Source organism: Thamnophis elegans, chromosome 16 (assembly GCF_009769535.1).
Source record: "Thamnophis elegans isolate rThaEle1 chromosome 16, rThaEle1.pri, whole genome shotgun sequence".
NCBI lineage: Eukaryota > Metazoa > Chordata > Lepidosauria > Squamata > Colubridae > Thamnophis > Thamnophis elegans.
Genome location: NC_045556.1, coordinates 17,595,069 through 17,650,276, shown reverse-complemented (window position 1 = coordinate 17,650,276; position 55,208 = coordinate 17,595,069). Strand labels below are relative to the sequence as shown.

Sequence of the window (55,208 nt, the reverse complement as noted above, 5' to 3'; positions counted from 1 at the left end):
AGCAAAGCTAAGCAATTAACCAAAAGCCCAGAAATCAAAGTTCAGCGCTTAGCCAAAATCCAGGAAACCCAAGCTCAGTCCTTAACCCAAAGAAAAGAAAAGAAGGCTAAGCAGCCAGCCAAAATCCAAGAAAACAAAACTCAGCAGTTAACCAAAAGCCCAGAAACCAAAGCTCAGAGCACAGCCAAAATCCAAGAACTCAAAGCTCAGCAGTTAGCCCAAAGCCATAAAAACAAAGCTGAGCAGTTAAGCAAAAGCCAAGAAATCAAAGCTCAGCGCTTAGCCCAAAGCCAAGAAATCAAAGCTAATAATCAGCCAGTCAAAGTGCAAGAAAGCAAAGCTCAGCCGTTAACCAAAATCCAAGAAAGCAAAGCTAAGCAGCCAGTTAAAATCCAAGAAAGAAAAGCTAAGCTGTTAACCAAAAGCCCAGAAAGTAACCCTCACCAGTTAACCAAAATCCAAGAAATTAAAGGTCAGCGCTTAGCCAAAATCCAACAAAGCAAAGCTCAGCAGTTAGCCAAAATCCAAGAACTCAAAGCTCAGCAGTCAGCCAAACACCAAAAACAGGGAGAAAAACAGGATGAAATGGAACAGGTACCTACTGGTGTTAACCTGTCTTGGAGGCTACACCATTACTAATTTTAACCAAGGTTCACATATGTGTTTTAATAACTTGACTGTGAGCTTATGTGAATAATTTAACCTTGGTTAAAATCAACTTCATATTATGGGTAAAACTTCCTTTTACTTCATTCTTTGGGTGTTTGGGCCAGGGTGAATGCTTTGTCTGGCCTTGTTAGAACTGGGAAGCTAAGCCGGATTGGATTGGGTTAACTGGGTGGAAGAGCATCAGGAACTCCCCAGATTCTGGTGTTGACTGAGAAATCTAAGAAACATCTCAGAAGAAGACAAACAAAATCATAACCGATATTGAGACTTTGTAACTACTTTGCTTGCACACAGTTTGCAATTGGCTACCATTGAGCGTGTGTATTGAATGATGCTTTAGCTGGCTTCCTAGGCTCTTCAAATTACTCAGTTCTCCCCAACAGTGCCTCGAATTCTAGATATTTCCTGTCTTCAAATAATGTTATTTTGGTTTTGCCCAGTTCTGAGAAATCAGGAGACTGCATAGGAAGATAACATTTCCGTGCAGCTGAGCTTCAAATTTCTTTTCAGGGAGATTTCTCCTTCTTCAGTGATCATTGTATAAGTGATCTCAAAGCTCAGAAAGTTGTTGGGTTGACACATTTTTTAAAAATCCAAAAGCTTTGCCCATCCAAAATAGGAAGAAAAGGTTGGAGTGAGTTTTGAGAGCCTCCAGATAACCAGTCAGTAGAAGGTAAGCATGAGCACTGGTGGAGAGCCATTTGCCTCTCCACCCAGCTTCCAACAAGGGAAGTCAGTGAGGGAAGCCAGATTGGCTTATTGATTTTGTATGATTCACTTAACAACTGCAGTGATTCTGTTTACCAGTCTGGTCCAGGAAGAAAAAGTTGGAGTGAGTTTTGAGAGTTGGCTAACTATCTTTCAAAACTGTCCACCAGACCAGTGAAAGGTGGATGGCTTCTTGCTAAAGAGGGATGCAAAAGGGTACATGGTAGTATTTCTCTCCATTATTTTACATCTCTGGCCATTCAGAATAGAAAGACAAAAAGCTAAAAACAATTCATTTATAGATACTTGTCCCAAATCAGTCACAATCAAAGAACACAGAAGATTACATCTCTTTTAGAAAGTGAAATGCATATTTCTCGGTTTTAGTCATGAGAGGGTTGTGCAATTCCATTTGTTTAGGAAGTCCCATTATCACAAAAATGAGCCGCGATGGCTCAGCGGTTAAAGACGCTGGGTTTGTCAGCTGGACGGCTGACAGCCTGGGTCCGAGACCCACGTTCCACATAATGGGTGAGCTCCCGTTACTTGCCTCAGCTCCTCTGTCCACCTAGCAGTTCGAAAGCATGCAAATGTGAGTAGATGAATAAGCACCACTACAGATAACAGCATTCCACGTGCCTTTGGCATACATGGCCACATGACCACAGAAATTGTTTTCAGACAATGCTGGGGTTAAGTACCGTCCTTTAGAGTCACCATGACTGGACAGAGTAAATCTTGACCTGTACTTCATTATCCTAAACATGGAGAGCCCTGTTTGAAGGGGCAAAGGAATTGCCTGGAAATTCCAGGAATCAGAATGCAACTTTCTCACCACCCTTGGGGTTTTCTTGGGGTGGGGGTGGGGGGTGTTTTTCCATTTCCTTATTGGCACATCTGTGACTTTCCATCCTTTGCTGTTTCATGAGGGATGCTATCTCCTCTTGTCTTTTCACAGCCCAAAGGCGCCGAGGCAAAACCGGTCCTCATCAAAGATGTGGAAGAGGAGGAATTGGACCAGGCAACCTTCAACATTGTGAGTCTTCTCCAGGAACCCAATGGGGAAATGTCCAAGAGGGCTGGTTGCTGACCCCAGAAAATGTCCCTTTGACTCAGAAGGGCAGCGGCTGTTTAGTTACGAAATCAGCTTGCCTCTTATAAAATTTCCGTGAAAGATAAACCAATCCCAAAAGATTTAAAAATAGGGAATGGGGATCAAAGGGGGGAAACTGGAAAAATGAGAAGAAGAAGAAGAAGAAGAAGAAGAAGAAGAAGAAGAAGAAGAAGAAGAAGAAGAGGAGGAGGAGGAGGAGGAGGAGGAGGAGGAGGAGGAGGAGGAGGAGGAGGAGGAGGAGGAGGAGGAGGTGGAGGAGGAGGGGGGATGGGGAAGGACACAAAGAAGGACTTCAGACTTTCTTCAGGTCAGAAACAAATAAACAGGTAAAAGTACGACCACAACTGAGCCCAGACTTTATGTTTGTTAAGTGGAAAATTAGCTAAGTGAGTTTTGCCCCCATTTTACAACCTTTCTTGCTACAGGTGTTAAGTGAATCACTGCAGTTGTTAAATTAGCAACACGGTTGTTAAGGGAATTGGGCTTCCCCTTTGACAGAAGGTCGCAAAAGGGGATCACATGACCACAGGACACTGCTCCCGTCATTAATAGGAACCAGTTGCCCAAGCATCCGAGTGGGAATCACGTGACCATGGGGATGCTGGAAAGGTCATAAGGGTAAAAAAAAGGGTCATCAGTCACTTTGAAAAGACAGCTGACATGCTGCCAAGCCAAACACCGGTCCCTGGCATATTCATCTCAACAGAAAATTACTTTACCCCCACCCCAACAAATTTACTTCTGAAACAGGAGAATGGTAGATTTGCTGGTATGGGATCGAAAAAGGAGAAGGATGAACCTTCCACGCAAATGTTGTCCTCTCTGCAGCATGTTTACTTGTCTTGTGAACAAGGATGACTCCTGTGGCTTCATTTGGAGAGGGTGCCCACAGCAGATCCCCTCCCCCAAATTCAAATGGGCCCTAAGCCTAAAAAGGTGGCCTCCACGGGGGTCTCCCTTTCTTCCTCCTTCCTTCTGATGTGCGACTCTAATGCGGAGCTTTGCTTTTTGTGTCCTCCACAGTGCAAAAAGCTAATGAGGCCTGTAAAAAATTCCTTGAGGCAGCTGGATAAGCCAGAAAGTGGACTTTCAGACCATGACCTGCTGGAGCAAACTCGCAATTCTCTTCTCAACATAGGAGACCACATAGCGGATTGTTTGAAAATCCACAGTGAACCAGATGTTCTTGACATATGGAGAAGGTTATTTGTCTGCCGACCAAATCTTCAGTCTCTCTCTCTGTCTCTCCCTCTCTTGTCCTGATGTTGCAGTCAGACTTGAGGGTCAGGAGTGTTTTTGAGTTTGGAGGAATAGGGGAAGAAGAGGCAGAATCTGGGGATGGAGTTAAAAGAGGAACCAGACTAGAATCTCTACATAGCCACAAGTAAACTAAATCCAATTCCCCTTGAATTCCAGTTCCTAAAGAGAGAAAATTAAAATATCTCTTCACCTTCTTTCAGGAATCTATGGGTATTCGTCTCGAAGTTTATCGAATTTAACACCCAGAAATTACACAAGTTATACAAGATGGCTAGCCAAAAGCGAGCCCGGGAACAGGAGGTAAGAACAGAGAGTGGTTTGTGTGTGTGTGTGTTTGTGTTGTGCAGTGGAATGGAAGGGATACGAATATGAATAAAGAGAAGGAAGGAAAGGGAACATCCTGTAGAAAAGAAAATCTCAGGAACTGGAGGAATTATTGTTGAGACTTTTAGGTGGGACTGTGCTCTTTCCTTTTCCTTTCTTTCTTTTTTCTTTTTGCTCCTGGCTCTGTCATTGCTGTCCTAAAAGCCAGATGTTGGGTTGTAGAAGAGAGGAGGAGAAATCCTATCTTTAGGATTGGTGGGCCTTTCAATGCTCAGGGGACATTGAGTCTTCTCAAGAGCCGAGGTGGCGCAGTGGTTAAATGCAGCACTGCAGGCTACTTCAGCTGACTGCAGTTCTGCAGTTAGGCTGTTCAAATCTCACCGGCTCAGGGTTGACTCAGCCTTCCATCCTTCTGAGGTGGGTAAAATGAGGACCCGGATTGTTGTTGGGGGCAATATGCTGACTCTGTAAACCGCTTAGAGAGGGCTGAAAGCCCTATGAAGCGGTATATAAGTCTAACTGCTATTGCTATTGCTATTCTGGCACACTCCTTGGTGGGCCTGTAATTGTGTGTGAGTCTCCAGATCCTTTTGCCAGACTTGGCCCTTTATTAAACAGTCAGAGTAGAACTGGAAGGGACCTTGGAGGTCTTCTAGTCCAATCCCCTGCTCAAGCAGGAGACCCTATACCATGTGAGATGAGTGGCTCTCCAGTCTCCATTGATGGAGTTTCATTGCTTTTTCTTCAAGCTGCCTGACAAATGCAACTGTTGGGGTCCCTGGGGTGCCAAAAGGGGCTGGCCTAGGAAACCTTGATGATGAAGACAAGTCTGGTCACAAATGAAGAAGTTGAGGGTGGAAAGCCTTAAAGCTTTTACTTTTCTTTCTGTTTGTTTGTTTAACCCTTTCCTCTAGAAGAGGTTCTCCAATATTCTCCAGCAACCTCCCTCCTCCCCAGTTCCTGCTTAATAAGACCCAAATCACGGTTACTGTTGTCTTTTTGAGTTTTCCCACGATGTTGTCTTTCTGCTCGGCAGGAACAGAAGAAGAAGGAAGAGACAACGAGTGGCAAGTGGCTTCGTCCAGAAACTCCTGGGCCCAGTCGAGATATTCCACTGCTTCCTTTCCCCCAAAGCCCGCATTCACAAAATCTGCAGCAACCATCTCCCCAGCCTTCACAGATTCATGGACATGAATTCATGAATACCACCAGCCAAATAGAAGGGACTTTGGCCATACAGGTGAGATTTCCCTTCTTCTGATGTCCCATCTAGCTCCCTGAGATGGGGGAAGGTGGCAATGCACGACCATCCTTGGTCCCCTTATTGGGACCACATGGGGTACAAGGTTCACGAGCCTCCCAATTTATCTCTGTATCGATGGTGGGATTCAACCAGTTTGCACGTATTTGGGAGAACCAGTTGTTAACTTCTAAGCAGTTCGGAGAACCGGTTGTTGGAAGAAATCTCCTTTTGGTTTTTTCCCCACTTTACAGGGCTAATCCTGTAAGGAAGGCAGGAAGGAAACATTCTGGTATTGTTTCTAGATTAATCTTAATTGCCCTGCTTACAGAAACTGCCTCTCCGGTTAACCCTTATTGCATCATAACAGCTAAGGAAAAGCACCCATCGACCTGAGTGACGTTGAGTTGGCCACGCCCACCCAGTCACATGACCATCAAGCCCCATTTACCCAGCTGGTCATTAGGAAGAGAACCGGATGTTAAATTATTTGAATCCACCACTGTTTACAGCCCTCTCTAACAGCTTACAGAGTCAGCCTATTGCCCCCAACATGCCTACCCAGCTGTTCATTAGGGCAGAGAACCAGTTGTTAAATTGTTTGTATCCCACCACTGCTCTGTTTGGACACTGCTATGGATACTTTGTGTTACTGTTCCTCCTTTTTCTTATTTTCTTAAAAAAAAGAGATAATAAAAATCAAATGAATAGTAGACAAAGGCAGAAGTTCACATAACAAAGTCCATTTGAATAAGATCCTTGGGCTTTTTTGTGAAAGAGTGCTAGCTTCACCCCCTTCCTTCTCATGCAGGGCGAAGGGAATGGCAGAGGGATCCCCAGTTTAACTACAGTTGGAATGTGTTTACCAATTGGGGCCGAAACCGGTACCAGCCGTACGAGCCCCGCTGGCACCGGGAACACCATTATGCAGATTGCCAGGCGCGCAGAGAACAGTATCAGAGCTCAGGAAACTACCAGCCCAGCAACGTCTCCCGTAAACGCCCCTATGATCCATACAACAGTGAACGCAATTACCGCGGACAACCGGACTACAGGTGAGGTGCTAAGCAGGCCATTCGGCTGGTCGGTGGGTCTTCTGCAGGAGTCAGCATGCCAAAGGCAGGGAATGGTGTTTGTCAGCCAGATCATGGAACGGAGATAGCAAGGAATCCTAGATCTGTAGGGTTGGTAGGGTCTAATAATGGACCCTTAAAAGCCTGACCTCCCTGCCCTCCTACACCCCAAATGCCCAGATGGGGTTATTTTGTGTCTCTTTGAGCCAAGGTGGCGCAGTGGTTAAATGCAGCACTGCAGGCTACTGCTAGATCAGCAGTTCAGCGTTCAAATCTCACCGGCTCAGGGTTGACTCAGCCTTCCATCCTTCCGAGGTGGGTAAAATGAGGACCCAGATTGTTGGGGGCAATATGCTGACTCTCTGTAAACCGCTTAGAGAGGGCTGAAAGCCCTATGAAGCGGTATATAAGTCTACTGCTATTTGAGTATTATGAATGGTTGAGGGAGATAGGGACGCCTGGCCTATGGGTGAGAAGTAGGAGCTCCTTAAAAAGAGATCCAACCTAGAAATAAGGAGAGTTTCCTGACAGCAAAAGCAATTAGGCAGCCAAATAGCTTGCCAGCTGGGCTTGTGGGTGCTCAATCGGTAGAGGCTTTCAAAAATAGGCTGGACAACCCTTTGATTGGGATGGCATGAGGCTTCTGCCATGAGCAGGGGGTTGGACTAGAAGACCTCCAAGGTCCCTTCCAACCCTATGATTCTCTTACAACCTCTCTTCCTACTGGAAAGAGTTGCTGTTCATTTTTTCTTAACAATCTTGCGTTCCTTCATCGCAGGCATCTCTGCCCCTTTGTGTAAGCATATGTTGTATCATGGCCCACAATACAAAGTCCGTAGGCTTGGGCTCCAGCTCTGCTCTTGTCCATCTTCTTTCCTTCCTCTAGTGTCCAGATACGGCTGAACTGGGCTGACATTCCTGTTCTCTTCCATGCCTTTGGCACTAGAGGGAGTTAAGCACCCCAAGATCTAGATACGGTCATTTTTTCCTCTTCTGTTGAGTTGAATGTTTTGACAACTTCTTCTTTCCCCTCCAGGTACTGCTATGAAGCCAAGAGGCAACGGTTAGATGAATTCAGGCCCCAGAATTACCCAGAAGATTATCAGAGGATGCTGACTATAGACCGCCCTTGAGTTATCATGGCAAGGACCATCTGACCATTACAGGCCTTTCCACCCAGACAAATCTGCTGATTATAAGCAACTCCTTCTCCCTCCTCACTCCCATCTCTCTGACCCTCGCTCTCCACCTTCTCAGAAATCTCCGCTTGTATCAGGTCTTCCATTCAGTATCACTCACTTCTGGATAGGCCCTTAGAGCAGAGGAACAATCCAGAATATAAATGGAGTGGCCGGAAAACCTAGAGGTTATATTTGTGATAAAGGCATTGGCCACTGTTGAAAATGATTTCCAATGTAAATATGTTCTTTATAAAATATGTATTATTATTTCCTATGGTTAAACTGCAGTATTTTGGATTGTTGTACATTGAAAGTTCCGTTTTTCAAAAATTGGAATTCTATCTCTCTATCTCTCCTCCCCCAAATAGTTGTCCCTGAGGTTATTTATAACTTAACGGTTTTCTTGTTTTGAAAATATAGAAGTCTTTTATTACTTCAGCTTAAAGCCTGATTCTAGATAGTGAAAACAAATCTTCCTCAGTCATTCGTTCTTTTCATATTCACCTCCTTTTTTCATATTGTTTGACATTTTCTGGATTTATTTTTTCTTTTGATCTCTTCTCTGAAAAGTATCCCAGTAGTTTGAAAAAGACCTCAATGCAGAAATTTGAAATGTGGCCAAATGGTACGTATGACCTAAGATATTCCTCCCCATCACAAATCTATTTTAACTGAAAGGTGATGACATTTTTAATTTTTTAATTGATCTTTGTTTTTCTGAATTTGGTAATTAGTTTGGCAGCAAGGTGAGCTGGGTTTTACAGTGAACTAGCCAATTCAACAAACACAACAAAAATGATCTGGTTTATACCATTTTTTTCATCCTAAAGATTGGCATCAACAGAAAATCAGGACTGTGTTATTGGGAAGAAAAAGAAATTTATTTGCTTTTTTTTAAAATCAATAAATAATTTACAATATTTACATCACAACACTCCATACAATTTCCACACACATGCATAAGCTTGAAAGGGAGGCAGTGTGTTTGTTATATGCTTTCCCTGTCTTTATTCAGATTTTCATTCAGAGCCTCTTGGGTCTTCATCGGCCGGATTCACTCAGAAGCCAAAATTTGACTGAAGATAATAAAAAATAAAGTGCTTTGTTAATAATTAGAGGTTTAAGAAACGATATCTGGGAAACGGTTTTAGAGCTCATCATAATCAGAGAATAAGTTGAAGAGAATGAAAGATGACAGTTAGGTAAGAAAAACCTCCCTATTTGTTACATTTTACTGTTTCAAGAATTTTGATTTATGAAACGCTAAAATGAAATGCCATTTTGATAGTGGCCAGTTAATTTGGATTAAAATCCCCCTCCTCTTATAGTGACATCATTGAATCGGGTTTATAGGAGTTGTAGTTAGCATGGGTTATGAGCATTTTGAGGAAAACTTCACGTGAAGGATGAGTTCTCATCTTCATCGCAAACAGGGTGATAATTCAGGTTTTCATTGCTGAATTGTATAAATTCAGCCAAAGATTTCCATATATGGTTTATCCAGTTCCTTAAATGTTATTCAGGCAAAAACATTAAAAAATCACACTGCATTTCTTCTGTCACACTTGGACGAAGCTGCAAGAGATAATTGGTGGAAATTTGGAAAAAATGTCTTGAAAAAGCTAGGTGATGATTGTGTTCCGAAGTGAATGGCAATGGGTGCCATAGGTTTATGCAAGCATGCATGAATTATGAAGGCAAGACAATCTTCACTCTTCACAGTCATTTATTCTGGGATCCACCTACCATCTAGGACTTTACTCCAATCCAATTTGCCTGAAATGCTATCTAAATAGGGTCAGTGGTGATAAAACCTGGCAACCAAGCACTGTGGACATCTGACTTATACTTTTTGTGAAATCATAGTACTGTTTGCTAATAGTACTTTTGAGCTAATGTGGACAGAGAGGAGATGTCCATCTTGACTCCCTAGACATCTGAAAACGTGGGAATAGAGTCTCCCCTAGGACCCTTTCCAAGTGACCCCAATTATTCTCAAACTACACAAGGCAATAGAGAAAACAATCATGTCCACTGATGAACAAATCATGAAGAGAAGTAATAAAAGTACTCTTTTAAATATTTTAGGAAAGAAGCAGGGGAATCTCATCTCTTTGCTCACTTGGCAAATGAACATGTGTAACATTTAGTATGTGTTCAACTTACTACACACTCAAACAAGATAAAATATCAGCTAGCAGATGATCAGATGGATGTTCATGCTTGAAACATACAAAAACAAGGCTTTGTGTATATCTGGATGTCCTTCTGGTGTTGTGATGGTCAGATAGGGCTCACAATTTAGGAGCAGACTGAACTCACTTTCAAAGGTTTCCCTAAAACTTGCATGTTGTCAATCTACACAGCAAACACACCCACACAATATGTCCCCTTCCCAAGAACGGGGTTACACCCATTATGGTGTATTCAAAATAGAAAGGTATCAGGATAAGTTTAAGGATGGGAGAGTTCTCATCTGGCAGCTGGACCTAAACCCAACATAATGTTTCAACAATTCCTTAGCTCAGGTGTTGTACAAAGAAAAACATGGAGCTAAAGAAGGTGCATCTTGTAAAACGGTACTTCCAGAATACTGAGGCAGGCCTTCTATCTCTGCCTTTCTCTCTCGAATAAAACAATGGCATTGTTGATGAGGCCTACCCATCTTCTGGAAACGCACAACTTCTCGATGATAATTGATTTATGATCAATGACCCATCACTTGTTGCTCGTATGTAATATGAGCTTATGTACCGGAGACAAATTCCTTGTGTGTTCAATTACACTTGGCCAATAAAGAATTCTATTCTATAATACAAGACCCAAATGGTACAGTAATGCCACCAACTCAGCAGGCAGCCTTCTCAGAAGGGAGATTGACTGGAACAGCTCATCATGTCGACTGCAGAAGCAGAAAGGAAGAAGTCATTGGGGAAGAAGGTACAATTGCGGTCTCAAAACTGACACCACTGGTAAAGATGTTCCAGCTCATCTATGGACTGGCATAGTTTGTTTTCCAAAATGAAAGACTTGAGGATTATGTCAACCAGAGGATTTGCACCTAGTGGTGGCACAGCTGGAGTAATACTGGCCTAGTTCCCTAGCTTATTTTCCTATGTAGAATAGGAGTGGACAACGAGTTTGAAAACAGGACAAACATTGTGGTTCTGAACCACACCCAAGAGTTGGAAAGAAAACACAATCTGCTCACATTGCCCATGAAACCAGGTTGACCCTCCCATTCCTCCCCCATTCATTCTTGGCTAAAGCGAAAGGAAGCCATTTTCTATGAAGGAGACCGAAATGGAGTGAGCAAGGAAGGAAATGAGTTTGTGAGGGTGATGTCTGCCCAGAGGAGCAAATGGACAATCAAAACCTTGCAGATTGGCTCCTAGGCACCATTCCTCTGGAAGTGGAGGGAAATACCATCGATACACCCACCCATCCAGGAGCAGCTGCCAGCAGCTGCCCAAGCCAATCTGGAGAGAAGTGTGCACCAGCAGGCTCCCATGCACAAGGATGCAACCACGCGAATCCATTTTTCATGAGCAGGATGCAAAAACAGACAAATCACCCCCCACCCAAAGGCCGTGGGACTGTGCCCATGTCTGGCCCATTTAGGGATTCTTTGAATGGTCATCTCCAAGCCACTATATGCACAGTCCAAAAGCAACGGTTGCCTCTCCAACACTATTATACAAATGCCACTGCCAGTGAAAAAGGCATTCAAGAAAAGTGAGAAGGCAAAGTCTGCATCGTGTGTAGCAACTGGAAGAAGGGGATGGGTGGCTGATGTGGCCCTTGACCAGCCTTCCACATAGAGGAAGCCTTTGTTGAGAGGAAGACGTTGACAGGAAGAGCCAAAGTCATGTTTTCTAGACGTGACCTGGGTCAACACAATCCCCGGTTGCTTCCATTTCACACCTGCCCCAAACTGTAACAGTGGTCCTCAGTTTCCCAGCTCCACCACCAAGTGTGTCTGGGCCAGTCTACAAGAAAAGGGACGGACTTTGATTCAAGCATAGGAATGCCAAGAGGGAAAGAAACAGAGCCATGGAAAGCTCGGAGGTGGCCGTAACGCCTGACTCCAAGTCTCGTGTCCTTTCAAAGAGGTGAAGCTTGTCTTTGTTGGAGTGGAGCATCTTGACGTCTTCAAAAGCATAATAAGCAGCCAGGGTGAAGTTGACATCACCAGTTGTCAAGAGATCAAACACACAGGACTGGAAGTACAAATCCTCAACCGGGAGCTTCTCTTTGCATTTGACTGTGGCTGATTCGTAGGTGAAGACCTCGGGTGAAGAAGGTGGATTCGAGCCTTTCCGGGGAGGGCGGTTTTCAGTAGCCTTAGGGGTGGGAGGAAAGGCATGGAAGTCTAGCTGCTGGTTGAGTGGACAACCCCGGAGGCAAAGATAGAGGCCCTGGTTGTCTCCGTCCTCCACAGCTTTCACGACCTCCTCTGGCATCCGGACGGCAAAAGTGAGGTAGCGACCAACTTGCCTCACTACGATGGTGGTGCCAATGTATTTGGCCTGGATCTCAATGTGTTGGCCAGAGACCTTCTCGGTGATCTTCAGGCTGTTGGCACCATGCTTGTCACCGCCATTCTTTGAGCCATCAGCAAAGGGCTGCTGGGAGTTCATCCATCTCTGCTTGGTACACCTTTTGTTCCACACACTCCTGGAAGCTCTTGAAAATGATAGTGAGCTGGTGGGAATGAAAGGCAAAAGGTTACCGACATTGACAAGACGGTCTAGATTGGTTCATAACCCACCCGTGTTTGCTGTACCAGGTCTGAACGCTCAATTTCTCTCTTCTGCTAGTTTTCCTAACTAAGTTGTCCTTTCTTTCAAAAAGCATGAAGACATGGTTTTGCCAGCAGGGCAGAGACCCCAGGGAACTATAGAGCCCACCAAATGGTTGGTCCAATTGTTGTTGCCAGGGGTATTCATCATGCTTTGTCAACCATGAAAGACAGGGAAAGGCTTTTGACTATACAGGTAGTCCTCACTTAGTGACTTCTTGTTCAGCAACCATTCGAAGTCACAACAGTGCTCAACAAGAAGACTTATGGCTGGTCCTTGAAGTTGTGGCTGTTGCAGTGTCCCCACAGTCACAGGATCATGATTGGGGCACTTGGCAACTGGCACACGGTTACAATGGTCACAGCTTCCCACAGTCACATCATCACCCCTTGTGATCTTCACGGCCAGCTTCCAATAAGTCAAGTCAATGAGGAGAACAGCCACCACCTGATGTTGTGCTTAATGACTACACAGAATTCCTTAACAACCACAACCTGAACTGCCATTGTACATTGAAGATCACATTTAATTTCGTTGTACAAGGTGCAATGACAATAAAGTAAAGTAAACTAGACTAACATATTTTTAATCTTAGCTTAGGAATGTGATCAATGATTCTATGATGCCATTGAACTGGGGGGGGGGCAAATTTTCCCATTTGTTTAGAAACACTGGATACTTTTAAAGGGCAACCCCCTTTTAGTTTTTGAATCCCTCCAAAGTAGGGAAAATTGCCCTTATTCAAGAATTTCAGTGAGGCCTAAAGAGTGAAATGAGAGTTCTGAACCTCTGCAACTTTTCTTAAATCCAGGGGTGAAATTCAACAGCTTCTGAGAACTGGTAGCAAAAATTTTGAGTAGTTCAAAGAACCGGCGAATACCACCTCTGACTAGCCCCAGAGTGGGGTGGGAATGGAGATTTTGCAGTATCCTTCCCCTGCCACGCCCACACCACCGGTAGTAAATTTTGAATTTCACCACTGATTAAATCTCCCAAACAAGCACATGTTGGACTTTCATGGACCACAGAAGGATGATGTGGAGGCCTCCAGAATAAGCCAACTCAATTTGATGAGAAGTCAAACAAAGCAAGCTTTTCCAAAATGTCCAGAAGAGGTCATACTCTCCAAACCATGCTATGCTATGGGGACATTCCTACCTTGGTGGTGGCTGTTGCCAGGGAGCCAGGCAAGACAGGAGTGTTGGTGACTTGCACATTCAGGTAGTTGTTGTCAATGAGCGGCCAGGCCCCTTGGATTTTGCACGTCTGGAAGCTGTCCGAAAACGTCCGCAGGTGGGGTCTCCAAACAGCCCACAGTGGGTGTAGTTGGGGCGCAAGGAGTGTTTGTGGAAGCTACGTTCATAGTGGCAGCTCTCAGGGCTGTCTGAGCGCTCCTGGCTGTCGCCCCGAGGCAGCGGGGGGAGGCGAGGCTGGGAGGTGGGACCATCTTTGGAGCAGTTGTGTTGGGTCATGAGATCATCGATGCCGTGGACCGCAGAGTGGTAGAAGAGGTCTCCCCGGCAGGTGCGAGCTGTGTGGTGGGTGCAGAGGGCATAGGCGCGCAAGGCAGTGCAGAACTCAGGAGCATCCTCAGCGGCCGGGGGCTGTGTCCCCGAGGTTGCGGCCAAAATTCAGAGTTGCACTTCATGATCTTGCATGGAGACATGGCTAAGAGAAAGAGAGAGAAGAACACACCTGTTGGAAGTGTCCAGTGAGGCTTTCTAATCTGTCTATAAAGGTAGTCATCAATTTACAGCAGTTCCAATAAAGGAGAATATTTGTAGCTCAGGATTGAAGTAAGAGGTCTCCGAACTTGTTTGTTTTCTTGTAGATGTTTCATTAGCCTAACTAGGTAACATCATCAGTGCTACGTTACCTAGTTAGGGTAGTGAAATGTCTGCAAGAAAACAAGCAAGCTCAGAGAGCACCAAGGACCCCATAGTTGTCTTCCCCCTCCTCTGCCTTCCTCTCCTCTTCCTCCTCCTCTCTGTACACCTGATCCCCTTCTAACACTAATGATGTTACCTAGTTGGGTTATGAAATGTCTTCAAGAAAACAAGCAAGCTCAGAGAGCACCAAGACCACATAGTCTTCCTCCCCTCCTCTTCCTCCCCCTTCCTCCTCTTCCTCTCTGCACACCCATTCCCTTCTAGCACTGATGAAGTTACCTAGTTTGGATAGTAAATGTCTACAAGAAAATGAGCAAGCTCAGAGAACACAAGGAGCCCATAGTCATCGTCCTCCTCTCCCCCTCTCCCTCCTCCTTCTGCATCTCCTCTTCCTCCTCTCTGCACAACCTTCTCTTCTAGCATGATGATGTTACCTAATTTGGGTAATGAGATGTCTACAAGAAAAGAAGCAAGCTCAGAGAGCACAAGGACTTATAGTCATCAAAGCACAGCCAGCCGAACAAATAGGTTTAAAAATAGTTTTTATCCTTGGGCTGTCAAACTCTTAACACAACCATCATCACCCCACACGGAAACGTATGACTACTTTTTCTTTCTTTTTTCCTAATTACTTGCATAGGGATTATTCTTTATACTATTTATATTGTTTGCATTGTTGTCATGGATTGCACCCGTGAGACTAAAACCAATTTCATACATATAAGGTACAATGACAATGTTAGTATAAAGATAGTATAAAGACTATACTATACTATAAAGAGAAAAACTGGAAAGCCACTAAAAGTGGTTGAGTTTGCAAGGGAACGCTGAGAAAGACATTATCCTAAAATTCCTGACTTGACTCTGCTTTCTTCAATTCAATTTCAAACCTTTCTTGTCAGAAACAACCTGTGTACCATTGGCTAGCCTCCTTCGTGCGCCCCCCAACACAATACAACTCACAGTGAAAGACAGAAAATCCCTAGCCCAGTAAAACAAACAACCAGTGGTGGGATTGAATTTTTTTTACCACTGGTTCTGTGGGCATGGCTTGGTGGTGTGGCTGTGGGCGTGGCTTGGTGTGTGGCAGGGGAAAGATACAAAATCCCCATCCCTCCCCGCCAGAGGTGGATTGCTCCCCGTTCGGCCCGGATCAACTGAACTGGTAGTGGTGAGAGTTGCAGGCTCCACCCACTCACCCAGATGCTTCTGTGCATGCGCAGAAGCATCGCGCATGAGCACGAGTGAACTGGTACGCTGGGGTTTGAAAACCCACTTCTGCTTCCCATCCCACTAAACTGCTTTCCAGCTCCATTCTCCTGTTCTGGGCAACAGAAGAAGATCAACTGGGAGGCTGCGAGGTAGCAGGGGGCGGGGCCAGCCTATTTGCTGGTTCTCCAAACTACTCAAAATTTCTGCTGGTCAGAACTGGCTGAATACCACCTCTGTAACCAAACACCCAGTCCTATTGCACCATGTGAACTTATTGCACATTGTGCCTGTCCTGCAAGTCAATCATACCATGTTGTTGTAGAGTTATTTTCAATTCAGGAGTCTGACAGCCCATGGATAAAAACTGTTCTTCAGCCTGTTTGTGCGGTACCCTATGCTTCTATATCTCTTCCCGATGGTAGGAGAATAAAGAAGGGCCAACCAGGTGTGAGTCATTCCCTGACATTTTCCTCACTCTTCTAAGGCAGCAAGCCATAGCGATGTCACCTAGTGGTATCAGGGGACAACCCATGAGTTTGTGCTGTGCTCACCAACCTCTGTAACAGTGGGAGGGATTCAAATAAGTTAACAACTGGTTCTCTGCCCTAATGATTTCTTCCAACAACCAGGTCACCAAACAGCTCAGAAAGTTAACAACTGGTTCTCTCGAAGTGGTGCGAACCGCTTGAATCTAACCACTATAATGTCTTTCTATCTGGCAGCTGTCCAGCCGGCATACCACACCGTAATGTAATGAGGGAGGACGCTTTCTATTGTGGACCGGAAAAGGAGATCATCAGTTACTTTACTTCATTGTCATTGTACATAAATACACAGTATACACATACAATGAAAGATCACATAACTCCCAGAAAACAGGCCCAACACACTAACAATCCCCAAACACCCTCCCACTCACACACCCAAAAAATTCCCCGCCCTAAACCACCCAAGCATCTACACAACAGACCAAGTAGTGCTGTCCATAGCTCACTGATGGTGGCCCTTTAGTTCATTGTTGAGTGCCATTATAGCGCTGGGATAAAAGCTATTCAGAAGATGTGTGGTCCTTGTTTTAACAGTTGTTGTTCCACTTTGTTTTTTTTCGCAAGATCCTAAGGAAGTGGAGTTCGTGAGCTTGCAGGTTTGATTAAAAATAAAAGTAAACCCACTTCTCTTTTCAAACGGAGGCAGGGGAGGTGGGAGGGAAAAATTGGGAAGAGACTAGGAGAGGCTGCGCGAAGCCCATAGGAGGGCGGTATCGCTCTACGGATTTTACAGATTCCAACTGAAGGAATGAATGTATCCTACGCTTTGCCGTTTCACTCATCTCTCCATATAAGGCCAAATTTTCCAAAGGCAGGTGTCACGCGTAAACTCAGCAAGCATACGAGGGAGCATGCCTCGGTTCTACTTGAGTGGGAAAGAGATCAAAACAGAAGGACAACCAAGTCTTTTTCTCAATGTTGCAGACAGTGAAGCCCTCGGGAGCCCAGGTTGCATCAGACTCAACAACGTCTTTTCCCTGGTTTTCTGATCTGCTGCGTGTGAAATGGTGTTGGGTCTACTACAAGTCTCAGGATCCCCAGATAGGAAATCGGGTGTGGCCTTACCAGACCATACCTAGAAACCTTTTCAGGTTGCCACAAAAGATGATTTCTTGGAAGCCAAGAAGTTTTTTCTATTGTTTTCCTGCAACAACTAATCATCTGGAGCTGCATTGTTCTTTAATGACCTTAATAATGCCTAATAAACCCCCTTCTCGCTTTAACCAGCTGGTCTTCTGCTAAAGCTACCCAACTTAACAGAAAGACAGCATTGGAAGGGACTTTGGAGGTCTTCTAATCCAACCTGTTCAAGCAGGAGATCCTATACCAGGGATGTCAAACTCAAGGCCTAGGGCAGTGGTTCCCAAACTTGGCAACTTTAAGACTTGTGGACTTCATTCCCAGAATTCTCCAGCTAGCTCTTCTGGCTGGAGAACTCTAGGAGTTGAAGTCCACAAGTCTTAAAGTTGCCAAGTTTGGGAACCACTGGCCTAGGGGGACATATCTGCCCCCCCAAGGTCAAACACAACCCTAATGCGGCCCTCAATGAAATCGAGTTGGACAGCCCTGTTCTATACCATTTCAGACAAATGCTTGTCTTCTTAAAAACTTCCAATGTTGGCGCATCCAGAACCTCTGGAGGCAAATTCTTCCACTGCTTAATTGTTCTAACGGTCAGGAATTTTCGCCTTAATTCTAGGTTGGTTCTCTCCTTGATTAGTCTCCATCCGTTTCTTCCTTTCTTGCCTTTTGATGCTTTGGAAAATAGGTTGACCCCCCTCTTCCTTGTGGCAGCCCCTGAGATATTGATGCACTGCTATTATGGCACCCCTAGTCCTTATTTCCATTAACCAAGATGTGTGTTTTAGTCTCCAGTCCCCTAATCATCTTTGTTGCTTTTCTCTGCACCTCTTTTTAGAGGCTCAGTGGCGACCAAAACTGGATGCAATATTGACTTCTTAGATTCCAGGGAACACCATCTACTGTTCAACCAAATAATCAGACAATCTTATGTGCTGGAATTTGCTCAAAATAATGCAAGGAATGAAATGTTTTTAATTCACAGTCATGGAACCGAATACAGCTTGTTTCCCACAAGATGTTTAATCAGGCCGGTTACAAACTAAGCAGTTCCATTCGTGTCCACACCTGCTAAGCTTTTTTTTTTTGGGGGGGGGGTGTGGTGAATCCAGTCTACTCCATTTGTGACTCAAAGGGCTGGGTGTACTCAGAGAATGAATGCGCTGATGAGATAAGCATGTTAAGCACGTTGTGGGATTCTATCCTTAGAAACCATAATTGGACTAGAACTCACTTTGAGAGCCGGGATCATCTCCCTTCCTTCCCTAACTTCCTGCCCCCCCATCCCCACCGAGTTCAGTCAAGATTTGGACACAGAGCAAGGCTGAGCTTTTCTGGCGGAGTGCCTGTGCAGCTGTTGGAACACATTCTATCTCTCTTCCTAGCACAAATGCTCTTGTGACTCAGGCATTTTGGCCAGAGAGCAGGAAGCAAAGTCCACATTGCTAGCAGGAAAGATGTTGAGACTCTAGAAAGAGTGCAGAGAAGAGGAACAAGGACGATTAGGGGACGGGAGGCTAAAATATATAAGGAATGGTTGCTGGAATTGGGTGTGTCTGGTTTGATTAAAGAAGGACTAGGGACGACGTGATAGCTGTCATGCCTGCAAGCTATCTTTTCTTTTGGACTTCAGGCCTGTCACACTTTCTACTGTCTTATTTTCTATTGTGAGAAAATGGGACGGGGGATTATACTGGAGTTGGGTGATATGTAGCCATAACAACATTCTTCTTAGAAAGCCAAGGTCATCTTTGTCTCTCTGCACCTGGTCGGAACTGGACGGGTGGAAGCTGCCAGCATGGCAGTGGGAGATTGGACCCTGTGATGGACTTGTGGGTGTGGGGTCACGATCTTGAACTTTCAACTGGGTGGAGAAAACCAGGAAGCTTCAGATTCAGGTTGTCCCAGATGTGCCAACATGGCTCTTTCAATAAATTGGAACGTTGAGGAATCCTGCGCCTCGGATTCTGACTTAATTTTGGATGCTATTTGGAACCCTGACATTAACCCGAATCTGCCTTAAAAGACTTCACCAGCTGCCCTGAACTTCAGGTGGCTGAGGTACTGAGCCCTAGCATTGACCCGAACCCGGGCGACGCGAAGACTCCGGGAAGATGGAGGAAGAGAAGACAATAGCAGTGTTCCAATATCTCAGGGACTGCCACAAAGAAGAGGGGGTCAAACTATTCTCCAAAGTACCTGAAGGCAGGACAAGAAGCAATGGATAAAAACTAATCAGGGAGAGCAGGGATTCGCTTAATAACCGTGTCAAAAAAGCTTGTAAAATTGGGCGTAACTCCCTTCATAACTGCCTTGCTTAGCAGTGAAAATTCAGCTGCCATTATGGCCATAACAGAACCTGAGGACTACCTTGCATCAAGGTCCCGTTAGGGTTTTTTTAAAAAAAAAATGCTTAGGAGGGTTGCTATTTGTCCTTTATTTGGCTTGGTTTAATTTGATTGCGTTGCTCTTACTATATTGTTTAGCATACCGTATTTTCGGAGTATAAGACAGCATCTTTCCCTCCCTAAAAGAGCGTGGAAATGTTGGTGCGTCTTAACACCGAACACAGCCATTTTGGCCTCCCGAAAGCCCCACCCACACATCCCATTTTTGTGGAAAATGGGCCATTTTTTTGCAAAAATGGGGGTGTATTTGCCTTCCCCACCCCCCAGACTTCAGCAGGGCTGGGGGGGGGGAATGGAAAAATGTCCCTATTTTGCTGAAAAACGGGGGTGTTTTTGCCTCCCCCAGTCTGCTAAAACCTGCAGAATGCTCCTGGGGGTCGGGGGGGACAAACGTTTTTCCTTACTTACCTCTTCAAAATCTTAATGCGTTTTATAGTCCAAAAATACAGTATATATTTTTTTTCAACCCTTTTTGGATTGTTAATGAATCCGAAAAGTTTGATCTGGAGCATTCCTGCCCTGAGATCAGGATGGAAAAAAACACTGCCTAGCATCTGAGCTGCCCCCCTTCCTGCCCTCCCCCCCCCCAAAAAAAATCCTAGCCAAAATACTTCTGACAGCAGGCATTGCTGGCAGAGCTCTGGAAGAACTCATTTGAACAGTAGCCAAGAAAGCTCTGTTCGCTCAATTCTGCATAATCCATTTTCCAACAACTCAGAAATGCATTTGGGTTCCAGCCATGGATGACTTAGCATAGGAGCAGGATCTGCTTTGTGTCTGCTGCTTGGAGAATTAACACAAAAAGTGGGGGGCGGTGGAAATATTCAGGAGGTGGGGGAGACAAAATCTGCCCTGGGCCCAGAGTTTCCCCCAAATAATTGTCTCTTATTTGCAAGCAACGCGAAAGTGTTTATAGACAGGACGCAATTCTGCACCCACGCACCCGTGCGCCAATTAAAAACAAAACTGATACGGAAGACAGTGTGGAAAAAAAAGAAAAAATCTTGAGTGTTTCAGTTCTTATTCAATTTTTATCCCTTTAAAAGCAGCCAGATTCTCGTCCTTTTGGTTGATCTGACAATCTGCTTGTTGGCACCAAATGCTAATTTTCCAAGCGGCTCTAATTGAACCAGCCTCCCCAGTCAGAGGCAAAGGCACCCACCGAGACACCTACACTCACAGCAAATAAAATAAAATAAAATAAATCATATTACGGCTTTCTGGATTTTTTTTTTTTGCGTCCATCAGTCACCCTGCATTGGATGAATGATCTTTGCTGAGTTCTGCAAGCTGGCTAAGCAGTTTGCCTGGGGGGGGGGGAAGGGGAGGGTGGCCGGGAATAACCGTCAGCAAAACCAGACGAAAGGATGCAGCCAAAATAGAAGCCAAGAAAAATTACACAGACGTCCTCAGTGCGCAATGCACAGGCAAGTCACAGAATTTATGTAGAGAGTCTCAGTCATCCAGGTTATGGTTGTGCCAAAGATGCTTTTTTTTTCCAGGAGGCAACTGGACTTTCTGTTTTTTTTTCTTTTGAAGATGTTTCGCTTCCCATCTAAGAAGCTTCTTCAGTTCTGACTGGATGGTGGGGAATGGAAGGATTGATATTCCTTGCAGACAGCTGGTCCTTTGCATCCTTTTAGAGAGTCTTGGAGGTTTGGATTTATCTGTGTCCTCAGGATCACTTGAGCAGTGCTAATGGTTCCTGTAGTCTGCAATTTTTTTCCTCTGGAAATCTCATTCTCTATCCTCCCCTTCTTCTTCTGCTCTCAGTCTTTCCCAGCATGAGGCTCTTCTCCAGGGAGTCCTTCCTTATCATTAGGTGGCCAAAGTATTTGAGTTTCATCTTCAGGATCTGACCTTTTAAAGAGCAGTCAGGGTTGATATTCTCTAAGACTGACCAGTTGGTTCACCTTGCAGTCCAAGGGACTCGCAGGAGTCTTCTCCAGCACCAGAGTTCAAAGGCCTCCATTCTTTGGTGCTCAGCCTTCCTTATGGTCCAACCTTCACAGCCATACATTGCAACTGGGAAAACAATAGCCTTGACTATACACACTTTTGCTGGCAGGGTGATGTCTCTGCTTTTTAGTATGCTGTCTAGATTTGCCATAGCTTTCCTCCTCAGGAGCAAGCGTCTTTCCTTCCCTCCCTCCTGCCAAATCTGAGTTTCATCTTCAGGATCTGGCCTCCAGAAGAGCAGTCAGGGTTGATCTCCTCTAGGACTGACTGGTTTGATTGCCTTGCAGTCCAGGGACTCGCAGGGGTCTCCTCCAGCACTTCATCATTTGTTTAGCAGCACATCATGGCAACAGGGCAAATTAGTTTTGCAGCGTGTTGTACCGAAACTGTGGCTATCTCTGATAAACATCATCAGTCAAACCACTAGGGAGTTTTATAGACTGAATCCACCCTCTTTGGGGAGGGGGGAGGTGTCATTCACACCTGCATTTGAAATTTGACATCTATTTATTTATTCAGTCAATGATCAACAACATAACGTAGAAACAAGAGAGATAAAAGACAGCAATTACAATCAGAATCTACAGGGAGATGTGGGTGCAATTATAGATTAGCAACTGCAAAATAAATCAAATATGGTATACTCTAAGGACACGGTGGCTCAGTGGCTAAGACGCTGAGCTTGCAGAGCTTGTCGATCAGAAAGGTCGGCTGTTTAGCAGTTTGAATCTCTAGTGCCACATAACGGAGTGAGCTCCTGTTTTTGTCCCAGCTTCTGCCAACCTAGCAGTGCTAAAGCACATAAAAAAATGCAGGTAGGAAAATAGGGGCCACTTTGGTGGGAAGGTAACAGCCTTCCGTGAGCCTTCAGCATTTAGTCATGCCGGCCACATGACCACAGAGACATCTTCGGACAGCGCTGGCTCTTTGCCTTTGAAATGGAGATGAGCACCGCCCCCTAGAGTCAGGAACAACTAGCACATATGTGCAAGGGGAACCTTTATCTTTAAGCACCTGTATTATAATACTACATTTATTTCTCACACCAGTGAATCTAATAGAATAAAACTATACGTTAAAATATGCCTCTAAAAATTATTCGGAAATAGCTAAGCAAAAGATTGATTAAAAATAAGGTGTTTGGTTGTTTAGCTGGTTTTTCCCTTATTATCATCTCAGCAGCAGCAAATTCTGTTCTTGTACGAGGGGTGGGTGGATTTCAGCCCTGGAGAAGATGGTTCAGATAGAAATTATGTGACCTGCCTAGATATCACTTGCCTTTGAATGTGGGGCCAGAGCTGAAAAAAGAAGACCACCTCTAACCCATTCTGGCTATTCTAACAGATTAACAGAGTTGGAAGGGACCTTGCAGGCCATCTATTCCAACCCCCTGCCCAAGCAGGAGACCCTACATCTGCCTCTACCTAGGATTGAACTCACAACCTTTCAACCCCTGGCCCTTTGACCTGGGAATAGCAACCAAAGAACTGAGCATCCCACCCCTCTGAAAGAACAAAAGGAGTGGGGAGGGGCAGAGGCCCTGCAAAACTGCTCCAAGGAATTAAGGGAGAATTGCAACTGGAGGCAAAGATCCCCGAAACAGAAGCTCTGGGAGAACTGGGGACAATGGAAGAAGTGGTCTATGGAGAGTCTCCGTCTTTCAGGTCAGGGTTGTCCCAAGATGCTTTTTTTCAAGAGGCCACTGGACTTCCAGGTTTTCGCTTCAAAAACCTTTCGCTTCTCATCCAAGAAGCTTCTTTGCTCAGACACCTTTGGAGACAATGGAAGCTGACCAGAGGTGGTATTCAGCCAGTTCTGACCGGTTCTGGAAAACTGGTAGCGGAAATTGTGAGTAGTTCAGAGAACCAGCAAATACCACCTCTGGCTGGCCCCGCCCCCATCTACTCTCTGCCTCCCAAGTCCCAGCTGATCGGCATTCCCAGTTGACCGACTGGGTCTTCTTTTGTTGCCCTGCACAGGAGAACGAAGCTGGAAAGCAGGTTAGTGGGATGGGGAGGGAATGGGGATTTTACAGTATCCTTCCCCTGCCACGCCCACAAAGTCACGCCACGCCCACAGAACCGATAGTAAAAATGTTTGAATCCCACATTGAAACTAACCGGCTGGGGTCTCTAGCAAAGAGAAAAAGGAAGAAGAGAAAAAAGACCCATAGACCCATTCCCACTTTGGGGAAGGGAATCGGGTCAGGTTTCAATGGCAAACCTGGAAAAGAGATATAATAAACTTCCCAATGGATACCAGCATTTCGATCTTTAAATGACACCCGGCCATTCTCTATCCATGGACCGGCACTGGGACACCGCATGCCAGAACCAGGAAGCACAAAACAAGCAAAGCCCCATCCGTGGGGATGCAGGCATCACATGAAAGCACCCCTTTTCCAGTCCATGGAAAAACCTCCTCCGTCCAAGCATGCCTGGTGCCCCAAAGATTGGGGGGGAGGTGCTGCTCTCCTCTCAGCTAATTCCCACAGGTGTGTCTTTCCTTTTCGGTGGTGATTTCTTGAAATCTAACTAAGCTACTTAAATTTGTAACAGTGAGAAATAAATGGAGATCAACGAAATAAAGAATATATGTTAAGATAGAGATGTAAACAATATGATGATAATGATGATCATTAAGATTATTATACCTAATATTATATTTTCATTAGAAGGTAAGTGAAGAAGTAGAAACGAATAGAGCGATAATGCCGATTATTATTATTGTAAGATTAGAGAATCATTATCAATGTAATGGAGCAGTGGCTCAGTGGCTAAGATTGTCGATCAGAAAGGTCGGCAGTTCGGATCCCTGGCACCATGTAACGGAGTGAGTTCCCATTACTTGTCCCAGCTTCTGCCAACCTAGCAGTTCGAAAGCACGTAAAAATGCAAGTACAAAAATAGGAACCACCTTTGGTGGGAAGGGAACAGCATTCTGTGCAGCTTCGGGAGTTGAGTCATGCCGGCCACGTGACCACGGAGAATGTCTTCGGACAGCGCTGGCTCTTTGGCTTTGAAACGGAGATGAGCACCGCTCCCTAGAGTTGGGAACCTATGTGTGAGGGGAACCTTTATCTTTATAAATGTAATAATACTGTAAATTTTGATTGTAATAACACAGAGATATTTGTACCCAGAAGATGATGTTTAATGGAAGATGATATGTTCACGTTAAAAATTGAAATAAAATATATATTAAAAATAAAATAAATTATGGCATCTCCCCCACTCCAATCCCATGACTAGGAATCTGTCCATTATTTTAAGGTTGGATGAAGAAAACAATCAACTGTACTGATCTGAGCGAAACATCTTCTCCTGGTGTGAAAAACAAAGCAGACCCCTTTTGAAATGAAGCAGGAGGGAAGAAATGTGCTCATTTAAAAGTTTTGCAGGCATGGAATACAAACAGGATTCTGCATGAATATAAACTGATGACAGAAGGAAAGGGGCGAAATTTCATACACAGCCCAGCGGTTGAGTCAAGCACCTACGGGACCTCTCAATTCTCCATCCAATTTTCAGGGCCAGAAATTGGATTGGACAACATTTTTTTTCAAATTTCTCCAGGGGGAAAGAAAAATCCTTCAACCACTTCTCCGTGACCTTCAGTGCTGGGAGCTTCCACCGCCCTCCTTCCGCCAAGGAATCTTTTTTAACGGAAGAACGGAGCGCTGCAGAAGGGACTGTCCAACGAGAGTGAGAACATGCATAAAAAAATAAAAGCTCTCCTCGCACATACAGTATGTGCTAGTCGTTCCCAACTCTAGGGAGCAATGTTCATCTCCGTTTCAAAGCCGAAGAGCCAGCGCTGTCCGAAGACATCTTCATGGTCATGTGGCCGGCATGACACAACGCCAAAGGTGCATGGAACACTGTTACCTTCCCACCAAAGGTGGTTCCTATTTTTCTCCTTGCATTTTTACATGCTTTCAAACTGCTAGGTTGGCAGAAGCTGGGAAAAGTAACGGGAGCTCACTCCGTTATGCGGTGCCAGGGATTCGAACCGCCAAACTGCTGACCTTTCTGATCAACAAGCTCAGCCTCTTAGCCACTGAGCCAGTGCATCCCTTCGAGAACATGCATATGCTCTCCTAATTAAAGAAGAGCAAGCGTGTAAGATTTTGCCAAGAAAGCAAAAGACAGGATAGATAGTTCTCAACTTACAACAGTTGATTTGGTGAGTGTTTGAAGTTACAACAGCACTGAAAAAAGTGACTTACAACCTTTTTTCACATGTGTAACCATTGCAGTCCGTGGTCATGTGATCAAAAATTCAGATGCTTGGCAACTGACTCGTATTTATGACGGTTGCAGAGTCCCGGGGCTGGGGTGTGTGTGTCACGTGATCCCTCTTTGCGACTTTCTGACAAGTAAAGTCCAGGTGATGCCAGATTCACTTAACAACGGTGTTGAATTGATTCACTTAACCACTGTGGCAAGAAAGATCATAAAATGGAGCAAAGCTCATTTAACAACTGCCTGTTTAGCAACAGAAATGTTTGGGGTCAATTGTGCTTGGAAGGTGAGGATTTCCTGTAACTGACCAAACAATAGAATAGTATTTGTTATTCTCCTTCTTCTTCTATTCTTTTCCTTCTCCTCCACCTCCTCTCCGCCTCCTTCTACTCTCCTTCTCCTTCTATTCTATCCTTCTTCTACTCTCCTGCTATTCTTCTCCTTCGCCTCTACCTCCTTTCCTTCTTCTTCTATGCTTTCCTTCTTCTCCACCTCCTTTCCTCCTCCTTCTCCTCCTCTCCTTCTCCTTCCAATCTTATCCGTCTTCTCCTTCTTCTATCTTCTCTTCTCCTCTACTTCCTTTCCTCCTCCTCCTCCTTCTACTCTCCTTCTCCTATTCTATCCTCTTCTCCTTCTTCTCCTACTCTCCTCCTTCTTCTATTCTTCTCCTCCACCTCCTCTCCTATTCTTTTCTTCTTCTTCTACTCTCCTTCCTTCTATTCTTTTCCTTCTCCTCTATCTCCTTTCCTCCTCCTCCTCTCTCCTTCTCCTTCCATCTATCCTTCTCCTTCTTCTCTCCAGCTCTCCTTCTTCTCTATTCTTCTCCTCTACCTCCTTTCCTCCTCCTCCTCCTTCTACTCTCCTTCTCCTTCTATTCTATCTTTCTTCTCCTTCTCTTCTCCTACTCTCCTTCTTCTTCTATCTTCTCCTTCTCCTTTTCTCTTCTGTCAACATTTTGCAAAATCTGACTTTTCCTCATTTCCCAAGCCATAGAGTTGGCAGTCTTGAGGGTCCCAAGCTTTAGAAGGCTGAAACGGTTCCTTTTCCCCACCTGCCACCCAGGGCACAATTCGACGTAGCAAAACTACGCAGGAAAGAATTGCCTGGAGAAATGGGAGGAGCGGCATTTGCACAAGGTAACCCCACAGCCTCTGGAGAGAAGAGCTGCTAACAAGCAACGTGATAAATGCGGGCCTTGAAAAACTATCTTTCTCTCTACTGTAGACCCAGACAAGGCTCTCCCTCAGGGACCCATGTGTAATTCCCCCCCAAGGCTCTACTCACTCCCACACCGATGCCCAAAGGCTAAAAGAAAAATGGAAGCAGCTGGAATTGGAAGACAGATATTCCGGAAAGTTTAACAAATGTTCTAAATCCCTGGCAAATGATTCTTCCCCCTCCCTTCCTTCTAATGGAAAAAATCCAAATGGATTTGGACTGCTCTGGTTTTTGTGGTTTTTCCGAGCATTTTCACATACACACACACACACACACCGAAGGAAGTGTCATGTAGAGATCCAGACATTCAGCAGAAGAGAATTCACAAACCTGGGTTTTGCAATACGCTTGGCTCAAGTATTCCAGTTCTCCATTTCCATCCTTGGTATATTTTATTGATGCAATTCCTTGGGGGGGGGGGGGTTGTCATAAAAACAAGGGAGGGTCTGACCCCCCCCTCAATACAGGTGATCCTCAGCTTACACCAGTTCATTTAATAGTTAACAACCGCACTGAAAATAGCGACTTACAACAGTTTTTCAGGCTTACAACGGTTTGCAAGATCTTCACAGCCACGTGATCAAAATTCAGATGCTTGGCAACTGGCTCGAACTTATGATGGTTGCAGTGTCCTGGGGTCATGTGACAAAGTCCGTATTTTCTGCAATTGAGTTTGGAGCAGTTTACCTTGAGTTTGTATTTATTGTGCGCCCGTGTATCGTTGTGGTTTGAAGCTGGAGTAGTTGTTGACAGGTAGGACATTGTAGCAGATAATTTTGTGTACTACACTTAGATCGGACCAAAGGTAGCGTAGTTCTAAGTTGTCTAAGACCAAAATTGTGATGATTTCCTTAATAACTGTGACAAGAAAAGTTGTAAAATGGTGGGGGGGTGGCGAGCTCACTTAACAAATGTCTCGCTTAACAACAGAAATTTCGGGCTCAATTGAGGTCGTAAGTCGAGGACTACCTCTCTGTATAGAAAGTCACGTTTGTCTTTCTTTTCAATATATATTTTTTTCCATCATGAAACACTGTGATTTTCCTTTGAAAAGCACCCAGCAAGCCATTGATTGGTATAGGCAAACTCAAAACAGATCAATCTTTTTTTTTTAAATCTGGGGAGGGGACTTTTAAAGGAACTTTAAAAGACTTGGAGCTCTTTTTTTTTTTAGGGGAGTGGAATTAAAATCTCTCTTCAAGGTGACTGTTTTGCTTACTGGATTTCTGCAGCATGACCTGAGAGAGCACGGGGGCTGGAAAACAAGGATTGCACATGCCCCCCACCCCACCCCAATCTGCATGCTATTCCCTTCGGGGCTAAACAAAACCTTCTTTCTCACACAGGTGTGCACAGGCTCCACCAAGCACTTGCATATCAATCAGAACGCCCAGGTGAGCCAGCCCTGTTCCAGGTATTCTCACAGGACTCTGCATGCTGCAACTGCTTTTATTTTATTTTATTTTTAAAAAAATACTGGCACGGAAGATCCTGGTTGGAACTTAAGCATTTGTTTGGATCGTGCAATGCGCAACGTTTTCCTGCTGGGCCTCCTCTTCACATATGCCAAGCCCAAAGGCATACAGGGAAGAGCCCCGGGCGCATCGCTCTAAATAACAACTTGAAAACACAATGGAGTGCCTGCCAAAACGTCTTGTTGCATCTCAGGGGCTGGTGTCAATTCCGAGAGAAGGGTGTGGCAATCAGCAGCCGAAAGCAGGCCAGTTCAATCCGTGAGTTTCATAAGAGTGGAACATTGGCTTTGAGAAACGGAGAGATGGGTATATATGATTATGGGCGGGAGAATCCATTTTGGATTCCTCCAGATACTTCCAGGGAGCTGAGAATACAGAGATCCCATCTCTCCAGGGCTGTACCCCCTCCCCCCCACATTCGTTAAAGCCCTTTCCTTCCACCCAGTGGTGGGATTCGAATAATTTAACAACCGGTTCTCCGCACTAATTGATTTCTTCCAACAACCAGTTCACCAAACTGTTCAGAAAGTTAACAACCGGTTCTCCCGGAGTGGTACGAACCGGCTGAATCCCACCACTGCTCCCACCCTCCGTGGAAACTCACTGTCTGGATTTGTAGAACATGGAAAAAGACTAGGTGAAAATGGGGTTCGTTCATGGCACCAATTATAGAGGAGATGAGAGAGGCCGGATCTCCTGGTATGGACATGTCCTGAGAGCAGCACCTTCCACCATGGCCAAGACTGCTTACCAACTAGAAGTCAATGGCCATTCTGGTGCCCAGAACACAGATGGCAAGACACCATCAACAAAGATAGGCAAGGTGCAAGCCTGCACCCTGGAGATGCACCCTGCATTTGTGGGAATATGCTGAGGAGGAGGAGGAGGAGGAGGAGGAGGAGGAAGAGGAGGAGGAGGAGGAGAAGAAGCGGAGGAAGAAGAAGAAGAAGAAGAAGAAGAAGAAGAAGAAGAGTAGTAGTAGTAGTAGTAGTAGTAGTAGTAGTTTGTTACTGATAAGCCAGTTGGAACCCAACCATTACATGTAGATGGTGCCTGAAACCATATTGTAGATATTTTATTTTATTTATTTATTTATTTATTTATTAAATATATTTATATGCCGCCCAATCCCGAAGGACTCCGGTTATCAAACAGATATCTGTTTGAACCTGTGCAATATATAAAACCACTATTTGTTAACCCACATCTCAGAATTGTTATGTGTGAATGCAGTAAGTGGGATGTTTATAATAGTTGAAATATGGCGAGATCCATCTGCTTAGCTGAAAGCAATAAAGACCAACGCTTAACTGGAAGCAGTAAAATAGGCTGGAAAAGGCTAGTCGATTTCTTACCCAACACCTTTACTAGGGTGGGATTAGAACTCACCATGTCCTGGTGATTGGCCCAAAGTCACCCAGCTGGCTTTCATATTTAAGGTAGCACTAGAACTCACCCCCTTCTGGTGATTGGCCCAAAATCATCCAGTTGATTTTCATAGCTAAGGCAGAACTGGAACTCATGGTCCCAGGATTTCTAGCCTGGTGCCTTAATCTCCAGATCAAAGTGACCTTCAATGATCAATTTAATGCTCATGAGGACCCAGAAGCAAGGCAAGAGGCTGACTATTTATCTACTGTTTACCTATATGTCATACAGATCATATATTGTCCAAGAGGCCAGCAATGTCTCCTCTCACACAACAGGTTTAATGTATAGGAGCCCATTATTTTTAAGTCAGCTGAACATAACACAACAGAAAACAGGCAAGCTAGATGACAGTCAAGCCTATCACAAACATCTCCAGAAAGGTCCCATATGAGAAACAGAGGTCTTTCCAGGGGCCACCACAAGTGCCTGAAGCTTCCTTTTCCATGTTTTTGTTCAAGTCCATTTTAAAACCATTAACCATCTCAGTGTAAAGAGGGCTCTTCTTTTTCTTCATCGGCTGAGCCAACTACCTCCGCTGCATGACTCCAATTCCTGAAAACATCCTTCACACAATGACTAACCTACTTGCTTGTCTCCCAGAGCAAGCACAGTCTGGTTCCTGCATCCGCTTATTTTGGGGCATTTGCACAATTATTAAACCACAAAGTTAAGTTGCCAATCCTTTAAGAAAAAGTTAATCCAGGTAAAAAACAAACAAACCTTACACTTGCACCTTCTTCAAAAGCAACCATTAGGCTCTTTAATAAGCAAATTAAGCCTTGGCCACAGAAGTCTTACAAAAGTGACTGAGTTTCATCTTCTAAATTAATGTGTATTGTATTTATCTAAAATAACATTGTACTGCTAACTAGGGCATACAAGACCAATTCTCGTATACAGCTTGTCTGCCTGGAATCCACACTATTTATCAGACATTAATACAATTGAGCGAGTCCAGAGGTATTTCACGAGATGAGTCCTCCACTCCTCTGCTCGCAATAGAATCCCTTACGCCACCAGGCTTGAAATTTTGGGCTTGGACAATCTGGAACTCTGCCGCCTACGGTCTGAACTGCATAGTACACAAAATTAGCTGCTACAACGTCCTACCTCTCAAACAACTACTTCAGCTTCAACCTCAATAATACACAGGCAAATAATAGATACAAACTCAAGGGAAACCGCTCCAAACTCACTTGCAGAAAATACGACTTCAGCAACAGAGTGGTCAACGCCTGGAATGCTCTACCTGACTCCATTGTTACATCCACAGTTTCAACCTTCAACTGTCTACCGTGGACCTCACCCCTTTCCTAAGAGATCCTTAAAGGGCACCAACGCACCAGCATGCCTACCGTCCCTGTCCTACTGTCCCCATTTATTGTACTCATTTCCTTTGTTCATGTCCATGTTCATATTTATACCTGCTATCTTGTACATGTTTGACAACGAAATAAAATAAAATAAATAAAAAATAGAAGGAGAGATTGGACAACTATTTGTCTGAAATGGTATAGGGTTTCCTGCCTTAGCAGGGAGTTGGACCAGAAGACGTCCAAGGTGTTTGGAGAAGTCACGACTTCTGAAGGTAAGTTGTTCCACTGGTTCATTGTCCTCACTTAGTTCTAGGTTGCTTCTCTCCTTCATTAGTTTCCACCCATTGTTTCTTCTCTTACCCTCAGTTGGGGACAAAGAAAGCGTAGTGGTCACTAGCCCCCAGTGCACCTCGACAGTGGTTAGAGATCCACCGTTTTTGAAACCGAATAGCCAGAACCTTGGGGAAGAATCACAAGCCTTATTTTAGATCTGTCCTGCAATTTTAAAATCACTTCTGCAAGTGATCAGGTGAGGTCCAACTTCCCGCAAGACCGTATGTCTGTTCTATGGAGTCTTCCTCGTGAGGAAGAAATGTTTAGTTTAGTTTAATAAAATTTGTATGCCGCCCACTCCCATTGGGACTCTGGGCGGCTCACAGGCAAGATAAAAGCATTTTTAAAAATTTTAAAATAAGAAATACAATATTAAAATTAACACAACATCCATTCTGTCCAAGAGGGGCTGGATATTAATCAACAGCCCCAGGCCTGCCGGAACAGCCAGGTCTTGGTGGCTTTACGGAAGGCCGGAGAGTGGTGAGGGTCCGGATCTCTACGGGTAGTTCGTTCCATAGGGCCGGCGCAGCTACAGAGAAGGCCCTCCCCCGAGGGGCCGCCAGCCAGCATTGTTCGGTCGACAGTACCCGAAGGAGGCCCAACCTGTGCGATCTTAAATGATGTTGGGGTGGAAAGATGAGCATATATGACATAGACTCTATGTCATTTCCAGTCTCTTCTTAAAAGGGAGCATCCACAACTTCCGAAGGCAAGCCGTTCCACTGCTTAATTGTTCTCACTGTCAGGAAATTTCTCCTTAATTCTAAATTGCTTCTCTCCTTGATTAGTTTCCACCCATTGCTTCTTGTCCTACTCTCAGGTGCCTTGGAGAATAACTTGATCCCCTCTCCTTCCCCCCACTGAGATATCAGAACACTGCTATCATGTCACCCCTTGTCCTTTTCCCTAGACTAAATGGCTTTCCCATTCACTGCCAGCCCAAGAAATCTGGATCTTGTTCTGAATTTTCCAGTTCCTTAAAACTGGTTTGGAACCTACCTACTGCTGCTATAACACACACACACACACACACACACACACACACACACACACACACACACACACCACCCTTGTAAGTACCCGGGATGATTACGGCAGGTGATTAAAAGAGAAACAAAACAGGAGAGCTGTGTTGTGGGATTGCCCTCGTAATTACCAAATTTGACAATTGCAGGTTGCAGAGCTCTCGAAAACGTTTTACAAGCAATTTCCAACCCTCCTAAAAAAGAAAAGGGACCGGCTGCCTTTATTATAGAGATGGGCAGGATAGGCCTCCTTTTGCAGGGCAACTAACTAACCCCAATAGAGAGGTCAATTTCCCTTCCCAGCCTTAATTTTGCAACCCTTCCAATTACTCTGGTTTCTAATGCTTCCCCTCCCAAAAGCCTTCCCACACGCATTAGATCTGCCGGGCAGATTCTCTTCCAGGTGTCACAAGCCACTTGGGTCTTTCTAGCCAGTAATTCCAGTCTGGATCACTCCAGTCGCCGGTAAACTCACTTGCTTTCCTCAAACTTCCCAGCTTAAGCATCCTGAATCCGCAACTCTCCCAAAACTTTGGCTCTGCTTGCACGTCAGCTATGGAAGATAGAGCAAGCCTGATATTTATCTCCACTCCGAAGGGAATTAATTGTTTTGCTTTCTTTGGAGAAAAAAACCTGTGCTTCAAAGCAGGATGGCAGAAGGTTAGGGGTGTTGACCAGTGGTGAATTTCATTTTTTTTAACTACCAGTTCTGTGGGTATGGCTTGGTGGGCAGGGGAAGGATATTGCAAAATATACATTCCCTCCCCACTCTGGGGCCAGCCAGAGGTGGCATTTGCCGGTTCTCCGAACTACTCAAAATTTCCGCTACTGGTTCTCCAAAACCTGTCGGAACCTGCTGGATTTCACTCCTGGTGTTGACCCACAGAGAAAAGGGATGTGGCTCTGAGGATATACTCATTCTGCCTTCTTGACTACAGGTAGCGTCTTGACTTATGAACACAATTGGGACAGGAACATCGTCCGTCGCTAAGCGAAGAAAGAGGCGATTAACTGAATTGTGGCCAATCTATTTATTATTTGGTTTTGCATACTGCCTACTGCTTTTGAGGGAGGCCATTCATACACCTGATAAATAGGTAAAATTCAGTAACAAAGATTAGCCTATACTTAATTCAAGTATACTATACACTCAATCGTATTATTCTATTGTTCGGCATTAAAAAATGAACTCTCTCCCTTCTCACAACACACGGGGAACAAATTGGCCTGCCTCTTTTCACCTTAGTGGGTACCTAAATTCCCTTTTGCATGGTTATTTTACGGCTCAGTGTGTTGCATGAACACAATAATAATAAATTCCTTAAACCTGCCTATCTTTGTTGAAGAGACACTCGGCGAAGGAACAACTACTGTTCCTGCAGGAGTCAAGAGGCCATTATAAGTACTGTATATACTCGAGTATAAGCCTAGTTTTTCAGCCCACTTTTTGGGCTGAAAAAAGCCGCCTCGGCTTATACTCGAGTCAGTGAAAAATTTGCCGAAATGGAGGAGAAAAAGGGGCGGGGCCATGCCGCTGGGTGACACTCGTGAATGGCCCAGTGCCCCTGTGAGTTTCCCCTCCCTCTGTGTCAGTTTGCCGCGCAGCGCGCACCGCACCATCCCCCCTCCTCACGTTCTAATGTAATGCAGGGCTGCCTTACGATTCCCCTTCCTCCCCCTCCTGCCGCTCTGCAACGATGTCCCACCTCCTCCTTGTTATGGCAAGCAGCCACATAGCGATGTCCCACCTCCTCTGGTACAGTGATCCAATGATAGGAATCACTGTGCCGTGTGGTCATAGGAGGCGGGACATCGCTCCCGCGGCTTGCACGGGACATCATCATCACAGCGGGACATCAGCATCATGAGGTGAGTGAAGTATTTCATTGAATACACCGCTAGTTTACTGTTTTTCTTTTGAAATAAATATTCAAAAACATTATTGGTATCTATTTTTATTTTTGAAATTTACCGGTAGCTGCTGCATTTCCCACCCTAGGCTTATACTCGAGTCAATAACTTTTTCAGTTTTTTGTGGTAAAATTAGGTGCCTTGGCTTATATTCGGGTCGGCCTATACTCGAGTATATACGGTAACCGACAATCCTCCGCGAAGTTCTCCATCCTCTTTTGAAACCAGGCAGATTGGCAGAATAGCAATAGCACTTAGACTTATATACTGCTTTACAGCCCTTTCTAAGTGGTTTACAGAGTTAGTATCTTGCTCCCAACAATCTGGGTCCTCATTTTACCCACCTCAGAAGGATGGAAGGCTGAGTCAACCTTGAACCTGGTGAGATTCGAACTGCCAAACTGCAGGCAGCCGGCAGTCAGCAGAAGTAGCCTGCAGTACTGCACTCTAACCACTGTGCCACCGTGGCTCGTATACAGATAGTATAAAGATAGTCCTCAGCTTATGACCATAATTAAGCCCAACATTTCCATTACTAATCAAGAGAGTGGCTAAGTACCTTCCAACAGTTCCCTCCCCACTCTGGATTTCTCCTGAAATCCTGTGACTTTGCCATTTTGGATGTTTGGCAGATTAGCTAGATTAGTTGAACAAGCATGTTACTAACAATGATTCGCTTAGCAACTGGGGCAAAGAGGGTTGTAAAATGGGGCAAAACTCACTTAACTACCGTCTGGCTTAGCAGACAGTGGGCTCAACGGTAATCATTACTGGAGGGCTATGTGTATTTCAAGCTTCTTCCCCACAGTGTCAGGCCTGTGTCAATCTCGTTACCGGACACAACCTCCTGATGAAGGGTGGCAGCCTGTCAGGCCTGGAAGCCATCTTTTGCATTTGGGCCTTCAGGCCTGCAACATTCAATCCTGTGGGGAAATGGGAGGGGGGATTTTATGGAGTATGGGAAATATATATAGTTATAACAACATTCCTTTCTCAGAGAGTCAAGGACGCCTTGCCCTGCACCTGGAAGGGTGTGACTGGGAGGCATCTCCAGTTGGGACGGTGCCTGATTGGGCCATGGGATGGACATGAGGGTGCTGGGCAGGGACTTGAACTTTCGTTTGGATGGGGAAAACCTGGAAGCTTTCAGATTCGGGTTTTCCCAGATGTGCCAATAGGACATCTCTAATAAAGTGGAACTTTGAGGAAACTCGAGCCTCAGAGTCTTCTTTCGTTGAGGGGTGTTACTTGGAACCCCGACACATGGTTTCTTTTAATTTTCTAGAGAGCAACATTTTGGGAACATCGCCTTTAACACGACACTCATTCCTTCCCCATTCCCAAGACCGGTGGGCCTACCGTCTTTTCATATCGTCAGGCTTAAGTTAACACTTCTATGCTACCAGCTGTTGACATCTCCCCTTCCACAGCATTTACTCAGGAGATAAGTAGAGTTAAAACAGCTCCCCCATCCTCAGCCTGCCAAGACTTAAAGCCACTTTAGAAAGTGTCCGGCTAAAAGCCTCTTATCTTCTTTTCTTCAGTGATGGTTTGATTCTTAAAGCTGTCTCAAAGGGGCTTTTTCAAAAAGCGTTTGGATTGGTGTTTTTTTTCCTTGCAGAAGAAGTCCTCAACTTGCAACAGTTCGTTCAGTGACCATTCAAAGTTGCAACAGCACTGAAGAAAGGGACATACGCTTACGGCCATTGCAGAATGCCCATAGTCCCATGATATTTACATTCGGATACTCGACCACTAACTCACATTTATGATGGCTGCAACATCGTTCTGGGGTCACACACTCCCCTTTTGCAAGCCAAGTCGATGGGGAAGCCTGATTCACTTAACAACCATGGGAATAATTTAACAGCTGCAGGGATTCACTTAACAAATGCAGGAAGAAAAGCCATACAATGGGGCATTTTAGCAAACGTCTCAATTAGAAATCTCAATTTTGGGCTCCCGTGTGATCGTAAGTTGAGGACTAGCTGAAGTTTCGCTTCTCATCCAAGAAGGTTCATCGATTTCAGTAGGATGGTGGTGAGGATGATGTTATGCTAGAACCAGTGAAGCTTCTTAGATAAGAAGTGAAAAAACTCCTCCTCCTCCTCCTCCTCTTCTTCTCCTCCTCCCTTCCTCCCCTCCTCCTCCTTTTTTTCCTCCTCCTCTTCTTCTTCTTCTCCTCCTCCCTTCCTCTTCTCCTCTTCTTCTTCGCCTCCTCTTCCTCCTCTTCTTCCTCCTCCTCCTCCTTCTAAAAACAATCCAGTTGTCCTATGAAAAAGCACCTTTCAGATAACTCTGACTTCGATGTCTGAGAATCTCTACAGATTCTTAAAGCCGTATCTTTTGCCGAGGCCGATCAGATACAAAACTGTTATCAATATCTCTGATAACCTTCTTTGTTGCCCTCCAGCAGACAGGGATTAAACTCACATCTTGGACATATTAGTACCTTATTCCTCAATTAGTTCACCGTCAGATACATTGGATAGTGATTCCTAGAACTGGTCACACTAGTTGAGATATCAGATATCCTGCCTCTACGTTTAGAGGGCCTCAAAATACAGATGGACGACTTGGGGGTTGCCGACAGAAAATCTCCAAGTAACTTATACATTATTTCTTTTGGAGAATTCCCTGGAGAACAATTTGTGGAAAAACCTGACAGACAGCAAGAAAACTTTGAACTTCCTTGACATGAAATGAACTTCATGACTTTCAAAGAGGCAATTTTTTGAAGTTATGTGCTAGTTGTTCCTGATTCTAGGGGGCAGTGCCCATCTCCATTTCAAAGCCGAACAGCCAGTGCTGTCTTGAAGACGTCTCCATGATCATGTGGCTAGCATGTCTAAATGCCGAAGGTGCATGGAACACTGTTAGCTTCCCACCAAAGGTGGTACTTATTTTTCTACTTGCATTTTTACATGCTTTCGAATTGCTAAGTTGGCAGAAGCTGGGACAAGTAACGGGAGCTCACTCCGTTATGCGGCGCTAGGGATTCGAACCGCCGAACTGCGGACCTTTCTGAGCGACAAGCTCAGCGTTTTAACCACTGAGCCACTGTGTCCCTTCTCCACAGCTCCTTCATGGTGACCACATCCTTACCTCAGAACAAGCAATCCTAACCCTTCTAAGCCCAAAATTTACATGGCTAAATGAGACAGTTGTTAAGTAAGCTTTGCCACATTTTACCCCCTTTCTTGCCACAGTTGTTAAGTGAATAACCGCAGTTGTTAAGTTAGTAACATGGCTATTAAGGGAATCTGACTTCCCCACTGACTTTGCTTGTCAGAAGGTCGCAAAAGGGGCCTTTTGGGTGCCAGATCCAACACGGCAACAAACCCCCCCAGATAGTAAATGACGTTTTTCTGTACCCTTCCCAAGCAGCTCTGGAAAGAAATAAGGAGTTTTGCTCCATTGTAACCAATCAATCGATAATATTTTTTTACCAGTCAAGCCAAATTTAAAAGAAGGAAAGCAGAGTGAAGCAAATAAATACAAGAACAAGCTAACGTAACAAAATCAGGTTAAGGGAGATGAAGTTGCTTAGCTCGCATACATGAAAGGGAGAAGAAAAAGCTTTTTCAAAAGGATGGTCTGGTCTAGCAGAAGTAGTTGTAGATTATTGATTGACTAGTCTTGCAACTTTATCAATAAAATAAAATAAAAAAGTAAAGTAAAATAAAGTAAGTAAAGTAAAAAGTAAAGTACAAAAAAGTAAAGTAAAAAAGTAAAGTAAAAAGTAAAGTAAAATAAAAAATAAAGTAAAATAAAAAATAATGTAAAGTAAAAAATAATGTAAAGTAAAAAAATAAAGTAAAGTAAAATAAAGTGGAATGTGGTAGAATGGAATAAAATACAGTACATAGTCTAATTTTGGAATAAGGAAGAAATAAAGTGATAAAAATACATATAGGTGCAAATGAACCGCTCTTACAAAGTCCCCCAGTTTGTTCCATATGTTACAGGATTCATAGGATCAGGGCCTTAGTAAGTTCTACACATAATATGTAGGTCTCAGCCCGGGAGGGAGGAAAGGTGACCATTTATGGTTGGGATCCGGGTGGGCTGTCCTTTCCCAAAAGGGATGATAAAGATTTAAGCCTAATGGGGGCATATAACTGAAAGTCAAACAAAATATGAGAAATATTTTCAATGGCTGGAATACCACCTATGCAGTTTCTCTCGAAATACGGCAAATGGTGGAAGCACCTGTATTCGACCAGCGAGTCCAATAATACAAACTCTTTGAAACCATACCTGAAAACATGAGAAAGAACATGGCTAAGCCCATCAAAAGCAGCATTCTGCTCCTAGCCTCCAGATATTTTTTGGGGGAGGGCACATTTCCTTTGACCTCTGTAGGCTAGAACTGCATAACCTGAAGCCCCCCAATTACTCAAAGGTTTGAGAGCTGTCTTTCCAAAGCCTGCATTTCCCCGAGACCCCCACTCTGGTTTTTACCCAATGTGACTGAAGGGGGGAGGACACCTGATTAAAGTACCTGGGGAATAACTGCATTTCCAGGATGTCTCTGGAGATTCTCAATCATCCAGGTCACGATTGTTCCCAAGGTGCTTTTCCAAAACACAACTGGAATTTCTTGTTTTGTTTTGTTTTTTTCCTTGTGCTTCTCATCCAAGAAGCTTCTTCGGTTTTTCCATTTTCAGGAATTATTTGTCAACTGAAAATAATGTCAACTGGAAGTCATATCTTGATTTTTTTTTAAATTTTCTATCCTGGCCCAAACCCCTCTTGAACCTCTTGTAGATTACTCAAAGAAATGTGGCGGGGAGGGATCACTCTTGGGATCCAAATCAAGAATTTGCAACTTGCAAAATCAAGGAACAATGGTGCAATGCAATCTTTCAGCCTATTTATTGGTCAATCGCTACCATTATACTCCTACAAAGGAAACTCAAAGTGGTATTATTTTAAAAACAACAGCAGCAAAAAAACAATGCTTACAGCAGTGTTGTTAAGAGACAAGGTAAAGTAAAAGTAAAGGTTCCCCTTGTACGTATGTGCTAGTCGTTCCCTACTCTAGGGGGTGGTGCTCATCTCTGTTTCAAAGCCAAAGAGCCAGCACTGTCCGAAGACATCTCCGTGGTCATGTGGCCCATATGACTAAACGCCAAAAGTGCACGGAACACTGTTACCTTCCCACCAAAGGTGGTCCCTATTTTTCTACTTGCATTTTTTTATGTGCTTTCGAACTGCTAGGTTGCTAAAAGCTGGGACAAGTCACCGGAGCTCACTTCATTATGCGGTGCTAGGGATTTGAACTGCTGAACTGTCAACTTTTCTGTTCCACAAGCTCAGTTTCTTAGCCACTGAGCCACCACATCCCTGAAGAAATGAGGGGAGGGATCATTTAATACAGGACGACTTCAGCCCTGCATCTCCTTAGAGACTCACTGATTTATCAGAACATAAGTCTTTGTAAATTTCCATCTCTTTCCCCACATAGGGGAAAATATCAGCTGCCACAAGATGTGTTGAAGGCTGCAGGCTTCCCAGACCTTAAACAGAGATTAAATAACTTTATAAAAGCCATGAAGAGGTCTAGGAAGGCCTTGAAAGAAAATATTCACGGGTCTTAGTTACCTGAAGCGAATGAAGAGGGCCATTAACCCAGTGGTGAAATTCATTTTTTTTACTACCGGTTCTATGGGTGTGGCTAGGTTGGCGTGGCAGGGAAAGGATACTGCAAAATCCCTATTCCCACCCCACTCCAGGGGAAGGATACTGCAAAATCCCCATTCCCACCCCACTCCAGGGAAAGGATACTGCAAAATCCCCATTCCCACCCCACTCCAGGGGAAGGATACTGCAAAATCCCCATTCCCACCCCACTCCAGGGAAAGGATACTGCAAAATCCCCATTCCCACCCCACTCCAGGGAAAGGTTACTGCAAAATCCCCATTCCCACCCCACTCCAGGGAAAGGATACTGCAAAATCCCCATTCCCACCCCACTCCAGGGAAAGGATACTGCAAAATCCCCATTCCCACCCCACTCCAGGGAAAGGATACTGCAAAATCCCCATTCCTACCCCACTCCGGGGAAAGGTTACTGCAAAATCCCCACCCCACCCCCCATTCTGGAGCCAGCCAGATATAGTATCTGCTGGTTCTCCAAACTACTCAAAATTTCCACCTGCTATATTTCACCCCTGCATTAACCCAAGGGAAAATACTCAACCAGCAGGGGTAGTTTGGCCCTAGCAAGAGAAACAAAGGCTCAAATGTATCTATTTCCAGAAATACCCTTTTAGTTCACCAAAAAAGACCCTTTTAGTTAACTGCTCTCCAAGGAGATTGCAACCAAGATGAATTGTGGAGAATGTGAACCCAACCAGCCAAGGTCTACAAAATATTATCCACAGTAGATCTAAGATTTCTTCCTTGATCCTCTCTCTTTCTCCCCCATTAAAAAAAACAAAAAACCTGTCAAGTCAAAAGAATACTTTGTTAAGTGCCCCACCTCCACCCTAACCTCTTTTATTATTCACTCCTTTTTGGACTGCTGAGGCTGAGAAGACGGAAATGGATGCCCAAACACACACACACCTGGATCGAAAATCAAGTTGCTTCTTGCAGGGCGAATTGGAGCATGACGTATTTTCACCAGAAAAGAATTTTTGTACCAATAAAGGAGAATATTTGTAGCTCAGGGTGAGAATGAGAAGGGTCCTTGCTGTTCTCTCGAGAGGGTTTCTTGCAGATGTTTCATCGCCCAAACTAGGTAACTTCATCAACTCATCATCACTAGCATTGATGATGTTACTAGTTTGGGTAATGAGACGTCTTCAAGCAACAACAATAACAACAACCAAACTCAGAGAGTACCAAGGACCCCCCCAAAGAATTTTGGATTTGCTTGGACTCCATAGTACCTTCCCATAGATGGAGCAGGGCAGTTTAAGGATCCCTAGACCATGGCTCTTTCCCAAAGGATGATTGGTTCTGTTACCCATTTCATGAGAATTATAGAGAAGTGTGAAAGTTAAGAAACAATGGTGGTGGTGGTGGGGAATGATTATAGAGGTGTGGTGGCACAGTGGTTAGAGTGCAGGCTACTTGTGCTGATTGCCAGCTGCCTGCAATTTGGGCATTCCAAATCTCACCAGGCTCCAGGTTGACTCGGCCTTCCATCTTTTTGAGGTGGGTAAAAGGAGGACCCAGATTGTTGGGGCCAAAATGCTGACTCTGTAAACTATTAGAAAAGGCTGTAAAGCACTGTGGAGCAGCATATAAATCTAAGTCCTATTGCTATAGTTTGTGGCACAGTCAGCCAGATGTTCAAACAGGTGTTGGCGTTTTTATCCACCTATTGAGTCTTCCAAAGACTCGGGATAAGCCAGGAGGTGGTGGTGGTTGTTATTATTTCAGATTTACTCTTCAATTCGATTCATAGTCTGGCACTGGTAAAAATGTAAAATGTATAGTAGGGAAAACACTAACTGCAAAGAAACCGATTTGGAACTGCTGTATGATATACGATGGAACTTATTGTTCCCATGTTGTTTTTAAGTTATGTGTTTGTTTTTGTTGATGTGCTTATGTGTTTAAAATAAAAAAAATTTAAACAACAACAACAACAAAAAATGTAACAGTTCAAGTCCTAACCAAGGGCCTAAGAGCTGTTAAGGGAGCTTCTGAATATACAGATCGTTCCAAGTAAGATGGTTTTTTTGAAAAGTCAGAATAGGTCTAATACGATCAAAATTTCCATGTATTTAAGCAGCCCTTTGGGTATTGCTCCAAGGGCTCCTATTACTATTGGTTACAACCATTGACTACTCTCTCCACAATTGCTCAACTTCAATTGGCAAATCACAGATATTTCATTGTTTTTTTTTCTAGCTGTTTCTCTTCCATTCGTTCATCAACCTGGTGTCATTGCAATAGCAATGGACCAGACCTTTTTTTTTTCCTTTTCTTTTCCACAATAGTGATGTCAGGCGAGTTGTGGGCCAGTCTGTCTGTCTGTTTGGATCCGAAAGTCCCACAGGATTTTGACTTATTCATTCGCAAGAACTTTATCCACTTGGGGTTCCCAAGCGATGATTATTATGATTTTGTCTGCACACTTGAGCAAGACATACACACAGGTGTTAATAAACTGGATGGTCTTTGTTTCTAATTTTTAAAAAATGTCCCCCTGGCACTCCTCATTTCTCACTTCCTCAAAAGGGGAGGGGTTTTTTGTGCAAAAAAAGGAAACAGAAAAGGTTTTTTTTTTGTTCTGCACAGCAGAATAATTAGACACAAGGACCGTTTTCCCCTCTGAATGCCATCACTTTGCTTAACAACTAATTCCCACAACACTGTCATATTACCTACTAAGACTGTATTACTATTCTTCTTCTCTTCCTTCCTGGTACCCTTCTCTTCCCACTTATGACTATAACCATGTTGCTTGTATCTTTCAATTTATATTGTTTTTATTTGTTTCCTAATACGATTTGATAGTTTATTAGTAACCTTGACTATCACTAAGTGTTGTATCTTTTTATTCTTGATGAATGCATTTTATTCTCTTATGTACACTGAGAGCATATGCAAAGACAAATTCCTTGTGTGTCCAATCACACGGCCAATAAAGAATTCTATTCTATTATGTTGTCAACTTGTTGTTCCCAGCTATGATTATTGTTATTTTGTCTGCACACTGCAGCTAAATATACACACAGGTGTTAATAAGCTGGATGGTTTTTTGTTTCTAATAAAAAAATGCTCCTCTGGCAAGTCATCTTTTCTCACCTTCGCAAAAGGGGAGGTTTTGCACACACACAAAAAGAAAAAAAAAAGAAAAAGAAAAAAGTCTCTCGGCAGCATGTATCAACAGACAAATTACCCCTCGCGCATTACCCCTTTCTCCTGTGCGTCCCCCCTCTTCTCCATCGCCTGGAGTAAACGGTGGGGAGGAGGGAGGGGGAAACAAGCCCAGCGGCCACGAAATTGGAGAGTTTGGGAAGGGAACAACTCCGCCAGTGTGAAGTTACGCTCCCCTCCCCCAACGAAAACAAGCATGCAGGAATTTGCAAAGCAGGGTCTGCCAGAAACGCTGTGAAAAAGCAGTGGGGGGAATTCATTGGAAACAGATGGCGTTTTTCAGCGGGCGATGCTGAAAATTCACTCCTTTCCCCGACTTCGTAAAAACAAACCGAGGGGGGGGGGGTTGGCGAAGACGAGGAAGAAGGAGGAGAAGAAGGGGAAGGAGAAATAAGAAGAGAAGAAGGAAGAGAAGGAGAAGAAAGAAGAGCAGAAGAAGAAAGAGAAGAAGAAAGAGAAGAAAAAAGAAAGAGGAGGAGCAGAAGAAGGAGGGAGACTAAAGAGAAGAAGAAAGGAGGGGAAGAAACAAGAAGAGAGAGACGAAGAAAGAGGAGGAGAGAAGAAGGAGAAGGAGAAGAAAGAGATTAAGAGAAGGAGGAGGAGAGAGAAAGCGGGGGTTCTGGAAATCAAAGATCTATGCAACTAAGCGAAGGAAAACTCGCAAATAAACAAGAACGAGGGGGCGAATGCGAGGAAGGGGGAATCAAGAAGAGATCAAAACATTCCCAGCGCCTGTATTTCCCCCCCTCAACAGCTGTCCTCCTTCTTTGGGCTTTGAAATAGTATTACATAGATCAACATCTGGCAACGTAGTTTAAAAAGCACAGCAGCAAGCGCTTAGCAGGTTCCAGCCGGGAAATCCATCGGCCGTCTTCCACAAATGTCTTTCCACCCTCCCTCTGCCCCCCACCCTCAAAAAGCGGGTGTCCAAATGTTCATTCCTTTCCGTTTCATTCCCGTCTTCGCGCCCCCCCCACTTCCGCCCCCCCAAAAAAGTTGCGAAGAACAATAAAATCGCATCCAACGAAGGGACGGAGCAAGTTAATTCAGCTGTCAGTTGCACGGCGCCATCTTCCTCCTCCACGACCCCCCCCTTGCCCACCCCCCGGCCAAAATAAAATAAAATCGTAACTTCTTTCCCGGATGCAAAAGCCCGAATAAATTTAAAATAAAGGCGACGGGCGAGGCGCGTGCACTGATTTCCAGAGCCTTTTCTGCTTCCTTTGCAAACTCTTATAAAAACAGCATCTGAAGGCGGCCAACCGGGGATCTGTTAGGGAAGGGCATTCTCTGGAAAGAAACGGGGGGGGGGGGGGGAGAGGGCTGCAATTTCTGAAAAGGACCCGAGTGTGAAGGGCTGGTTGCAAAGTCCCTTCTCACTCGGGGTCCGTTGGGCCTTTCCGGGGGCGGGCGACATCAGGGACCTGAAGGAAGAGATCTGAAAGGATCTGAAAGGAGAAGCAGATTCTCCGAGGTAGACGGATCCTTCGGATAGATGATCCCCGCAAGGTCCAGATCCTGCAAGGATTCGGCCGTCCAAAACCAGCACTCCGAAATTACTACCCGGGATAAGAGAAAACTTCACACACTGCATTAAACGCATTAAACGGCAGTGGGAACAGTGCAAAAAGCAATTTTAGGGAAACCCCAGATAAAACATCTCGGAATAAGTTTCCCGCAAGCCAAGGGGGGAGACTGCCTGCCTACAAAATCAGTCCGTTGCTTTGTTCCCCTCCCCCCAAAAATTTGTAAAGGCAGGCGGGGGGGGGCTGGAAGGAGACCCCCCCACACACAATCAGTTCACTTCCCAGCCTATTCTTCCACTAACTATCCAGTGGGGTTCTTTCCAACGCTGCTCTTCAAAAATCGACCTTTATTTTTTGGCGTGTGCCTCTCTCTGTCTTGCAAGGGAGAGACAAAGGCCGAGCGAAGGAATACTTATACCGAAGGCATTTAAAAAAATTATGAAAGAAAGAAAGAAAGACGGAAGGAAGGGAGGAAAGGAAGGAAGGAAAGAAAAAAGGAAGGAAAGAAAGAAAGGAAGGAAAGAAAGAAAAAAGGAAGGAAGGAAAGAAGGAAAGAAGGAAGAAGGAAGAAAAGAAAGAAGGAAGAAGGAAGAAGGAAAGAAGGAAAGAAGGAAAGAAGGAAGGAAGGAAGGAAGGAAGGAAGGAAGGAAGGAAGGAAGGAAGGAAGGAAGGAAGGAAAGCAACCGGCCCGGGATGGGGGAATCCAGCTGAGTTTAAAAACCACCCGACTCTATCCGATGCTTTATAGGAGAGCCCACGGCCCGAAGGACGAGGCCTTGGAGGCCAGCTACCCATCGGGAAACCCGGAGCAAGGTTCTTGTAAAAGACCCCTTTTTCCCCCAAGGAAACTTTTCAAGATTTAAAAACAAAACCAAAGCAGACAAACAAAGGGGAGACGGGGAGAGGGAACCGGCGCTCCTTACCTGCGGGGAAGATGGAGAGCCACAAGAGGAAGAACTGGGTCAGTCCGAGGGCTTTCGCGCTTGCCCCTTTCCCCATAACCATCCATCCAGCTTCAGATCTAACCACTAGTCTCTCCCTATAAGAAGAGTGGTTTCCAAAGGAGAAGGAGAGGCGGGGCGGAGGAGGGAGAGGGAGAAGGGAGCAGTGGCGGGAGGAGGAGAGGAGGAGGAGGAGGATGAAGAAGAGGAGGTACGGAAGGAGAGAAGAAAACGTGATCAGCAGAAGAGCACACAGAGAAAACGGAGCAGCAGTCAAAATAGATAATGTCTATATATAAAGGGGAAAAGGCGAAGTCGAGTGCCCGGTGGCGCAGCGAACTTCGGCAGCCGCAGCAACTAGCCTTGCTGGAATGCCCTCCCCCGTTTCTCTTCCCTGCAAACAGCCCCTGCCGTCAATCACCGCTCCGGCCTGCCAATCAGCTTCCGTGCTCGCTCGGCGTGTCTAACCCACAAGGGGGAGGGTCCCGCCTGCCCGGGCAAAGGCGGAGATCGAGTGCCAGCCAATCGCGCCAAAGGCAGGAAGCGAGAGGCTTGTGCAGCTGGATGCCAGGCGCGCCAGCTTGGAAGGCGAGCGAAGGCGGCGGCGGCCGAGCCACTAGCCTGGCCGCTCGTCTGGCCTCTTAAAGTGGCCCTTTCCAGGGAAAGGGAATGCAAAGAAAAAAAGAGGGGAGTGGGAGAAGGACTGGGTGGCAGGAGTCCTGCCCCCCTTGGAAGGGGTCTCGGAGTGGTTTCTGTAACCCAGCAGAACAGAATCAAAAGAGGAAGGGACCTTGTAGGTCATCTAGTCCAACCCCCTACCCAAGCAGGAGATCCTACACCATTTCTGGCAGATGGCAGTTTAATCCCTTCTTGAGAGCTTCCAGTGATCAACAGATTAATAGAGTTGGAAGGGACCTTGTAGGTCATCTAGTCCAACCCCCTGCCCAACCAAAGTTACAATGGCTCTGAAAAAGTCATTTATGACCATTCCTCACACTTATGACCTTTGCAGCATCCCCACGGATGTGTGATTTACATACAAATGCTCGACCAACTGGTACATAATTATGACGGTTGCAGTGTCCTGGGGTCATGTGATCCCCTTTTGTGACCTTCTGATGAGCAAAGTCAATAGGTGGAGGAAGCCAGATTCACTTAACAACCGTGTCAGTAAGTGAACACCTGCACTGAAGTTGGAGAGCCAGATTCACTGAACAACCCTGTACTAATTCAACAACTGCAGTGATTTGCTTAACAAACGCAACAAGAAAAGTTGTAAAATGGGTCAAAACAAATTTCTCACTTAGCAGCATCAATCCTGGGCTCAATGGTGGTCGTAGGTCGAGGACACCTGTATCTTGCTGTAGAAATTCAGATAAACCAGGGAGAAATTATCATGGGCCGACCTTTGTACTGTTGCCCTGTTTCCCAGTTAGGAGTGTGTGTGAATAGCCAGTCTGGCATTGGGCCATTCCCTCTCCTGCTTTCCTGGCACTCCCCCCCCCCTTTCCCTTGTTGTTAGTTGCAAAGTTGTGTTCGACCCATTGTGACTCCCATGGACAACGTTCCTCCAGGCCTTCCCACTCTCTACCATCCTCCGGAGTCCATTTAAGCTCACGCCATCTGCTTCAGTGACTCCATCCAGCCACCTCATTCTCTGCCATCCCCTTCTTCTTTTGCCCTCAATCATTCCCAGCATGAGGCTCTTCTCCAGTGAGTCCTTCCTTCTCATTAGGTGGCGAAAGTATTTAAGTTTTATCTTCAGGATCTGGCCTTTTAAAGAGCAGTCAGGGTGGATCTCCTCTAGGACTGACCGGTTGGATCGTCTTGCAGTCCAAGGGACTCGTAGGAGTCTTCTCCAGCACCAGAGTTCAAAGGCCTCCATTCTTTGGCACTCAGCCTTTCTTATGGTTCAACTTTCACACTCATGCATTGCAACTGGGAAAACCATAGCCTTGACTATCACACACTTTTGTTGGCAGGGTGATGTCTCTACTTTTTAGTATGCTGTCTAGATTTGCCATAGATTTCCTTCCCAGGAGCGAGCGTCTTTCCTTCCCTCTCTCCTGCCAAATCTGCAATAAGGCCTCAGGAGGGAACTGGTGTCCCCTTCATCGGTCAGGGAAAAAGCTGCCCGTTGAAAAATCTTTGCAGCTTTTGTCTTTCGCTTGAAGAAGTTTTGGGGAAAAGTTGCCCTCTTGCCATCTTGGGTTTTTCCTGTTTTCCTCTTTCATTTATGTTTGAGCGTTTTAGGGTTCTTCTTGCTTGTTAGGTTTTGTAGGCTGCCCGGAGTCGTGGTGGGTGAGACAAGAGAGAGAGATACAGACAGAACTGAATTGAAGAAGCTTCTTGGATGGAGAGGGGGGGAAAAAACCAAAACAATTTAGTTGCCTTTTGGAAAAGCACCTTTTGGACAGCTGCAACCTGGATGATGGAGAATCTCCGTAGCCCTTTAAATAAATAAAAGGTCTAGGCAATTCCTGCCCTGACTATTCCCACAGGCCTCTCCCCCCCACACACACTTTCCCCCAATCCCGTTCAGAGGAAAATTTGGCCAGGCTGCCCCTGCTCCAGTTTCCAAGGGGTCCTGCCACAGGCAAAAGAAAACTTCATGTTTCCCTTTGCATCTCATTCTGGGAGAGAGTCTCTTGAATCCGCCAGTGAGCGAGCGAGCCGTGTGTTGGGTTGGGGTTTTTGGTGGGGTGGGGGAATTGGTGGAGGAGAGCCGAGCCGGATTGACCTCCCCCAGCCAGGCAGTGGTCTGTGCCAGGAGGGCCCCCACATGTGCCGAAAAAGAAGCAACGGGCCTGCAGTCTCTATGGGGCCGAGCGAGACTTCACAGCCGAACAAAGGCTGCCTTGTGTGCACAACTCTTGTGCGCGCACAACTTGGCAGATGGTACCTTTCGCTCTCGCCTCCCACAGGAGGCTCTCCGCCACAAGGCTGAGATGTAAACTTCACACTTGCAGGCTTCTTCCAAAGTGGTCCCAGGGATAAGGGGGCGGGGTGGATGGGTAGGTGGGCTGGGAACCGTCCACTGTCTATTTTGATCTCGGCAAGGAGGAGACTTTTGGTGGGTCAGAGATTGATTTCCAATCAAGGTGGGGGCCCCTTCTCTCCCTCCCTCTTGTCCCACCCACCCCCATTGCATACTGCATCCTCAGTCTGCATCGGGGATAGCAATAGCAATAGCAGTTCGATTTATATACCGCTTCATAGGGCTTTCAGCCCTCTCTAAGCGGTTTACAGAGTCAGCATATTGCCCCCAACAATCTGGGTCCTCATTTTACCCACCTCGGAAGGATGGAAGGCTGAGTCAACCCTGAGCCGGTGAGATTTGAACAGCCGAACTGCAGAACTGCAGTCAGCTGAAGTAGCCTGCAGTGCTGCAGTTAACCACTGTGCCACCCCGGCCCTCGGATCAAAGGGGTAGCCCCTAACACTCTCTTCTGTGAACACATCAAATCTGGGTTCACCCCAGTGCTGGAAAAGACCATTCAACCAGCTGTTTTCAGCTCCTCTTGGCTGCCTGGAGTTCTCGGCTCTGCCCTGCCTTATCCGAGTCAAATCTTTGCCAAACTTCAAGGGACGAGACCCTAGAAAAAGACTTGATTCAGGGTCTCTGGGAGCCCTAAGGTAGCCCTCCAGTTATGACTCTCATTGAGCCCACTGTCTGCTAAGCCAGACAGTGGTTAAGTGAGTTTTGCCCCATTTTACAACCCCGTTTGCCCCAGTTGCTAAGCAAACATGCTTGTTCAACGAATCTAGCTAATCTGCCAAGCATCCAAAAGAGCCGAGGTGGCGCAGTGGTTAGGGTGCAGTACTGCAGGTCACTTCGGCTGACTGTTATTTGCAGTTCAGCGGTTCAAATCTCACCGGCTCAAGGTTGACTCAGCCTTCCATCCTTCCGAGGTGGGTGAAATGAGGACCCAGACTGTGGGGGCGATATGCTGGCTCTGTAAACTGCTTAGAGAGGGCTGAAAGCCCTATGAAGCGGTATATAAGTCTAACAGCTATTGCTATTGCTATGGCAAGGTCACAGGATTCCAGGATGGAAACTGTTGGAAGGTACTTAGCCACTCTCTTGATAATAATGGAAATGTTGGGCTGAATTATGGTTGTAAGCTGAGGACTATCTGTATACGAGCCATGGTGGCACAATGGTTAGAGTGCAGTACTGCAGGCTACTTCTGCTGACTGCCAGCTGCCTGCAATTTGGCAGATCGAATCTCACCCGGCACAAGATTGACTCAGCCTTTCATCCTTCTGAGGTTGGTAAAATGAGGACGCAGATTGTTGGGGGCAATTGGCTGACTCTGTAAACCACTTAGAGAGGGCTGTGAAAGCACGGTGAAGCGGTATATAAGTCTAAGTGATATTGGTATTGCTAAAGTTCAACACCAAATTGATGCCAGATAAGGGACAACAGAAGTCAAGAGGAGTTGGACTTGGGTTGTTTGTGGCAACGTAAGAACTCTAAGCTGATGACACATTTAACTCCATCCCTCAGTTCTGCCTGGTCGCCTCCTACCCATCTAACATAAAGTGGTTAGGATCAGGAGCCAAGGAGAGAAGACATCTCTTTCAGGCTAAGCCATGGTGATGCAGTGGTTGGAGTGCAATATTGCAGGCTACCTCTGCCCACAGTCTGGAGTTTCATTCTGACTGGCTCAAGGTTGACTCAGCCTTCCATCCTTTGAGGTTGGTAAAATGAGGACCCAGATTGTTGGGGGCAAAATGCTGACTCTGTAAACCGCTTAGAGAGGGCTGTAAAGCACCGCGAAGCGGTATATAAATCTAAGTGCTATCACTATTGCTATAGGTAGGCTTCAACTTATGACCACAACTGAGGCCAAAAGCTAAGCGAGACAGTAGTTTGAGTCGTCTCCCCCCCCCATTGCAAAAGAAACTACAAATCCCATCACACCCAGCTTGCTTGTGCAGATGCTGATTTAAGGGTGAGTCAAGTGTAGTTTAACATCTGTACTGCTATTAACATCTGCCCGAATAACTGTTGCAATGCAAGTTTCATTTTATTAATTATCTGGGCATTTTATGATCTTGACATAAACTTGAACTCCAACCCTGGTTAACAAAAGAGACTTCCTATGCTCTCTTAATATGCAATGCCTACATCATTAAACAACATCCCATGGTTTAGGGCAGAGGTCCCCAATCCCCGGTCCATGGACTGGTCCCAAGTTGTGACATGCTAGAAACAAGCCAAGACCCATCTATGGGATGCAGCCACCACACAAAGCCACATTCTCCTTTGTCCACGGAAAAATCTCTCCCCATGGAACTGGTCCCTGGTGCCCCAAAGATAGGGGGCCTCTGGTTAAGGCTGACCAACTGTGTTACCCAGCGTGCAAAGACAAGGAATGGATTCCTACAATTCCCTTTCTTCTCAGCTCTCCTTCTCCCCTTACTCCTAACTTAGCATGGTATAGGCTACAGTCTAGCATGCCACTCAAATTTAAAAGAGAAAGAGAAAGAGAGGGAGGGAGGGAGGGAGGGAGGGAGGGAGGGAGGGAGGGAGGGAGGGAGGGAGGGAGGGAGAGAGAGAGATATATTGTACCATTGTCATCACAGTCCTGCAGACACTCCTGTCAATCAAGATGCTCTCTCCTTGCAAGGGAAGTTTAATTAGATGGAAAGATGATTGATCCAATTGTAATTCGGTATGCGGGGCACGAGATCCAAATTAAGGGGGCTTTCTCTGAAGGTTCACCTCACCGGATCGTTTTTGATGGGGAAAAATAGGAGAAGGAAGAAGTGGTGGATATAATTCAACACCCTGAATTAATTTTAAATATAATAAAGGTGGGAAATGATTAGATAGATAGATGATAGATAGATAGATAGATAGATAGATAGATAGATAGATAGATAGATAGATAGATAGATAGATAGACAGACACCATTAGAAACAGATGATAGATAGATAGATAGATAGATAGATAGATAGATAGATAGATAGATAGATAGATAGATAAAAAATAAATATGAATGATGCACTACAGATGGCCAAATATGAGATTTAAACCCAAATCCCTTAAAAAGGCCTTCTAGATACAGCAGAATGATGGGCCCCAAAATCCCAGCTAAAGCAGCCTTTAGGATCCCTTCTGGATACAGCTGAACCTTAGATAAAATCTCAGCGAGAATGCTGTTTGAAATGGTGGGTTTTTTTAGTTTCAAGTCGCCCACAGGCCACTGTTTGTGGCAAATGTCTGCTTTATTCAACATTCTTATTCCTGATCTTATCTTGCGATTTAAGAAAAGCAAAATAGGTATTTTTTAAAAATCCCAAAGACGAAGCATGATGCAGAAATTTATTCCTCCCCTCCTCTGGCTTTAAATAAACAAGTGAGGGTTGAACCACTGTGGGGGTCTTTCAAATGAAGTCCATAGTGAACCGCATTGACCACAATAGATGGCGCTGTTCTCCCTGGAGCGCGGGGGGGGGGGCAGTGTTTGTCTCGATGGGGAGAATAGCATATTTAGAATAAATCTCTCCTTAAACCGCAGGACATCACAACGGTTTCCCAGCTTCCCATTAAAATCTCAATTTGGGGGAAAGGAATCCGTCTTGGCGGGCGGTGAGGTCAACTGGCCACAATCGAGAAGCCGAATCGAACCATGGAAAAGATTCCGCTTAGGACTGAGCATCGCAAACGTTAAACTGACATGCACACCTATGCGCTCCTTAGCGAAGATTCTCCAGAACCTGTCAGAACCAGCTGAATACCACCTCTAGACTGGGATGGTTGCTCTCCAATATCTGTCCCTGTTTTATGTCCTTTTTTGCTATGGTTGTTAAGTGAATCATTAAATTGTTAAGCAATTTATCTGGCTTTCCCCATTGATTTTGTTGTTGGAATCCAGCTGGGAAGATCACAAATGGCAATCAGGTGACCATGGAGGTGATATTCAGCCAGTTCTGACCAGTTCTGGAGAACCGGTAGCGGAAATTTTGAGTAGTTTAGAGAACCGGCAAATACCACCTCTGGCTGGCCCTGCCCCCATCTATTCTCTGCCTTCTGAGTCCCAGCTGATCACCTGGGTCTTCTTCTGTTGCTCTGCACAGGAGAACGGAGCTGGAAAGCCGTTGGTGGGGTAGGAACGGAATGGCAATTTTGCAGTATCCTTCTGCCAAGCCCATCCAGCCACGCCCACAGAACCGGTAGTAGAAAAATTTAAATTGCACTATTGGATCACTTGAACCCATTATAAATACATGTCGGTTGCTAAGTGCCCTAATTTTGATCCTGTGGCCATAGGAATTCTGCTACAGGACCAGTTATAAATCACCTTTTTTTAAACAGTTGCTAAATGAATGGTTATAATGCAAGGATTATCCATGTCAGATACAAAGGAGGCTTACAAGAGCTATGATCACCATCCTGGTCTGTTTAGAGCATGCGCTATATAGCAATAGTCCTTATACCACTTCAGGTGCTTTTACAGCTCTTTCTAAGCAGTTTACAGAATCAGCATCTTTCCCCCAACAATCTCGGTCCTCCTTTTTTCGATTTAGGAAGAATGGAAAGCTCAGTCAACCTTCAGCAGATCAAGATCGAACTGCTGGCAGTCAGCTGTATTAGCCTGCAATACTGCATTCTAACCACCATGACACCATGGCTTTTTAAAATATACATTGGATACATGTTCTGGATGCCATATTTTGTTTTGCTCAGCTCTCTTTTTATTTCTTTTATAAAATGATTCTCTCTCCTTCCTAATCTTTCTTTTTTCCATAGCACATCCTGAGCTCCCTTCTTGGGCAGAGAGGTGGACTAGAACAGAGGTCACCAACCTTTCAGACTTCAGGGACCACTAAATTCATAATTTTAAATCCCGTGGACCATTAATATGATCTGCCTAATGATGGCTAGGTGGGCGTGGCAAGGTGGTCATGTGACTGGGTGGGCGTGGCCAACTCGATGTCACTCATGTGGAGGGGCAACTTGCCAGCCTCTATCCACCACTCCTCACCTGCCCACACAGGCTCCTTAGGGCCCCAACAGAAAACAGTTGTTGAGGCTAAGCAGCCACCATGAGAAAGAGTTGGCAAAACAGCTCAGTTCAAATTAGATCTGACCGAGGCTCAGCAGAAGCAACTCACAGAGGACTACGAGCATAGGCTTTCCAAGCAGAGGGAAGACCTGCAGGAGTGCAAGGCCAGGTTCTGGTGCCTGGAGGCTCAGCGGGCTGAGACGGTCAGCCAGTTCCAGGCCATGATGCAATCCCACTGGAATGAGGCCTTCCGGCTCTTCACTACCAGTGGCACTTCCCTCCAGCTTTCGCCCAAAGCCCCACTCCAGGAGGCTGAAGCAGACCCCGAGTTGGAATTTTTGCCTCCCTCTGACCCACACAAAAAGACCCCAAAGGGGGAGACTCTCTGCAGTAACACAAGCATTCATTGCACGTATCCGGCCCAGGGGCCGTAGTTTGAGGACCCCTGACTTAGTGCAGTATAAAAATGCAAATAATTTTTCTGCTGACCACCAACATTTTCTCATGGTCCAACCAGTGCTCCACGCCCCACCAGTTGGTGACGGCTGGACTAGAAAACCTCCGAGGTCCCTTCCAGCCTTACACTTCCACAATGCCATCTTGCAAGCCAATCTTCCCCCATTCACAGAGAATTCTGGGACTCGTAGTTCAAGCACATCTGGAAGGCCCTTTTGCATGGCCTCTTGGGGCGCAAGATGGAGGCAGAAGCCAAGCTGCATTTTTCTCTCCTTTCTGGTCCATTGCAATCTTACTTCGGGATTACTGGCTGGGCTTGTCAGCTAACAATTCTCTGGAAAACTCCGCTCTGTCCCATCTGTTTTCCATCCTTCTGCAGTTTGAGCAGCTGGTTAGCTGCCCGTCCTGTGATTTGAACTTTGCACTGCATATTCTTTTTTTAACTCTTCCAATTTGTCAAAGCACAGCAGGAATAAGGTTTGGGGCGATGCTTTTATTTTCCCTCTGTATGTGATTTGCTCTATACAATAGATATTACATAAAACAAATGAAATGCAGAGAGGTGGGGGAAAAGACAAAGGGGTTTCATCTTAATCGGTTCTTCATCTTGCCTTTATTGGGGATGTGTTTTATTCAAAGCAACTTCTTGGTGCTGCATTCACGAAGGACAACGTTTAGCTGGGTCGATCCACTTGGAGGGTGCATTCACACAACAGCTTAAACGTGGCTGGTTCCTATTGTGAGGACGGCTGTGTTCTGTGTGTGTTTATGTGTGCAGGTATCTTAGCATTTTGTGTGGAAAAGCAGGTTAATCCAGGAACAAGGTTAAGAATGAGACATGGATAAATGATTAGAAAATAGTAGATACTAGAACATAAATGAAAGTTTTGGGGTACTGAGTCTCTTTGAGAGTGGGCGGCATACAAATTAAATCAATCAATCAATCCATCAATCACGTAGAGCAAGCACCAGTGCAAATTTATACTTGCATCTGTTGTAAAA

General features: G+C 45.2%; 2 protein-coding genes across 2 annotated transcripts; one reads left to right on the top strand and one right to left on the bottom strand.

Moving 5' to 3' along the window:
* The first annotated feature begins 2,213 nt into the window (after positions 1 to 2,213).
* On the top strand, positions 2,214 to 5,715 carry LOC116519317 (chromodomain-helicase-DNA-binding protein 2-like). Its single transcript, XM_032233155.1, has 5 exons — positions 2,214 to 2,413; positions 3,515 to 3,693; positions 3,952 to 4,051; positions 5,112 to 5,315; positions 5,686 to 5,715. Exons 1-5 carry the CDS (start codon positions 2,309 to 2,311, stop codon positions 5,713 to 5,715), a joined length of 618 nt encoding a protein of 205 aa, XP_032089046.1. The 5' UTR covers positions 2,214 to 2,308.
* Positions 5,716 to 11,324: 5,609 nt separating this feature from the next.
* On the bottom strand, positions 11,325 to 45,887 carry LOC116518848 (repulsive guidance molecule A-like). Its single transcript, XM_032232370.1, is given in 6 exon segments — positions 11,325 to 12,191; positions 12,193 to 12,273; positions 13,530 to 13,672; positions 13,675 to 14,001; positions 14,004 to 14,039; positions 45,714 to 45,887. Coding segments are annotated over 6 exon segments (1,302 nt in total). The 5' UTR covers positions 45,796 to 45,887; the 3' UTR covers positions 11,325 to 11,558.
* Positions 45,888 to 55,208: the final 9,321 nt, after the last annotated feature.

What these genes read in the sequence shown, in the direction of transcription:
- LOC116519317 (XM_032233155.1), top strand. Translation starts at nt 2,309, where the DNA reads ATGCTATCTCCTCTTGTCTTTTCACAGCCCAAAGGCGCCGAGGCAAAA. An exon ending in GTTCTTGACATATGGAGAAG is followed by an intron (nt 3,694 to 3,951) that starts GTTATTTGTCTG and finishes ACCTTCTTTCAG; the next exon opens with GAATCTATGGGTATTCGTCT. An exon ending in AGCGAGCCCGGGAACAGGAG is followed by an intron (nt 4,052 to 5,111) that starts GTAAGAACAGAG and finishes TCTGCTCGGCAG; the next exon opens with GAACAGAAGAAGAAGGAAGA.